Source organism: Zingiber officinale, chromosome 8B (assembly GCF_018446385.1).
Source record: "Zingiber officinale cultivar Zhangliang chromosome 8B, Zo_v1.1, whole genome shotgun sequence".
Lineage (NCBI taxonomy): Eukaryota > Viridiplantae > Streptophyta > Magnoliopsida > Zingiberales > Zingiberaceae > Zingiber > Zingiber officinale.
Window position 1 is genome coordinate 88,255,794 of NC_056001.1, and position 72,089 is coordinate 88,327,882.

The 72,089-nt window shown below is 39.5% G+C and overlaps 1 protein-coding gene and 1 long non-coding RNA gene across 2 annotated transcripts; one reads left to right on the plus strand and one right to left on the minus strand.

The window, feature by feature from the left end:
* Positions 1-35,635: 35,635 nt before the first annotated feature.
* On the minus strand, positions 35,636-37,671 carry LOC122017772. The gene is made up of 2 exons (XR_006121452.1): positions 37,391-37,671; positions 35,636-35,842 (listed from the first exon to the last, which is right to left on the minus strand). It is a non-coding gene; the product is annotated as an uncharacterized LOC122017772 (long non-coding RNA).
* Positions 37,672-48,392: 10,721 nt separating this feature from the next.
* LOC122015582 (allene oxide synthase 2-like) lies at positions 48,393-50,271 on the plus strand. Its single transcript, XM_042572558.1, has 2 exons — positions 48,393-49,381; positions 49,467-50,271. Exons 1-2 carry the CDS (start codon positions 48,503-48,505, stop codon positions 50,064-50,066), a joined length of 1,479 nt encoding a protein of 492 aa, XP_042428492.1. The 5' UTR covers positions 48,393-48,502; the 3' UTR covers positions 50,067-50,271.
* The last annotated feature ends 21,818 nt before the right edge of the window (positions 50,272-72,089 follow it).

A 72,089-nucleotide genomic window follows, 5' to 3' on the forward strand; every position in this document is an offset into this window, starting at 1 on the left:
GCTCAACTAGAGACATTGAAGGCTACTTTATCTCCTTCTAATAATGACATGGCTCAGTTACAAGAGAAAGTGATTTTGCAAGAGCAACAATTAGGGGCATTGAGACAGGAATTAGAGGAATCACACCAATTACTGAAAGACAAAGAGCTTGCAAGGAGAACTCTGGAATTACAGGTGGATCGATTACATTCTGGTCTCCGACTGGAAATTGCTTTAAAGGAGAAAGCTCTCTTAGATGTTTCTCATAAAAGTCTTATTTTAGAGAAAGTAGAGAAGCTTCATAATGCTTATCTTTCTGAACAAGTTCAAGACCTAGCCTCTCATGATTTCACTATCCTACAGGAACAAGAGCAAAGGAAAGCTCAAGATGTTGAGTTGTCACTGCTCCAAAAGGAATTGGAACAGCTTAAATTGAAAAAGGATGCTTTAAAAGATCAACACACTAAACTGCAAGCTGATTTTCAAAGCTATAAGGAGAAAGAGAAGAGTCGGTGGGAAGAGTGGCGTCTGGCTTATCTAAAGTCTTCGGCGTTTGCCCAAGAATTTGTTCGTCGGATAGTGGGTGCTTTAAATCATTCTGTATCGGGAGTTCTTCGACAATTGAGAGAAGGTGGTTATCTACCCAAGGAACCTCCCTCCTCTTTCATAAGTCATCGCAGACTTAACGAAGAACTGCCCGCAGACTTAAAAAGTCCTTTTAATTAATCATGTCTGTGTATCTAAAAATATTGTTCATAAAAAGACTTGTATTGGAAAAACTTGTAATGAAAAGAATTGTAACAAAAAACTTGGTAATTAAGGGATTGCGATATATAGGAAATTTTTTATACTTACCTGTTTCTTCCGCGTGTTAGTTTGAGAAATGCCTCTTCTGAAATGCTTCCGAGTATTGAGTAGAAGTTTTATTCAAGAATTCCTTGCTTACCTCTTGAAGTTAAATTTTGTCTTAATGAATCTTTTTGCAGATAATATCTAGTGTGCTCCATATTTCAAAAGAATGAATAATCCTGAATGATTTTAGATAAGAAATTGTATAAGACTCCTGAATTCTGAGCTAAGTATAATACTCCAAGCGATTCTAAATAAAGATTTCCATGTGAATAGGCCTCTAGACAGAAAATGTGTCATATGCATAAAGTCCTTCTTGAACCCTGGCTTCTGATCCAGTGTAAAATGTCAACCGATTTTGTGAATAAATCCATGTAACCTTGCATTTACTATGCCAATAAAGACTAAGTTCCATGATAGTTTAAAGTCTTCGGTTCCTCCCATGAAGACCCGCCCGAGTTATTTCATGAAATTTCCCAATCGACTATGTTCTGTGATAGTTTAAAGTCTCCGGTTCCTCTCTATGAAGACTCGTCCAAGTTACTTCATGAGATTTCCCGATCGACTATGTTCTGTGATAGTTTAAAGTCTCCAGTTCCTCTCTATGAAGACTCGTCCGAGTGACTTCATGAGATTTTTTGATCGACTATGTTCTTTGATAGTTTAGAGTATCCGGTTCCTCCCATGAAGACCCGTCCGAGTTACTTCATGAGATTTCCCGATCGACTATGTTCCGTGATAGTTTAGAGTCTCTGGTTCCTCCCATGAAGACCCGTCCGAGTTACTTCATGAGATTTCCCGATCGACTATGTTCTGTGATAGTTTAAAGTCTCTGGTTCCTCCCATAAAGACCCATCCGAGTGACTTCATGAGATTTCCCGATCGACTATATTCTGTGATAGTTTAGAGTCTCTGGTTCCTCCCATGAAGACCCGTCCGAGTTATTTCATGAGATTTCCCGATCGACTATGTTCTGTGATAGTTTAGAGTCTCCGGTTCCTCCCATGAAGACCCGTCCGAGTTACTTCATGAGATTTCCCGATCGACTATGTTCTGTGATAGTTTAGAGTCTCTGGTTCCTCCCATGAAGACCCGTCCGAGTTACTTCATGAGATTTCCCGATCGACTATGTTTCGTGATAGTTTAGAGTCTCCGGTTCCTCCCATAAGACCCGTCCGAGTTACTTCATGAGATTTCCCGATCGACTATGTTATGTGATAGTTTAAAGTCTCCGGTTCCTCTCTATGAAGACCCGTCCGAGTTACTTCATGAGATTTCTCGATCGATTATGTTCTGTGATAGTTTAGAGTCTCCGGTTCCTCCCATGAAGACCCGTCCGAGTTACTTCATGAGATTTCTCGATCGACTATGTTCTGTGATAGTTTAGAGTCTCCGGTTCCTCCCATAAAGACCCGTCCGAGTTACTTCATGAGATTTCTCGATCGACTATGTTCTGTGATAGTTTAGAGTCTCCGGTTCCTCCCATGAAGACCCGTCCGAGTTACTTCATGAGATTTCCCGATCGACTATCTTCTGTGATAGTTTAGAGTCTCCAGTTCCTCCCATGAAGACCCGTCCGAGTTACTTCATGAGATTTCCCGATCGACTATGTTCTTATGCCAAATTATGATGTTTATACTGACCTTATGATGGTTTTAAAATTTATGGATTTTTCTTAGTGGAACTGAATAGGTCTTTAGGATTCCCCACTGTTGATTGCTTGAAAATAGATTATGAAAGTTCTGCCAATACTTGTCAATCTATATGAACCACATTTATTTCTGTGGCAGTATTTATCTTGCATTGCATTTATTGAAAGAAATGGAGTGCATAAACTGTAAGAATACTTGTCTTCATCTCACCGGGAACTTACTTCAAATAGTTATGATTTGTTCCTTCTGACGTATTCTTGAGTGGCATGATCTTGTCAGGTCCGGTAAGGTTGTAAATGATTTGCACTCCAGGGACGTTATAGAATTCTTTCTTCAGTATCTTGGAGATAATATGAACCTGATGCGAGCTTTTCCACCACTTTGTAGGGTCCTCCCCACTGTGGTGCCAACTTACTGACATCCCCAACAGGTTTAATACGCTTCCATACTAAATCTCCTACTTGGAAAAATCAGGGGATGACCCTTTTATTATAATTTTGCCTCATTCGTTGTCGGTATGATACGAGACGAGTGGCAGCTTTATCTCTAACTTCCTCTATCAAGTCTACCTCCATGAGTCGTCGACCCTCATTGTCTGCATCATATAATTGCCTTCTGTCAGATTCTACTCCCACCTCAATGGGAACTATTGCTTCTCCCCCATAAACTAATTGAAAGAGAGTGATTCCTGTAGCTTCTCGAGGTGTAGTACGGTATGCCCAAAGAACACTGGGTAATTCATCTACCCAACTACCTCTGACATGATCCAGTTTGGTTTTTAAACCCCTTATAATTTCTCTATTGGTTACTTCCGCTTAACCATTACTCTGCGGATAAGCTACAGAGGTGAAGGCTTGAATAATACCATAACTTTTGCACCAAGCTAAGATTCTATCCCCTTGAAATTGCCTTCCATTATCAGAGACTAATTTATGAGGAATGTCAAATCTGCATATGATATTTTTCCCACAAAAATTTAATAACTGCATCTTCAGTAATCCGGGCAAGTGGTTCTTCTTCTACCCATTTGGAAAAATAATCCACTGCTACCAATAAAAACCTTCTTTGTGTAGTCGCCATAGGAAATGGGCCTACTATGTCCATGCCCCATTGATCGAAGGGACATGAGGCTATAGAGGTTCTCAACAACTGTGTGGGATGATGCGAAATATTTTAATGTTTCTGGCAAGACATACAAGTTCTTATCAACTTGTTGGCATCCTCGTGTAGAGTAGGCCAGAAATATCCTGCTAATAAGATTTTACGGGCCAAGGATCTCCCTCCTACATGACTACCATATGAACCTTGATGAACTTCCTGTAAAATAAATTGTATATCTTCTGTGCCAATACACTTGAGCAAATGTCTAGAAAAAGCTCTCTTATATAACTGTTCTCCTACCATGGTGTACTGAGCAGCTCTCTTCTTAAATACCCTTGCATGTTCTGTATTGCTTGGAAGAATACCTTGCTGTAAATACAATATGATTTGAGCCCTCCAGTCACCTTGAATTTCTGCGTCAACTTATCTTTCAATACACGATATTAACAGAGTTTATTCTACGGGCCGATCTAGACTCCATGGCACTATAGCAGAGGTCAGCTTAGCCAATTCATCTGCTACCTGATTCTCAGATCGAGGAACCTTTTGTATGTTTACTTCTTGAACCTGAGACTTCAACTTATCAAATGCCTCAGCATATAACTTGAGTCTATCATTATTAATTTCAAAATTACCTGATAGTTGTTGGGCTGCTAATTGAGAGTCAGAATAAATGAAGACCCGAGCTGCCCCTATATGCCGAGCGGCTTGCAATCCAGCGATTAAGGCTTCATATTCTGCCTCGTTGTTAGTAGCTCTATAATTCAATCTGATAGAGAGTTGAAGTCTGTCTTCCCTGGGAGATATAAGAAGAACACCAATTCCGCTACCTTGTCTAGTTGAGGAGCGATCCACATAAACTTTCCAGATGTTTTCTTCCTCAGGGCCTTGAACTTCTATGATGAAATCTGCTAGAGCTTGTGCCTTGATGGTCGAGCGAGGTTGATATTGAATGTCATATTCTCCAAGTTCAGTTGTCCATTTGACCAATCGACCTGATGCCTCTGGATTGAGTAACACCCGTCCGAGAGTACTGTTGGTTAATACAACAATCTCATGTGCTAAGAAATATGGTCGCAGCTTCCGAGCAGTCAACACTAATGCATAAGCCAATTTTTCTAGTGTAGTATATCTACACTCAGACCCTTTTAATAAATGGCTGGAAAAATATACAGGTTGTTGTTCCTTTCCTTCTTATCTGACTAATATAGAGCCTACAGTGTTTTTATTAGCCGACAAATATGTTGGTGCGGGAAGCATCCGACGATCGAACCTAAGTTTTGATAATGGCAAAGGATTCAAAGTTAAGGTGCTTTGTTGTCTGACAGCTTTTACTGAGTGTTTCAGGAAAGTCCTAACTGCAGTTAGGCAAGGCAAAACCCTAGGGGGTGGTAACCCTAGGTCATAGGGGGTGGTAACCCTATGAGGAAAGTCTTGGCAGGTCGATGGCTTCAGGAAAAAGTCCTAGGGGGTGGTAACCCTAGGTGAAAAGTCCTGGTGTCGCGAACCAGGTGAAAGTCTGAACTGGCCGGTGAAGCGGATGTTCAGCAGAAAGTCCGGAAGCATCGAGTGCCGAGCAAAAGTCCAGTCGATCTGGAGGATCGTACTGGCAACAGGTAAATCTCCTGAGTGGAGTAGGTGAGGACGCGTTCCCCGTAGAGGGAACAGTGTCGGGTCGACCTAGGGTTTCCGGCAGGAAACCCGAAGTCAGACTCGGACAGTCCGGAGACTGTCTACACTTTATTTATCATGTGTACTGTGCTAACTTTGTTTTGCAGGGTATGTGTTTTGGACTAACACATTTTTCAGGAACAAAGGAGCAAGTTACAACTCGGATGAACAGTGTCCGAGGCGCCTCCATGGAGCTTGGAGGCGCCTCGGGTGCGAGCCAGGAAAAGGCCAGCGCAGCAGACTGGAGGCGCCTTGAATGGAGCTCAAGGCGCCTTGGACCGGAGGTTGAAGGCGCCTTGGATAGGCTGAAGGCGCCTTGAACCAGATAGAGTTCGACCAGGTCAGTGCTGATCCACGCGGGTGACTCGGCTCGTTCAAGGCGCCTTGATGAACAGTATAAGGCGCCTTGAACCCTCTTTATAAGGGGTCTCGACCAGCAACTCTCTACAACTTCTTCCAAGCGATCTTTCTGCTACAAGCTGCTCACGAGATGATCCCGAAGTGCTGCTACGAGACACCGACGACCCGGAGCTCCGAAATCTTCAGATTACGATATTGTCGTCGGTATAACTATACTTTTTCATTATACTTAACTGTAATACTTGTACTCTTATCGAGCTTATAGTTGTTGCCCACAGAAAGCGATCAAGGATCGCGGGCCTTCGAGTAGGAGTCGTCACAGGCTCCGAACGAAGTAAATTCCCTTGTCTTTCTGTGTGTTTGTTTCTTTCCGCTGCGTTAATTACTCTACGAACATTTTACGATTCCGATAATCGAACAAATAGCCGCGAGCGCTATTCACCCCCCCCCCCCTCTAGCGCGTCTCGATCCAACAATTGGTATCAGAGCGGGGTCGTTTTGAATTGGTGCAACCACCTTTCAAAACAAATTTTTCGTAGTTTTTTTTTTCGTTTTCGGAGTCGAATTAGAATTTAGCCTTATAGCTATATTCTAATTTTTGTTTCCCTCGAATCGACTTTTGCTCGAAGTAGGTGCAACACCACTCGAGTTCGTTTTTATTATCCTTTACTCTCGCACTACTAATCCAAGACTCGGTCTTGGAATAGATTTTGTTGTTTTTGTTCTTTTAGATCTAAAATGGCCCAACAAGAAGGATATAGCACCGTTCGTCCCCCACTATTTTCCGGAGAAGACTTCGGGTATTGGAAGGGGCGAATGGAGATATATATGAAGATCCAGTTCGATACCTGGATGATCATCAAAACAGGACTGGAACTGCCAACTGGTACCGACGGTAAGCCTACACCCTGTGAAAATTGGGAGCCAGCATTTATCAAAAAGGTGGAAGCTGACGCAAAAGCCACCTGCACCATCCAATGTGGTCTTACCAAAGAAGAGCTCAACAGAGTCGGTCCATTCTCCTCCGCAAAAGAACTCTGGGAAAAGCTCATCGAACTCCACGAAGGCACTGATGACACCAAGGTAAGTAAAAGAGATCTTTTACTTAATAAATTATATAATCTAAAAATGCAGGAAGGCGAAACGGCGAGTTCTCTTCACGCGAGAATACAAGACATCCTTAACTCTCTTCACGGAATTGGCCAGAAGATAGAAAATCGGGACGTAATAAGGTATGCCCTAAACTCGTTTCCAAGGAATACATTGTGGGCATCAATGGTAGATGCCTACAAAGTTTCCAAGGATTTATCTTCTTTAAAACTAGATGAACTTTTTAGTGAATTTGAACTTCATGAGCAGACTAATGCACAGCCAATCGAGAAAGGTATTGCGTTGGTTGCAGGTACAAGCCAAACTCGGGAACCGAAACCACGACGGAGAACCGAACCAGCATCAGAAACTGAACCAGACTCTGACGATGAAGAAGATGACATTACAACCGAGCTGGTAAACCTCGTGAAGAAGCTCTACAAGACGAAAGGATTCGACAAAAGAGATCTAAAGAAGGCAGTAAAATCAAAGGAAGGCCCACAAAATACAAAGATGAAGTTTGAAGTTACATGCTACGGGTGTAACCAAAAAGGGCACATCAAATCCAACTGCCCTAACCTGAAGGAGGTCAAAAAGCAAAGAAGGAAAAAGGTCCTTAAGGCAACATGGGACGAATCTTCATCGGAGGACGACGACGACGAGCTCGAACAAACGAGTCTACTCGCATTAATGGCCCGGGACCAAGTCGTCGAATCCGGATGCGAGAGCGAGTCTGAGGCAGAGTCCGAGCAAAGCCACGGATCCGTATCCGTTTCTGAAGGACCAGACCCCGCTGTAAGTATCTCCCGGTTGAACAGTTTAGTTAGCTATTTATTGCGCAAATTAGCTAAGTCAAACCTGAAAGTTAAGTCACTTCTAAAGGAAGTAAGTGTCCTTAAAGAAGTGGCTGACACAAAACCCTTACCTGACCAGAGTCAGACTGAATTTCCAACTCAAGTTCAAAAACTTGAGGAAGAAAATTCAAGTCTAACAAATCAGGTTAAAGATTTAGAAAATACCTTAGAACGGTTTACTTTGGGCTCCAAGAATTTGGACTTGATTCTTGGGACACAAAGAGCCGTCTACAACAGAACTGGGCTGGGATACAGAAGTAAATATAGATCTTATTTATCATTAATAAACAAACAAAGTGTTAAAACAGTCCAAGCATGAGTCTCCAAGTCTAACTTGGTCAATCAAGTTGGATTTGGCCAATACTGGGTTCCGAAAGATCAAATATGCTACCTCGATAGACCATATCGAGCCCATGATCCAGGGGGAGCAAAAAAGAAAAATAATCCTAAAAATTTAAAGTTAAATTCAAAATTCGAAATTAAAATTAAAATTAAATTCAAAATTCGAAATTTAAAATTAAAATTAAATTCAAAATTCGAAATTTAAAATTAAAATTAAATTCAAAATTCGAAATTTAAAATTAAAATTAAATTCAAAATTCGAAATTGAAATTAAAATTAAATTCAAAATTCGAAATTGAAATTAAAATTAAATTCAAAATTCTAAATTGAAATTAAAATTAAATTCAAAATTTAAAATTAAAGTTAAATTCAAAATTCGAAATTAAAATTAAAATTAAATTCAAAATTCGAAATTTAAAATTAAAATTAAATTCAAAATTCAAAATTTAAAATATTAAATTCTAAATTGAAATTATAATTAAATTCAAAATTCGAAATTAAAATTAAAATTAAATTCAAAATTCTAAATTTAAAATTAAATTCAAAATTCAAAATTAAAATCAACTTCAAAACTTAAAATTAAGTTATAAGTTCAAGATTCGAAATTAAATTAAAACTCAAAGATGGAGGATCCAGACTCGTTGGCACCCCCAACTAAACTACCCGGCAGGGTAACTGAACCTAATCTACCCGAAATGGGTAAAACAAGAGTAGATTACTCGGCAGGATAATTAAGGTTAGATTAAAACGGACTAAGGTTAACTTGAACCACAGTACTGGTGAAGTTTTTGGATGATAGTACATTAGGGAAGCTTGGGCATCGCATGTCTAGGAAGATATGGCTTCGACCTGGTGCATTTGGCCAAGTGGAACTGACCGAAGCTACCCTTAAATGGATCCTGACTAGTTAGACCAAGGATTGGTATTAAGTTCAATGGGTAGGACTATTTGGAAAACCTCAAAGGCATGGTTACTTTAATGAGTTCCTTGTGACTCACCATAGCCCAGAAGTTTATCCAAAGAATGCTTACTTGTTGAACCCAAATCTAAACCTGAATTTAACACAAAGTTAACCCAAACCTAAAAGTTGAATTATAAATCATCTCACATCAATCATAGGATTCCCTGATTGAAAATTTAGATCGGGTGAGATGACTTAGTGATAAAATTCATTTGAAAATTATTTATAAAATCCTTTCAAAATCGTTTCAAAATTATTTTAAAAACTTAAATTTCAAAATTATTTTAAAAAACTTAAATTTCAAAATTATTTTAAAAACTTAAATTTCAAAATTATTTTAAAAAACTTAAATTTCAAAATTATTTTAAAAACTTAAATTTCAAAATTATTTTAAAAACTTAAATTTCAAAATTATTTTAAAAAACTTAAATTTCAAAATTATTTTAAAAACTTAAATTTCAAAATTATTTTAAAACTCAACCACTTCCTATGTAGGAATTGGATCAATGGATGTTGGATAGTGGCTGCTCCAGACACATGACTGGAGATAAATTGAAGTTTACTAAACTCACGTACAAAAACTTAGGATCAGTTGCATTCGGTAACGAAGGTCAACTTAAGGTAATCGGAAGAGGTAATATCAAACTCAACTCCGATTTTATTATTCGAAAAGTCCTTTTAGTTGAAAATTTCAAGTTTAATTTACTAAGTATAAGTCAATTGTGTGATAGCGGATACTTAGTAACTTTTGAAAAAACCAGGTGTTTAGTTAAAAACATTGAAAATCCTGAAATCTTACTTAAGGGACTTAGGATAAATAATATGTATTCAATTAATCTACCGACATCCTCAACAAAATGTTTTCTAACACAAGAAGAGGAAACTGATTTGTGGCACAGAAGATTGTGTCACACTCACACTAGACTCATTTCAAAAATGAGTCATAATGGTCTAGTTAGAGGTTTACCAAAACTAAAATTCATTGAAAATTCAATCTGTAATGCTTGTCAACAGGGAAAACAAACTAAGTCAACACACAAATCAACAAATCTCGAAAGGACCAGCTCCTTACTTGAGCTCCTTCACCTTGACTTATTTGATTCACATGGAGCTAAGTCACTAAGCAAGAACCAGTATTGCTTAGTAATAATTGATGACTACTCTAGATTTTCATGGGTAAAATTCCTAAAAACTAAAGATGAAACCTATGAAATATTTAGTAACTTTTGTAAATTAATAGAAAATGAAAAAGATACTAAAATTAAAAGAATAAGAAGTGATCATGGAGGGGAAATTGAAAATCATAAATTTACCCAATTTTGTAAAATAAATGGATATCAACATGAATTTTCATGTCCTAGAACCCCCCAACAAAATGGTCTGGTGGAACGTAAAAATAGAACTCTACAAGAAGCCGCTAGAACCATGTTAAATGAATATAATTTAAATCACCAATTTTGGGCAGAAGCAATAAATACTGCAAATCATATTCAAAACCGCATTTTGATCAACAAATTTCACAAGAAAACCCCTTATGAACTATATTATCATAAAATTCCTAACTTAAATTATTTAAAAGTATTTGGATGTAAAGTTCACATTTTAAATACTAAAGATTATTTAAGAAAATTCACACCCAAATCTAACAAAGGAATATTTTTAGGATACTCCTCAAACAGTCGAGCCTATAGAGTCTACAATCAAAACACCCTAAAAGTTGAAGAAACAACTAATATAATATTTGATGAAGAAAATAGTCTACCAAATATAAATGAGAATGTTGATATTGATCCAAGAAATATAGAAGATGATGAAATTCAACCAAATCTTAATAAACCAGAGGAACCAGCCCCTGACCCACTTACAAGACCAACTAGGGCCAGCACCTCTCACCCATCTGATCAAATTTTGGGTGATCCAAATCTAGGAGTCAGAACTAGATCCTCCTATAGAATCCACAGTCAGATTGCCCTAATTTCTAAAATCGAACTAAAAACAATAGAAGAAGCACTACCTGACCCGGACTGGATCATAGCTATGCAAGAAGAGTTAGCCCAATTTGAGAGAAATCAAGTCTGGGAACTTGTATCTAAACCCTCAAATAAATCAATAATCGATACAAAATGGGTATTTAGAAACAAGCTAGATGATCAAGGCGAAATAATTAGAAATAAGGCTAGACTTGTAGCTAAAGGATTTAGCCAAGTTGAAGGTTTGGACTATGATGAAACCTATGCCCCAGTAGCTAGACTCGAATCCATTAGAATGTTGTTAGCCTATGCAGCAAACAAAGGATTTAAACTATACCAAATGGATGTCAAGTCAGCATTCTTAAATGGATTTATTAAGGAGGAAGTATATGTAAGCCAACCCCCAGGATTTGAGGACTTAGGATATCCTAATCATGTATTTAAGTTAAAAAAGGCCTTGTACGGACTTAAACAAGCCCCTAGGGCATGGTATGAACGATTATCAAATCACTTAATATCCAAAGGTTTCAACCAAGGTCAAATAGATCCAACTCTATTTGTAAAAACTGTAGAAAAAGACATCTTCATAGCTCAAATCTATGTTGATGATATAATTTTTGGATCAAATAACTCTAAATTTTTAAAAGAATTTATTAAATTAATGGAAAATGAATTTGAAATGAGTATGGTTGGTGAACTAAATTTTTTCTTAGGCTTACAAATAAAACAAACTAAAGATGGAATATACATCTATCAAACTAAATATGCAAAGGAATTAATTAAAAAATTCTGCATGGAAAATTCAAAAATAATAAATACTCCAATGGCCACCAACATTAACATAGACTCTGACCCTGAAGGAAAACCAGTAGATCCAAAGTACTATAGGAGTGCCATAGGAAGCTTGCTTTACCTAACTGCAAGCCGACCCGACATATTATTTGCGGTTGGTATGTGCGCAAGATACCAATCTTGTGCAAAAGAGTCACATTTAACCTATGTTAAAAGAATACTTAGGTACATTAAAGGTACTCTAAATATAGGACTCTGGTACCCTAGAACTTGCACCTTTGACCTTCTTGGCTATTCTGACTCGGATTACGCCGGATGCAAGTTAGATAGAAAAAGCACAAGTGGTAGTTGTCAATTTCTAGGACAATGCCTAGTAAGTTGGTCAAGTAGAAAGCAACATTGTGTTGCTTTATCTACCACTGAAGCTGAATATATAGCCTTAGGTGAATGCACATCTCAATTGCTTTGGATGATGCACACTCTTAAAGACTATCAACTGAACTATCATAACACAAAAATCTCAATTGACAATATAAGTTCCATAAACTTAACAAAAAACCCAATTCATCACTCAAGGACTAAACATATAGAAGTGAAGCACCATTTTGTAAGGGATCATGTAGCTAAGGGTGATATTATACTCAACTATGTTGAGTCAAAATCAAATCTAGCTGACATCTTCACAAAACCCTTACCTGAACTTGAGTTCAGCTCACTTAGAAGACAAATAGGAATGTGTTGGGTAGAATAGACAATGTTTTTTAAATTGGTTTATCATTTGCTTTTAAAATTCTAGGAAAATACTTATTTCAAAATTCCAATTTCTTAGAAGTTTCAAAAAAATTCGGATTAAGCCTAGGTTTTCCCCTAGATATCATGTACCCCTAGATTAAAGCCAGAGCATCTCACAATTACCTAGGTATACCTTGCTTGTGTTTGACAAACTTAGAATGGCGTGAGATGCATAGGGTACAGCCTGGACTCAGGAATGCTTATATTTGTGCATCGATATGAGTCTGGGCGTTAAACACATTATAAATAATAATCAAGTCAAGTCTTCCAGCTCTAGCCAACTCTAACTGGACCAAATGGACTTAATTTGACTAACCATGTGAAAGCTACTGCCCTCTAGGCAATCAGCAAGTAGCTAAAGGTTAGACAATTGGGAAAAGTGTGTTTCAATTTTTTTTTTTTTTTAAGCATGATGGTACTTTAAGGTTCTAATCAAATTACCTTACCTGATTATTTTAAGGCTCTGATACTTAATCAAATTAAACTCAATAATTTAATTTGACTCATGCTTGGACTAGAAAACAAACTACTGCTACTCCCTCTGTCCTAAAACTAAATATTTTTCTTTAATATCAAAGTTTCTTAAAAATGAGTACTCAAAACTTAATTACAGTTTTTCAAAAAACTTGTCCATGAAATTGAGTATTAAAATCTAGTCATCTTTTTATAACGTTTTAAAGTTATTTTTTAAGTGACCTCATATTTTATAACTTCTAAAGCAAATCCTTTTATTGAAAATTCAAATACTCATATTTTCAAACTTAGTTACTTTTAAGACTATTTTAACTAGACTTAGTTAGATTGGACTCTAAACTTAGCTATTTGGCAAAATATTTTTTCAATACAAATCATTTCGAAGCTGAGTATATAGCTAAGTATTTTCAAATTTGGCAAATTCCAAAACTCAAAAAGCTAAGTCGTTTTTGCTAAGAAGAAAAATTGATCCTTTTCCCTCTTTGAAAATTTCCCTTCAGAAAAAATACAAATCTACTTTCAAACTGGTTTATTTTTTATATATGGCAAAGGGGGAGAGTAGGTAAATTAAAGTTAAAGGAAAATTCAAAGCAGAGAGTAGGTAAAGTAAAGTTAAATTCAAGTATTTAATAAAAGGAGGGCTTTTATTAAGGGGGAGTCTAATATTACAAAGTACAAAGTTTCCAGCTTAACTGTTATTGCATTTGAAGTTTACTTACTTGAGCTTGGTTAACTTTATGCAGTTATTACATATGTTGTTTTTTTCTTAACTTTGAATTACGTGTTGCCATAATCAAAAAGGGGGAGATTGTTGGTGCGGGAAGCATCCGACAATCGAACCTAAGTTTTGATAATGGCAAAGGATTCAAAGTTAAGGTGCTTTGTTGTCTGACAGCTTTTACTGAGTGTTTCAGGAAAGTCCTAACTACAGTTAGGCAAGGCAAAACCCTAGGGGGTGGTAACCCTAGGTCATAGGGGGTGGTAACCCTATGAGGAAAGTCTTGGCAGGTCGATGGCTTCAGGCAAAAGTCCTAGGGGGTGGTAACCCTAGGTGAAAAATCCTGGTGTCGCGAACCAGGTGAAAGTCTGAACTGGCCGGTGAAGCGGATGTTCAGTAGAAAGTCCGGAAGCATCGAGTGCCGAGCAAAAGCCCGTAGAGGGAACAGTAGGCGTCGGGTCGACCTAGGGTTTCCGGTAGGAAACCCGAAGTCAGACTCAGACAGTCCGGAGACTGTCTACACTTTATTTATCATGTGTACTGTGCTAACTTTGTTTTGCAGGGCATGTATTTTGGACTAACACATTTTTCAGGAACAAAGGAGCAAGTTACAACTCGGATGAACAGTGTCCGAGGCGCCTCCATGGAGCTTGGAGGCACCTCGGGTGCGAGCCAGGAAAAGGCCAGCGCAGCAGACTGGAGCTCAAGGCGCCTTGGACCGGAGGTTGAAGGCGCCTTGGATAGGCTGAAGGCGCCTTGAACCAGATAGAGTTCGACCAGGTCAGTGCTGATCCACGCGGGTGACTCGGCTCGTTCAAGGCGCCTTGATGAACAGTATAAGGCGCCTTGAACCCTCTTTATAAGGGGTCTCGACCAGCAGCTCTCTACAACTTCTTCCAAGCGATCTTTCTGCTACAAGCTGCTCACGAGACGATCCCGAAGTGCTGCTACGAGACACCGACGACCCGGAGCTCCGAAATCTTCAGATTACGATATTGTCGTCGGTATAACTGTACTTTTTCATTATACTTAACTGTAATACTTGTACTCTTGTCGAGCTTATAGTTGTTGCCCACGGAAAGCGATCAAGGATCGCGGGCCTTCGAGTAGGAGTCGTCACAGGCTCCGAACGAAGTTAATTACTCTACGAACATTTTACGATTCCGATAATCGAACAAATAGCCGCGAGCGCTATTCACCCCCCCTCTAGCGCGTCTCGATCCAACAAAATATACCCAAAGAGTCTCTCCTACTATAGGTTTAGCTAATGCAGGAAGAGTAGACAAGTAGTCTTTTAACTCTTGGAAGACCTTATCACATTCCTCGTTCCACTGAAATTTGTTTGCCTTCCTGAGTATTTTGAAGAAATGGAAGCTACGATCGGCCGACCTGGAAATGAACCTAGACAAGGCTGTAATTCGGCCAGTCAGTCTTTGAGCTTCTCTCATGTTGCGCGAAGGCTCCATGTTCTGAAGTTTCTTTACTTTGCTTGGGTTAGCCTATATTCCTCGTTCGGACACCATATACCCCAGGAATTTTCCTCCTTTCGCTCCGAATAAACATTTGTTCGGATTTAACTTGAGCCCATACCGTCTCAATGTCTTGCAGGTCTCCTCTCCTAGAGATATGGCCAACTTTATTTGACCCAGCGGTTGTACTTCGTTGCCTGTGAATCCATATAAAGGAGTGACCATCTGTTGAAGTTCACTTGGGTCAATCTGTAATTGATCGAAAGCCTTCTTGAATATAATATTGACAGAACTGCACGTGTCTATGAAGGTACGAGAAATAGCATAGTTGGCTATCACAGCTTTGATAATCAAGGCATAATCATGGGGAATTTCTACCCCCTCTAGATCTCTAGGTCCAAAACTTATCTCGGGACCAGCTGCTCATTCCATGCTACACCCCACGGCATGAATTTCCAATCTTCGAGCATGTGCTTTCCTGTCCCTATTAGAATCCCCATCAGTGGGCCCACCTGCAATCATATTGATACTGCCCCGAGCAGCATTACTCCTGTTTTCTTCTTGTCGAGTTGTCATGGCTTCAGAAGGAGCCTTTTCCGATACTTGACTTGTATCGGCCGGGGCTGGCAATGCATCCTGCCGAGGCTCGACCGGGTGATATTCCAACTTGAGTGGACTTTGTTGTCTAGGGTACTGTTGCCGATAATAATTTTGCCTCTGATAACGCTCCCTATTAGCCCGTTTATATTTTAAAACAAAACAGTCTTCAGTATGATGACTGCTAGTTTTATGATAAGTGCACCATCTTCTTGGTGCCTCTGGCTGTATCTCCACGTGTTGTACTGCCTGTGGACGATATTCTGGTTTATGGTGAGGTGGATGAGTTGCTCGAGGCCCTCTTGGTGGAGGAACAGGGGCAAGAGCTTTCTCCTTAACCTGGATAGGAGAAGAAGTAACGCCTTCCTTCCTACAAGCAGCTTAAGCTTCTTCCACATTAATGAATTCAGTAGCACGCTCAATCAAGGAATCAAAATTAATAGGAGGATTTCTCACTAAATCTTTAAAGAAATCATTATCATTTAAACCTTGAGAAAAAGCGCTCACTAAGATTTCTGTGGTAGCATTAGGTACATCGATAGCTACCTGATTGAACCTTTTGATGTAGGCTCGGATGGACTCCTTGGATGCCTGCTTAATTGAAAATAGACTCCAAGGAGTCTTATGATATCTCTTGTTGCTGGAAAAATGATGCAGAAAAACTTTCTTGAAGTCTTTGAATTTTCGGATAGACTTCTCTGGTAGTCTCTTGAACCAGCGTTGTGTGGCTCCTCCGAGAGTAGTAAGAAACATCCGACATTTCACCCCATCAGAGAATTGTTGTAATAATGCTACATTCTCAAATTTTAATAAATGATCTTCTGGATCTGTTGTTCCAGTGTACTCGCCGATCTGAAGATTTTGATACCGCTTAGGAAGCGGATCATCCAGTACGCTTTGAGAGAATGGAGAGATTACCTTTTCTGGTGAGCTATCACTAGTTATCATTTTGATCTTATGCTTTTCTTTGTCTGGTGCTTCACCAGAGGATTCCTAAAACACAGGCCTCCGACCCCCCTGCTTCATGGGAGCACGAAGAAAGGCTCGCGGACATCTTGTCGGAGAAACGACAACTGGGGGAAAATACGCATGTTCCTCCTCTTCCGGCTCTTTTCCTTTCCGATGCTCAGTAGTCGAAATTGCTGGGTTAGGAGCTGTTGGCAGAGTAGCTCCAGTATGCGCCTGAAGTTGTTGTTGTTGTTGTTGCAAGGCTTTTTGCACATGAGAATTAATGAGAAAATCCAGATCCTCACGGTTGATGGTAAGTAGATTTGATTTTCCGGCCTCTTCCATCTTGTAGTCCCAGATTCAGGTGAGGTTCCCACAGACGGTGCCAAATTTGATCCTGTCTGAGAAGCTTGACAAGACGGAGATCCGGGAGAAAAAATCTACCGTTGGTGAAGGATAATACCTGTAGAACAACGATCCGAGAAATCCAAAGCGGATCGGGAAAAATAGAGTCACCGAATGCCCTCCTTGCGCAAAGATCCAATGACAAGAGAGAAATCCAATCAAAGAGAAACCCAGATTTGGAGCTTCCAAGACTTCCTGCGCACAAGAGACCAACCAACACTACCGTCAGTGACCTAAGACCGGGGTGGGAATCCCTGGCTAGGCCCTCCGACGCTCAAGTCAGTGATCTTTCTTGGTGTGGAAGAAGGAGGAAGAAGATGAACAGTAGTTGAAAAATTAGGGTTATGAATGTGCGCAATGATGTGAACTTACCTCGCCAACGGAGAGGATTCCCCTTTTTATACCACTTCATATAACCTCTATAGTCATGAAATGGACCCCGGTTTGTTAGAGTTTGTTATGGGATGACGTAAGCTGCGTACTTGTGGTAAATGACTTTTAAGGAATCTTTTTTGTACCCCAGATGTACCTTCTTTGTCATCTAGTACATGTAAAATAGTCTAGAGACATATTTCCCGCCAAAGTATATAACGCCTGTTATACAATCATGTACTGCAAATATTTTCATTAACTATTTTATTTACAATATCTACTTCTATCCTGTTCCACAGGTCCTTTAAAGTGTTACTATCATTCCTACTTGCCCCTCCTATCTTTGTCATGTCATAGATAGCTTAATGTACCAATGTTCCTTGTATCAGTTGGAACTAGGCCTAGCTAGGTTTGACCAATTATTGTTACGTCTCATGAGGCTCCTAGGGGCAGTGCTCGTCCGAGCTTCTTTATTTATTATTCTAGCTAGCATTGGGCTATATTTTATCAAATATCTTTTCATGGTATTAGTCAACCCGGCCGATATTGACCTTCCTTATTAAAGGTATGTTTCGATTGATACTAGTCTACACATTCGGAAGTATATCTCGGTCGATATTGGCCTACCTCCTTTGAGGCATATCCCGGCCGATACTGGCCTACTCCCTTTGAGGTATATCCCGGCCGATATTGGCCTACTCCCTTTGAGGCATATCTCGGCCGATATTGACCTACCTCCTTTGAGGCATATCCCGGCCGATATTGGCCTACCTCCTTTGAGGTATATCTCGGCCAATATTGACCTTCCTTCTTAAAGGTATGTTTCGATTGATACTAGTCTACTCATTCGGAAGTATATCCCAGCCGATATTGGCCTACTTCCTTTGTGAAATATCCCGACCGATATTGACCTTCCTTCTTAAAGGTGTGTTTCGATTGATACTAATCTACTCATTCGGAAGCATATCCTGGCCGATATTGGCCTACCTCCTTTGAGGCATATCCCGGCCGATATTGGGCTTCCTTCCTGAAAGTATGTCTCAATCGATATTGGCCTACCTCCTTTGAGGTATATCCCGGTCGATATTAGTCTACTTCCTTTGAGGTATATGTTGATCGATGTGGGTTTGCTCCCTTGGAGGCATATCCGACCAATATCGATCTATCTTCTCTACTTGTTATTTCCTCTTCCCTCCTTACCGGGGATCCATGAAACCTAACTCATATCAATTCCAAATTCAATTTATCTGTTCTTAGAGGTTTAGACTTGGATCGCAAATGATGCTTAACATTATTAATCCAAATCCACCTATGTTACAAATTTGATTAAATATTTATTTCAGAGATCGACTTCCAGGTTAAACATGGCGAGGCACTAGGACTTCTTGGGTATGGGAGCGTCCACCACTTCCTAGACAAAGTCTTTCAACGAAATTCAATATTTAATCTCCTTATAGTAACCCTAGGTTTAACGAATAAGAACAATCGAATCACAAGATCGAAAAACAAAAGAAATACAAATTCGAATCATAAATCTGAAACCTAGAAACGTTAGCCTCTTGTGTTTGGTATTTCAAAATCCGTACAAAGAAAACTAGTATGATGCGGAACAAGATAACTAGTTATACCTTTCTTTGTAGCTAATAAATCTCACGATCTTCTATCGTATTCCTCTTCTTATCTCGGACGTCGTGTGGGCCACAATCTACCGAGACGAGAATCCACCCAAGCCTCCTTCTTCTCCTTGCAAGTTTCGGCCACCAACAATCTCCTAGAGATGAAGAACTTCGGCCACCAACCAAGCTCTAAGGGATGCTAAGAAACAAAGCCTCCTTTCTCTACTTCTTCTCCAAGCAAAGTTCGGCCACCAACAAGCTCCTTGAGAGTTGATGCCACCGGCCACCAAAGAAGAAGAAAAGGAGGAGAGGAAGAAGATGAGGGCCGACCACCACCAAGGAATTGAGGAGAGGAATAATAGATGTGTTATTGTGAGGTGAGGCACCTCTACCCTCTCTTTTATATTCCTTGGTCTTGGCAAATAAGAAAAGTTTTAATTAAAACATCCTTAATTTCCTTGTCAATGAAAGGAAAATTTTATTAAAAATTCCTTTTATTCTATTAATATGGTCGGCCCCTACAACTCCTCTAAACAAGGAAAGTTTTAAACACAAAATTAAAATTTCCAAATTTGTTTTTGGAAATTTTTAAAATAAAAATTTCTCTTTAAAAATTCTCTGCATGGTTGGTTATAAAAGGAAACTTTTATAAATTAAAATCTCTCTATTAAAACATGTGGATGATTACAATAAGGAAAGTTTTCTCCAAAATTAAAATCTTCCTTTCAATCTACAAATAAGGAAAGATATCAAACCTTTTCTCTTAATCTTTTGTAGAAACTATAAAAGAAAAGATTTAATTTTTAAACTCTCTTTTAAATCATGGCTTCCACATAAGAAAAGATTTTTTAAAAAAATAAAATCCTTTTAATTTTATTGAGGCCGGTCACCAACTCGGGCTCCAAGTTAGGGTCGGCCACCTACTTGATCCATCCAAGGTTTATCTTGGTCGACCCTTGCTTGGGCTCCAAGCTTGGCTTGGCCGACAACCTTAGGATGGGAAAGAAGGTGGGTATGGGTGGGTATAAGACTTTATAAATAAGAGGCTATGACAGGGACCAAGAGGAGGCTATGACAGGGACCAACAGGAATTGGTTCTCATGTTCGCCCCGAACACCCAACTCGAGTTCATCAATAATAACTCATACCACTAAAGAGTTACTATTGAACTACCGCATCAATCTCATATTACTATATGGGCTCCTTCTTATCATGAGTGTGTTAATCTCCCTGTGTTTAAGATATTGAATGTCTACTAATTAAATGAGTTACTAACAACTCACTTTAATTAATATCTAGCTCCAAGAGTAGTACCACTCAACCTTATTGTCATGTCGGACTAAGTCCACCTGCAAGGTTTACATGACAATACTTATGAGCTCCTCTTGGGGACATTATCAACCTAGATTACTAAGACACAGTTTCCTTCTATAATCAATAACACACCATATAAATAATATCATTTCCCATCTTATCGGGCCTATTGATTTATCGAACTAAATCACACCCTTTGATAAATTAAAAAAAATGAATATTGAGTATATGTGCTTGTTATTATATCATGATTAAGAGCACACACTTCCATAATAACAAAGGTCTTATTCTTTTATGCAGTCAGTATAAAAAGAACTTACCTTAAATGGTCCTGCTCAATACACTCAGAGTGTACTAGTGTAATTTTATAGTCAAGATAAACTAATACCAAATTACACTACGACTATTCCAATGGTTTGTTCCTATCCATCTTAGTCGTGAGCTACTATTTATAATTTATAAGGAACTGATAACATGATCTTCTGTGTGTGACACCACACATCATATTATCTACAATATAAATTAATTGAACAACTATACTTAGCATATAAATGTAGATAGTTGACTAATGTGATTCTTTATTTCAAAATAAATGTTTACAAAAAGTTAGGCTTTTAGTATACACACTGACACCCAACCCCCTAGGGTCAGTACTTCTAAGGCCTACGCACTCAAGTGCGAGTCCACTAGTGATCTCCTTTTCAGAAACTTTTCGGAGACGGAGAAACCTGTCTTACAGTTTATTAAATACAAGCATAAAAGAATGATAAAGTAAATATAGCTTGTAATAAAATAAATACAAACAAAAACTTTACTGAGCCGATCCGGAAGTTCTGAGTACAGCGCACCCTTCCTAGAGCTTTCCCGTTAGTAAAGCTTCGCGTTGTAGCCTTCATTTTGAGCACATGGAATATGAGTAATAGAAGAAGTGATGTATTGAACATAGAGTCTTCATATCCTTTTATAGAGTTAGATTAGATCCTTATTTGGATCAACTCTTATCTAGATGAAGTTATATCTAGATGAATCATATCTGGATAAAGAAATATATGGATCAAGTTTTATCTCTATCCACTTCATCTGACTTATCCTTATCCTCATCCAAATCATAAAAATAAACCAGATCTTTTACCACATCAACTTCCATATCAACATTTCATAACTCAATAATTTGGACCAAGCCCAATCGATCTACCAAACCACTGGTTTTGTCTATTGAATCAGTTTGGGTCCAGTTCGACCCAAGTCAAGTCCGGTTCACCCATTTGTGTTTGTCTTCTCTCTGCTTTACTTTCATCTCTAGGTTCCTACAAAACAACCAAACAAACACAAACAAACAACCTTATCCTTAATCATGTAAGTCTATTTGTCATTATAGGCTTACCTTTTACTTAGAGGTCTCTCCTCCAAGTCTACCATCTAAGGATCATTTTGGAACCCCAAGGTGGTTTTGATGTGATCAACAAGTTAAGTTAGGTCCTGTCATGTTTTAACCTTGTGTCTAAGTGTGCAGGTGCTTAGGAGCACAGGGAGTCGAGCAAAAGACGCAGCTAGCGAGAAGGACGATAATGGAGGAAGCCGACGGGCTTGGTGCGTTTGAGGTACGAGGCACTGCGGAAGAGTAAGCGAGCGGACGAGAAGGAGGTGCGCGACGTTTCTGAGGGACGAGAAGTCGGAGTGAAAGGTTGCTCGAGAAGGCCAAAATTGGGTTCGGGTGAGACTTATTTCGGTTGGCTGAAATCACCCAAGGGAGCAGAGCTGGAGAGCCTTATTTTGGTTGCGAAGGGGATAAAAGTTTATTCCCTCCCAGGCACCTGAACCCTTCCAGGCGCCCCGACCAAGGCTATAAATACAGCCTTGGTCCAGAAGCTTTTCATCAACTCAAGAATTCTGTATTCCAACACTTGTGCACTTCCTTGTTAGTTTAGCTTCTATTTTTTTCGTTGTCACTGTTGTAAGAGGCTTCTCCGCCTGAAGGAGATACTAGTGCAACATTTTCCTTGGATTAACAACCTCTCTGGTTGTAACCAAGTAAACATCTTGTGCCTCTTCTTTTCTATTTTAATTTATTATTTTTATAATTTATGCAGGTGTTCTGTTGAAAGTTCGAGAAGGGTTGTTTGTATTCTCGCAGGGTTATTCAACCCCTCTTCTAGTCGGTCGTCGCGATCCAACAAGTGGTATCAGAGCAAGGACGCTTCAGGAGGACTAATCGTCGATCAAAGCAAAGACGATGGTCGGATCGAGAAAATACCTGCCAAAGTTTGAAGGGGAATTCGTTACCTGAAAAAAGCGAATGCGGGTATTTTTCAAAACTGACTTTGAATTACTTCTTATAATGGAATTTGGTTTTGTAGCACTGGAGGGAAAAGAAAAATATCAATGGACAAAAAAGGAGCAAGTCGACTACGTGGCAAACAGCAAAGCAGAGTACCATCTGCTGAGTGTTCTTCCACCACAAGAAGTCAATCGAATCGGCAATTACGACTCCGCGAAGGAACTTTGGGAGAAGTTTCTTGAGCTGCATGAAGGGACGTCCGAAGTCAAGCTCGCAAGATGGGATTTACTTCGCAACCAGCTCACCAACCTGTGACTCGGAGAAGACGAAACAACTGAGCATCTACACTCGAGAGTTAAAGAGCTTATCACCGAACTTTCGAATCTCAAAGAAAATGCAAGTAACCGAGATTCGCTAAGGTATGCACTAAATTCTTTTCCTAGAAATACGAAATGGGCATCACTAGTAGATGTTTTTTATATTTCTAAAGATTTAGAAAAAATTACTTTAGAAGAATTATTCTCGACATTTGAAGTGCATGAATCAAGATGTGCATGTACGAAGGAGCCCAAGCACAATGTCGCCTTCAAAGCTTCGAGAGACAAACCTGAGTCAGAGTCCTCTCTCGACGACGAGGAAATGGTTATGATGGTAAGACGTTTCAAGAAACTTTGTAAATCTATAAATACTAACCATCCGCAGGATAGAAAGAAAAGGATGATCCGCTGCTACCACTGCAGCGAAGAAGGGCACGTCAAAGACAACTGCCCCAAGCTGAGGAATAAGGACAAGGACAAAGGTAAGAAGTCTGTCCAAAAACGTAAGGTCTTAAAGGCGACGTGGGATGATACGTCGTCCGAATCGGAAGTCGAGGCCTTCTCCAGACTTGCACTAATGGCAAGTCATCAAGACGACGACTGCGAGTCAAGCTCTTCCGAAATGAGCATCGAGAGCATCGATGAAGGGGGAACTACGTCGGAAGATAGTAAAAGTTCAGGGGGAGACACGGGCAACGAGATCGATAAGGTAAGTCAGGTACGATTTCTTCCTCCCGATAAACTATTTAAGTTTAGTAAACTGTTAACTAAGGATTGCTGTAAATTAGAAAAAGAAATTAAAAATTTAAAAGTAATACTAGCTAAATCTTGCCCTTTAGAAGAGTTAGACAAATTAAAATTAGAAAATGATAATTTAAAAATACAAGTAAATAACTTGAAAAATCGTGCATGCTCATCTAATACAAATGTTAGAAAATTTAATAATCTAAATTGGTATTTTAGATACCACAAGGAATAAATTAGGAATATCTCAAAAAAATGTATGTCCCTAAAACATTTTTAGTCAGTCCAGTAGGCTAGAACCTATATTGGGTTCCAAAGTCCTGTTTAACTTGAACTGTTAATTAGATTTAGAACTTTTAGCGAGAAAATTAAACATTAAATTTCTTTATGAGTCTTTGTCTAAGAAAGTTGTTGTTGCTCTAATAACCAAGAAGGCCTAGTGTCTCGCCACTGCCTGAAAGCCAAAATATTAAAAGAAAATGTTTAATTAACTTTCTAATAAAGCATTAAGATTGAAATTTAATAATGTCTTAAAAAGTTTTTCAAACATTTTTATTAAATCTTTCAAAAAAAAATTTGTTATACTTAGAAAAATTTTCTTGCATAAAATTTTTACTTAAAAAAAATTCTCAAAAATTATTTTTGCCTAAGTTAAAATTTCTTTTGAAAATTAGAAATTGTTGTTTAAATTTCTTTTTACTCAGAAAATTTTTTACCTAAAGTTTTACTTAGAAAATTCTCAAAGATTTAAGTTAGAAAAATTCTTTCAAGAATATTTCTTTTGCAAATTATCTAACTTAGAATTTTTTTAACCTAGATTTTTTTTAAGAAACTTAGAAACATTATTGAAAATTATTACAATTTTTAAATCATTGAAATTATTTTTCAAAATTTTCTAAGTTTTAACCCTTATATTTTTTCTTGGAAACTCATTTTTTTGTGATCAAAGGGGAAGAAGGAAAAGTATAAGTCTATGGAGAGGTATACCAATTTTTTCTATAATTTCTCTATCTTTGTGCACATTATTACAATATTAGTTATTTCATTTTTATGTCTATTTACCCTAGCTTAACTTATGTTGCTCACATCAAAAAGGGGAAGATTGTTGGAACCCCAGGGTGGTTTTGATGTGATCAACAAGTTAAGTTAGATCCTGTTGTGTTTTAACCTTGTGTCTAAGTGTGCAGGAGCTTAGGAGCACAGGGAGTCGAGCAAAAGATGCAGCTAGCGAGAAGGACGGCACTGGAGGGAGCCGACGGGCTTGGTGCGTCTGAGGTACGAGGCGCTGCAGAAGAGTACGCGGGCAGACGAGAAGGAGGCACGCAGCGTTTCCGAGGGATGAGAAGCCGGAGCGGAAGGTTGCTCCTGAAGGCCGAAATTGGGCTCGGGTGAGCCTTATTTTGGTTGGTCGAAATCACCCAAGCGAGAGGAGCTGGAGCGGAAGACCCGAACTTAGGCGATCAGCACCGGAGCAGAGGGACCGGACCAAAAGTCAACCCTGTTGACCTTAGTGGTCCGGGCGCACAGAGCCATTTCGGGCGCCCAGAGTTGAGCTTTGACTAGGATCGCGTCAAACCCGGTCCGTTGCAAAGGGGATAAAAGTTTATCCCCTCCAAGGTGCCTGGAATCCTTCCAAGCGCCCCGACTAAGGCTATAAATACAGCCTTAATCCAGAAGCTTTTCATCAACTCAAGAATTATGTATTCCAACACTTGTGCACTTCCTTGTTAGTTTATCTTCTGCTTTTTACGCTGTCACTGCTGTAAGAGGCTTTTCTGCCTGAAGGAGATACTAGTGTGACATTTTCCTTAGATTAACAACCTCCCCGGTTGTAACCAAGTAAACATCTTGTGCCTCTTCTTTTCTACTTTAATTTATTGCTTTTATAATTTATGCAAGTGTTCTGTTGAAAGTTCGAGAAAGGTTGCTTATATTCTTGCAGGGCTATTCAACCCCCTTCTAGCCGGTCACCGCAATCCAACAGATCAATCCCTTAGGATCAAGCCACACTCTTATAAGTCTACCCGACCTATTAGGCTTACCTTTTGCTTAGAGGCCCCTCCTCCAAGTCTACCACCTAAGGGTCAATCCCTTAGGATCAAGTCGCACTCCTGTAAGTCTACCCGACCTACTAGGCTTTATGCTTGGACTATTTCTAAGACTTTACCATTACCTAGGGTTACCTCCTCCTAGGATTTCCACTGCCTAACTTCACTCACTAGGACTTCCACCACCTAAGGTTTCTTTCTCCTATGATTTTCACCACCTACCTTCACTCACTAGGGCCTAGCTTCACTCACTAGGACTTCCAACACCTAAGGCTACCACCCCCTATGATTTTCACCACCTAGCTTCACTCACTAAGGCCTAGCTTCACTCACTAGGACTTCTACCATCGAAGGTTACCTCCCTCTAAGATTTCCACTTCCTAGCTTCACTCACTAGGATTTACCCTTGCCTAAATAAGTTAGGACTTTTCCTAGTCATTTAGTCATGACTAGACTTCTCTCTTCCAAATATTAAGTCTAGTTTGGATAAACCCTTGGTCAGACTGACCAAACTATATTGTCAAATTACATCAAAACTCTTGAGGCTAATTGCACCAACAAATTGTTGATGTAATTTACACTAATGATCTAACTTAGGTTTTGATGAATAACAAGGGGTTTAAAGTTAGAGTGTTTTATGGTCTAATTACTTTACCAAGTGTTTAGGAGTTGACTAGTCTAAAGGACCTGACACCGGATTGCAATCCAGCTAGGTCCGCGGGAATCGATAGCTAGTGAGAAGTTCAGGTAGGTCCGCGTGGCCCGATATCTGGCGGAAAGTTCGGTTGTGTCCGCAGGACCTGACAACCGACCGAAGTTTAGTTGGATCTTCGGACCTAGCAATTGACGGGAAGACCTGGTGGGTCAAAGGCAAGTTAAGTGACTGCAGTTGGTAAGTGAAAGTAAGCAACTGGAGGAGAGATCTAGTGAGGACACGTTCCCCATTGAGGGGACTGCAGGAGTCGATCGAGCTTAGGTCCATTTGGCAAACCTAAGCTGAGACTTTGACTAGATCCTGGTCTCGGGGAGATAAGATCTAATTACTATTATTTTACTAAATTGGGCTAACTTTATTTTATATGATATACTTATTTTTACTGTCTAAGACTAACTCTTTTTTATAGGGAAGAAGGCTAGAAAAAGAGGAGTCCGGGCACTCTGGGCACCCAAACTCAGTCTAGGCACCTGGACCTGAAAACTCATCCAAAAGTTGAGGAGGAGCAAAGCAACTGGCTGAGCCACATCGATCATCGTGGTCTAAGCGCCCAGAGGGGTTCTAGCCACCCAGAATGGGCCTATATAAGGGTCTTCGACCAGTAGATTTAGAACATCAATAATTACGACTTTCATATTCAAGCGTTGCTCCGAAAAGGCTCCGACGATACTGAAAGTTTGTTCCAAAGTTCGAGGAACTAGAGACTTCATTTTCCTTTCTGTTTGTTGGTAACTTTGTTATTTTTAGTTCTTGTATTCAACTTTTATAATACTTTTATGAATTAATAGTGATTGCCTAATGAAAGCACTCGACGAGTGCAGGCCTTGGAGTAGGAGCCGTCGAAGGCTCCGAACCACGTAAAAAATTACTTGTGTTAGTGCTTGATTTCTCTGTTTCCGTTGTTCCTTCTTATTTCCACTACGTAACTTATTTTTAGTCTCAATTTTTGAAGAACGCTATTCACCGTCCCCCTCTAGTGTCTTTCCGATTCAACAAAGAGGACATGGAAGAGGGCATACAAACTTGAGGTATGATAAATCTCAAGTTAAGTGCTATAATTGTGACAAGTTTGGGCATTATGCTAAAGAATGCAGATTGCCCAAGAATAAAGTATGTAAAAGAGCAAACTATATGGAAGAAAGGAAAGAAGAAGATGACACCCTACTGCTAGCATATAAAGATAATAAAAGAGGTGAAGATACAAGTTGGTAGCTTAACACTAGTGTAAGCAATCATATGTGTGGGAAAAGAAACATGTTTGTAGAGCTAGATGAATCAGTTGGTGGTAATGTAACCTTCAGAGATGAATCAAAGATCGAGGTGAAAGACAAAGGTAACTGTCACGCCCTAGGTAGTCCCTGCCCGAAGAAAATTTCGGCAACATCTCCCCTGTACGAGTGACAATCTGAAACTTTTCTACAACATAACCATCACATACACGACCAACACGGCAAGAATAATAATAATAAAAGAACTAAACAACAACACACAGTATAATAGTGAACTAAAACAACGATAAGTAAAACATCTCAAAACATCCTACTCAACTACACTCATAAAACTCGAATCATATTCCTACTCAACTATACCCATAAAGCACAAATCACAATGAACTCACCTCTTCTGCCATCTAGGTAGGCATGTAGCAAAAACACATCCAAATAAAAACTCATTGACAATAAAACAAAACTATACAGTATCCAAGTGTCAAAAACCAGAACAAGTCTACAACATCATTTAGATATCATCATAAGAAAATCAAAAGATTGAAACAACACATCCTCGCGACCTGCAAGGGACTAGCGACTGGAACTCCTCCGGACAGCCTCAACCTGAAATATAATAATAACGATGAGGTGAGTCAACTCCTCAGTGGGTAATATTGACATGCATAGTAAGAAAATAATAACTATCACTAATCATGCGTACAGTCTCCTGATATAAGAATGATAAATTCAACTGAAATAAACAGGAGCAAACTGTACAAACCGGGACCTGGTAGAAATCACAAGGTCGTCAGACCAAGAGTGTCATAAATCCTATATGCATGTCAATCATATGCATCCATCCAAATGCAGCAAATAAATGCAGCAAACACAAGCAATAAATGTATCAATGCGTATGATGGCAATGACATGTCCTGGTCATCCCTACTCTCCAGTCAGCCGTCTCACACACGATGGTGAGACCGAGTGGGTAGGGTTATGACAACTGTGTACTCTACCGTCACTGCTCCTAATGAGTGATCGAGTGGACGGAATGCTGTCGGAGTACACCTATCCTCCTACCCCAAATCATAAGTGGGGGAGCTCAATGCTCTCATCTCTCTGAGACAATCTAGAAGAGGGATCCCTGATGTGCTACCACACTGCGCCACGCTACCCATAAGTGGACCAGCAGAGCACTGACAGAGCAAACTACCACACACTCTGTCTGATATACCACCAATCCATGAGTGGTGGTGTATGCAGATTCTTGTAACTGGCGATGTGCTCAACAATAATGGAGCCTACTATCGCGCAGCATGCAATCATGCGAGATGATGCATGACACTAAGCATGGAAGCCCTGACCATATCTACTTCCATAAAATATGTACCAAAAATCTACATGGATCATATCAAAAGATCTAGGTACACAGGTCAGATATGGTATCAAATAAGTCCGGTATATCCTATGGCATGGTATGTCATTACCTTTATGATCATAAGTAATTTGAAGGTATAAACATGAATGCAAACAGTAAACAATCAAGCATTCACAGGTAATGGATAATGACATACCGATGCAGATATAAAATATAATCATTACTATTTGTTAAAAAATTACTATGCACATCAAATGACAAATCTAAAAGATAAGTCAAGGTACCCGTCTTCAATGTAGATCGAGCTAATCAAGCTCTATATCGATTTACTCATCCCGAATCTGAATCCTGTAATAAATCGTACAGTTTACCTAAAAATAAAATAGCTAAACAAAATCCTAATCCGATTAGAAAACTATGTTTTAATTCCATTTAATTATCTTATCCTTCCTACATAGTTGATATCCTTGAATTAGTTCAACTAGAGAAGTCAACTGATAAATGAATCTCTAATCATAATCCATTAGATTAAGCAACCCTATTCATTTATCCTTTAAATTAGATAACCATGTAATTAACCAAGGCTATTAACCATTGGCTAATCCGAAGAAATCAACCATATCACTTCACTAAACCAAGTCTTAATACGTTACCGTTCCTTCTCCTATACAACAACAACAACAACCAAGCCTTTTCCCACTAGGTGGGGTCGGCTGTATGAATCCTTTTACGTCATTGAGCTCTATCTCCTATTATATCATCATCTATATTTAAATAAATTTTATCTTATTTTATTGTTGCTAACCAAGTCTTTTTTGGTCTTCCTCTTCCTCGTTTGATATGCATGTTTATCATAGTTTCACATCACCTAACTGGAGCATTTATTGGTCGTCTAAGTACATGTCCGTACCATCTTAAACGTGTCTCTCGGAGTTTTTCCTCAATAGATGCAACTCCGACTTTCTCTCTAATGCTCTCATTTCTTATTTTGTCCATCTTCGTATGTCCACACATCCACCTTAACATCCTCATCTCTGCAACTCTCATCTTCTGCTCCTGTGCTCGAGTCATAGCCCAACATTCAGCTCCATATAACATAGCAGGTCTAACTGCGGTTTTATAGAACTTACCTTTAAGTTTAAGAGGTACTTTACGGTCACATAAAACACTCGACGCTCCCCTCCATTTCACCCATCCTGCTTGTATTCTATGTAAGACATCTCTCTCAATCCCTTCGTCATTTTGTAAAAATGATCCTAAATATTTAAATCTCTCGATTCCGGGCAACTCGTCCTCTCCTATCTTAACAATTGTCTCATTACTTCTAATATTGCTAAACTTAAATTTCATATATTCTGTCTTTAATCTACTAAGCTTAAAATCTTTCTCTTCTAGTGTTTCCCTCCAAGATTCTAGCTTAACATTTACTCCTTCACGTGGCTCATCTACCAAAATAATATCATCTGCAAATAACATGCACCACGATACTGTGTCTTGAATGTGCGCAGTGAGTTCATTCATAATTAGTGTAAAAAGATAGAGATTTAGAGTTGATCCTTGATGTAACCCTATTTTTATTGGAAATGATTCAGTTACTCCTCCTGAAGTATTTACTCTGGTCGTTACATCTTCATATATATCCTTAATTAGTTCAATATATGTTACGCTAACACCTCTCTTTTCTAAAATTTTCCATATAATTTCTCTTGGGACTCTATCATAAGTTTTTTCTAAGTCAATGAATACCATGTGTAGATCTTATTTTTGCTCTCGATATTTTTCAATTAATTGTTTAAGAAGATGTATAACTTCAGGCATGAACCCAAATTGATTTTCAGTTATTGTCTCCTTCCTTAATCTCTATTATTTTTTCCCAAAGTTTCATAGTATGACTCATTAGTTTAATACCCCTATAGTTTGCACAATTTTGTACGTCTCCCTTATTCTTATATAAGGGAACTAGAGTACTTATCCTCCATTGATCAGACATTTTTTTCGTTTTCAATATCATGTTAAATAATTTTGTAAGTCATTCAATACCTTGTTTCCCTAAGCACTTCCATACCTCTATTGGAATATCATTTGGTCCAACGGCTTTTCCATTGTGCATCTCATTTAAAGTTTGTTTTACTTCTGAAATTTGAATTCTATGATAAAAATTAAAATTTCGATGCTCATTTGACCTAATTAAATTACCCAAGTTAAGTTGGTCTCCTAAACCTTCATTAAAAAGTTGATGAAAATACCTCTTCCACCGCTCTTTTATTTCTCCATCGCTTACTAATACTCTATTACATTCATCTTTAATACATTTTATTTGGCTAAGATCTCTTGTTTTTCTTTCTCTCACTTTAGTTATTCTATAAATGTCTCTTTCCCCTTCTTTTGTATCCAATTTTTGATATAACCGTTCAAAAGTTTCATTTTTTGCTTCACTCACCACTTTCTTAGCTTCTTTCTTAGCTATTGTATATTTTTTTAAGTTTTCCTCATTCTTACAAATATATAATTCCTTATAAGCTATTCGTTTTTCCTTCACTTTCTCTTGTACTTTCTCATTCCACCACCAAGATTCTTTACTTAGCGGTGCATGCCCCATTGACTCACCGAGGACACTCTTAGCTACTATTTTCAACTTTGATACCATCTTATCCCATGTTGTATTAGAGTCATCGTATATTTCACCTAATGCTTGTACTTCTACCTTCTCCTTAAATATATGTTGCTTCCCATCTTTTAACTTCCACCACTTAATTCTAGGAATTGTATATATTTTCTTTCTATTGATACTATGTTTAAGATGTAAATCCAACACTACTACCCTATGTTGGGTAGTTAAGCTTTCTCCAGGGATGACTTTGCAATCTTTACAAATCTTTCTATCCTTCTTCCTAACCATAAGAAAGTCAATTTGTGATTTATTATTCCCACTTTTGAATGTGACTAAGTGTTCTTCTCTTTTCTTAAAAAACGTATTAGCTAATATAAGGTCATATGCTATCGCAAAATCTAATATAGTTTTCCCTTCCTCATTCCTCGTTCCAAACCCATAACTCCCATGTACTCTCTCATATTCCTCATTTTTCACTCCGACATGTCCATTTAGATCACCTCCTATTAAAATCCTTTCATTTGGTGAAATATTTTGTAATATTTCATCTAAGTCCTCCCAAAACCTTGATTTGGTAGCTTCATCTAATCCTACTTGTGGTGCATATACGCTAATTATGTTCATAGTTTCTTTCGCCACTATTATCTTAAGGGCTATAATTCTATCCCCTTTTCTAACTACTCCAACAAATTCATTTTTTAACAAACTATCTACAATAATACTCACTCTATTTCTTGTTTTACTCTTTCCAGTGTACCATAACTTAAAACCTGTGTTCTCTATCATCTTTGCCTTCTCACCTGTCCATTTTGTCTCTTGTACACACAAAATATTAATTTTTCTCCTAATCATCATATCTACTACCTCCATTGATTTACCAGTGAGAGTTCCTATGTTCCAAGTTCCAAATCTTAGATTATTAGTTTTCCTATCATATTTGTTCTTATCTAACCTATGGTGTGAGAACTCTTGCCTATTTAACACTACACCCAAGTTCTCATGGAGATGTAGCGGTCCTTGCTGAGACGTTACAGTCGGACCCTGTAACGCGAACTCTTGCATATTTATCACTACACCCGAGTTTTGGAGATGTAGCGGTCCTTGCCGAGACGTTACAGTCGAACCCTGCAACGCGTTCCTTCCAGGGAACAACCTAGCATTAGCACAATAGTTTAATGGATTCATTCATGAAATATTTGCCATAGTTTGACGCTGGCTGGCAACCTAACGCAACCCTCCTCCTTTATCCGGGCTTGGGACCGGCCATGACAGGTCATCATGGGCGGAGTTACCGTTCCTTCTCCTATCTATAGCAAAAATTCCTGATAGCCCAACAGATCCACAACAGAGACAACTTGCTGCCGAGAATGGATCTCACCGCCAGAAACCATTACTCCTAGTTAGTACAAGAAAAATCAATACTCAACCTCTACAAACCTATACAGAAAATGCTACTCCAATTTCTATAAATCTAATATCAACCACAGCTTAATTAACAAACTCACCAACTCTGTATCGGAGGTAGCTGCTGGTGCTAGGGCAGAGGTAGGGCAGAGGAAAAAGATGGTCAGTGCTAGGGCTCAAGAAGAAGATGAAGAGAAGCTTCGATCGGTCAGCGGTGTTGCTCGGGTTGCCGGTGAGAAGGAGACGTCGGCTGGAGACTAGGGCATGGGTAAGAAAGAGGAGAGGAGGGTGGAGCCTAGGGAACGGCTTGACGTCTAGTCTCCCGGTGAGCTCCTGTTGACCGCGGCCAGGAGAGGGAGAGGTCAAGTGGTGCTTGGTGGCTAGCACAGAGGAGGCAGCCGGCGATCGGCTCGCGTCGCTGCGCGCGTCAAGCAACGGTGGCGCTGGGTGGGCGTCGACGCGCAAAGGAGAACAAAAGAAGGAACAGAGGGGATCGGGTGTGGCGATTTGAGTCTGCATTCCCCTTGGCTAAGGCTTAAACTGCGAGGAAGAAGAAACCGCCCGCTTGCGATTAGGGAAGATCGGGCACGAGGGGAGAAGGCGCGGGGACGGCGTCGGGAGGAAAAGAAGGAAAGAATAAAAGGAAAAGGAAAAGGAAAGTAATTAAAAAAATTAAGCATTTCCTTGTTAAAACGGGATGGCCTAAACAGGCTTTCTTGGGACCCAATTTTATCCCCGTAAACTCATTCATACGATCTCCAAAAAATTTCAGAAAAATTTCTAAAAATTCCAAAAAATTCCCTTATCATTATTCGCCATTTTTCGATATTTTACATTCTCCCCCACTAATAAAAATTTGGTCCTCAAATTTCATTATCTACCATCAGCAAATACTAACAACAGGTAAAGAGTATAAATGCAGAACGGTAAATTAAATCACATACCTCAAGTGAAAAGATGGGGGTATCGAGCTCGGATAGTATCCTCGAGCTCCCAGGTAGCCTCCTCGTCTGAATGATGTCGTCATCCGACTTTAACCAGTCGTATAGTTTTGTTCCGCAACTGACGCTCTTTCTGGTCCAGAATTCGTACCGGAACCTCCTCGTAGGTAGAATAAGGCTGAAGGGGAACAGGGATATCTGTCAGCACATGTGTCGGGTCGGGTATGTATCTCCTTAGCATAGATACGTGGAATACGTCGTGGATGCCTGCCAGGGACGGTGGTAGTGCCAGCCGATAAGGTACTGCTTCTATCCTCTCCAGGATCTAGAAAGGGCCAATGTACCGCGGAGCTAGCTTACCTCTGAGGCCAAATCTCTTCACCCTTTTCGTGGGTAAGACTCGCAGAAATACATGATCGCCAATATAGAACTCTAGGGGTCTGCATTTTCGATCAGCATAACTCTTCTGGCGGTCCTGCGCCTCTGACATCCTCCGTCTGATAGAACGAACCAACTCTGCCTCATGCTGAGCTCTATGAGGTCCCAACAGCTGGACCTTCCCAACCTCATCCAAGATGATGGGTGTCCGACAAGGCCTACCATACAACTCTTCAAACGGTGTCATCTGGATAGCCGAATGAAAGCTATTGTTGTAGGCGAACAATATCAATGGCAAATGGTCCTCCCAACTGCCTCCAAAATCCAATACACAAGATCTTAGCAAGTCTTCTAGAGTCTGAATGGTCCACTCTAACTGTCCATCTGTCTGCGGATGAAAAGTTGTACTGAAACGGAGCTGAGTGCCCAAGGCATGCTGCAGACTCTGCCAGAATCGAGACGTGAACCGAGGGTCTCTATCCGAAATAATAGTCAAAGGGACACCATATAATTTGATGATCTCCCGGCAATACAGATCTGTCAATCGATCCAGGGAGTCAGTCTTCCGGATCGCTAAAAAGTGGGCTGATTTGGTTAATCGATCAACGATTACCCAAATCGCATCATGGCCTCGACGTGTCCTAGGCAAACCCACCACAAAATCCATGGTAATGTGTTCCCATTTCCACTCAGGAATAGGAATTTGCTGAAGTAATCCGGCAGGTCTCTAGTGCTCAACCTTCACCTGCTGACAGATAAGACATCTGGCTACAAATCCCGCGATGTCTTTCTTCATACCGTTCCACCAGTAGAAACGCCTCAAATCTCGATACATGCGGATACCACCTGGATGGATCGCAAATCGAGAGCGATGAACCTCCTGAAGTAGCTCTTGCAAGACCAGGTAAGACTGAGGTACGCATAATCTGCCTCGAAAGTATATAATACCCTCCTCATCTCGTGTGTACTCAGTCTGCTGCCCGGAAGCTATCTGGCTGACTGATCACCGGCATGGGCCTCTTGGATCCTCATCCTGATCGACGACTGAGCAACCATGGTAACCAGAATATCGTGCTCTGTCTGTCCCTGCTCCTGAAGGGTCAACTCAGAGAAACCCTGAACTAAGTCTGTGACTAAAACTTGGTGGGAAGCCAAAGTCCATCCGGACTTCCTGTTTAGTGCATCGACAACCACATTAGCTGAAACATCCTGTAACCAACCCTCAGTTTTTTTTTAAATATCAGAACACACCATCCCACTAACCCAAGCTCAGCATACACATGTAACATGATACCAAAACTAATGTTTCATTTCAAAGAAAATAAGGTCATCATCTCACACAAAAGTTTAGCACAATGAACCCAGCTAAGAATCCAGTACACCACCATAGCATAAACTCAACACTCCTAATGTCCGGACAGCACCATGCGTCCATCCCGCCTTCTCGTCTACTCCGTCTGTCAAACCTCCGCCATGTCCAAAGACTCATCCTCACCTGTAATGTAGGCATCATGAGTCTACAGCCTAGTAAGTATAATCTCATGTGATCGAATATGATATCCATAAAATAGTAGAGTTAGGAACTAAATGACAGTACATATATAAAATGTTGTATATCAAAGAAATAGCGATAGATAAAAGTTCCTACATGGCTATAAAGGTGAATATAACACATATCCGGTAACCACAATTAGAGCCAGTCAATCCAGTCCCATGAACCTAAAGGTACCTCCTAGAGAACATGTAATCAGTCATATAACCGAAGCTGACAATAAATTACAATATCAATCAAGTTTGGATGGGACCTCCTCGGAGTTCATCCCGGGTCACCCATCCCGTAGTGCTACTACATATGCACATATTCAACCATCTAGCCACATAAAACTTATACTACCCATAATATAAACATAATAATAGCCCAATTCATCATATCCTGTAATCATGTCAATTTAACAATAACTCAATTCTTCGTATACGGTAAACATGTCAATTTTTTGTATCCATTCAAATTCAAAGTAAATGCATCATAGGAAGATATATGAGCAGGTATAGATATTAATTTACCACAAGAGACTGATAAATAACCATTAAGCTTACAATACAAGACTAAGGCTTAGGAAAAATAATTCATACCCATGATAACTACTATATACCAGTAACCAATTCAATTTCTTCTCCTAAATGAAAATTTACAACAGTAACAATTTATTCTTTTGTTTCACTGCAAACCGTATCCTCACAAAATCCCAATAGCAATAAATCCCAAGGAAAAACCAAACTTACTACCAAACTATTAAATCTCTTATCCAGCACGAAGAATATCACCACAAACGAGTCAACTAAGTTTTCTACGGCATTGTTAAACACTTGTACCGACAGTACAGCAAGATCTACACAAAATCCTCAATTCCAAAATCCGTAAACGATATCAAGCAGCGGAGTAAACATGTTGAATGAAACTATACGAAGATTTCAAAGCAAACTTCCCACGGAGGCACAAATTCGACTCTAAATCATCACAAAACTCCTCAAGTAGAATCTAAAACGTCATAGAGCGCTCGAATCACAACCGGCATCTCTATTGAACATTCAACCAAACAGATAACGTGCATCCTATTAAAACTTGTTCATCTCGGAAAACACAACTCAAATTCCAAAACCCCAACTCATCAAACACCAGTCGAACCTCCAGGAAAGCCCACTATGAAATTATAACTTCGTCACGCAGAAATCACCGTCAAACATTATCGGTAACATTTGCAAATCAACGGAAACCTTCAACCGAAACCTCCAACAAGAACACATCCCACAAAGAAGAAACCAATCCACAACGTCTACCAAGAAAAGCCAATCGAAGACATCCACAAGGGAGAAAACGATCGAAAGCATCCACAAAAGAATCAGTTCGAGACATCTCCAAAGAAAACCAATCAAACATCACAGTGAGAAACCAATCGAAAACCCATACCAAAGCTCACCTTATTTAGGTTTTCCGCCCCTCTATACCTTACAGATCTCAAGTTATCACAGTAGATACACTCACCTTCCCTTCCGCGTCCCGTGTCCCTCCGTTTAGGACTTTCTCCTTGCCGTAGCCGCCGATGCGGTGATCAAGGGAACTCCCATTCGCTTGCAAATCCTCCACGGATCCGCCGGAGTAGCTCGACACTCGATCGAAAATCTGAGCTCGGTGGAAGACCAAGCTGAGACCGACGAGACTGAAGAGGAAGAACTAACGGCGATAAGGGCACAGTGCTAGGTTGTAGGGAAATGGGTGGTTAAGCTTTTATACCTAGGTCTTAAAGACTTAGGGCAATTACTCCCTAACCTAGGTCATTATAATTCCTTAACTCCTAATTTAAAGTCCTTAATTAAATTGGTTCATGATGTCGTACCAATTCATCTAAAATTCCTAAATTTCATAGAAAATTTTGTGAATAATTTTCCTTTTTTGTTACCTCTAGACTTTTAATTTATTCATCTTATCTTACTTTAATTAAATTACGTATCTAACACTTGGGAGACCTTACATTATCTTTCCCCGGGTGATAGCTAATGGTATAATCATAATCCTTCAGGACCTTCATCCATCTCCTCTATCGGAGATTAAGTTCCTTCTGAGTGAAAATATATTTGAGACTCTTATGATCCGTAAGAATCTCAAATGTAATGTTATACAGATGATGCCGCCAAATCTTCAAAGTAAAGATGATGACGGCTAGCTCCAAATCATGTACTGGGTAGCTCTTCTCATGCTCCTTCAACTGTCGAGAAGCATAGGAGACTACCCTGATGTGCTGCATCAGAACAGCGCCCAAACCCTGTAGAGATGCGCCGGTATAGAGCACGAATTCGTCCTCTCCGGAAGGTAAAACCAAAATCGGAGCCGACACTAATCTCCGCTTCAGCTCCTAGAAGCTGGTCTCGTAGTCTTTAGTCTAAATGAACTTCACGCCTTTCTTGGTCAGACGTGTCAACGACATAGCAATCCGGGAGAAACCCTCGACGAATCGTCTGTAATATCCAGCTAGTCCCAGAAAACTGCGGATCTCTTGAACCGATTTCGGTTGCTCCCAACTGGTGACAGCCTCGATCTTCTGAGGGTCTACTGAAATACATCTGCTAGAGACCACGTGTCCCAAAAAACTAACTGAGGATAGCCAGAAAGAACACTTGATGAACTTCGCGTACAGCGGATGTTGTCGAAGAGTCTCCAAGACTGTGCGAAGATGCTGCTTATGTTCCTCCTCGGAACGCGAGCAGACCAATATGTCATCGATGAAAATGATAACAAACTGATCAAGATACTCCAAGAAGATACGGTTCATCAAATCCATAAATACCGCTAGAGCATTGGTAAGCCCAAATGGCATTACCAAAAACTCATAATGGTCGTATCTGGTACGGAATGTTGTCTTCTGAATATCCGATTCTCTGACTCTCAGCTGATGATATCCAGATCGCAGATTAATCTTATAATACACTGATGTACCTCTAAGCTGATCAAATAAATCCTCGATCCTTGGTAAGGGTACTTATTTCTGATGGTCACTGCATTCAGCTGTCTGTAGTCAATGCACAACCTCAGTGTACCATCCTTTTTCTTGACAAATAATACCGGAGAACCTCATGGAGAAACACTAGGGCATATAAATCCCCTATCTAAAAGCTCCTGGAGTTGAACTTTCAGTTCGTTCAACTCTTTTGGTGTCATACGATAAGGAGATTTCGATGTCAGTGCGGTTCTCGAAATCAACTCAATGGCAAACTCCACTTGCATTCTAGGAGGCAAACCTGGTAGCTCCTTTGGAAATACATCCGGATACTCTCAGACTACTGGAACGTCGGAGAGTTGAGAACTACTGCCATCTTCAGTATGAATCAAGGATAACAGAAAACCCGGACAATCATGTGACAGCAGCTTCTGAGCCTGAGTCGCCAAAATGATCGATATGTCGTCGTCTCTGATGCTAGTGAAATCCCATGAGGGTTGGTTCAGAGGCCGGAATGTGACCACCCTCGTTTGACAATCAACAGCTGCATGATATGCTGTAAACAGTCCATGCCAAGAATAATATCAAAGTCAACCATTTCCAATACTAAAAGATCTACCGTAAGTATCATGTTACCAAAATCTAACGGACAACCTCTGACCTCCTGAGTGGCGTCTAAGGTATCACCGAACGGTAGAGAGACAGTCAATTGCTGTGGTCTGAAAGTGGGTAACCTACCAATCTCCTACATAAGGGTATGGGATATAAAAGAATTCGAGCTACCGGTATCTATCAGCATATCAGCAGATAAGGCATACATAGAAATCGTTTCACGAAAAACGTATCCGTCGACCCACTGCGCATCCTTTCTGGTAACCACATGAATATGTCCAGTCTCTAGCGGTGGAGGAGGTGGTAGTGCTGTCAAAGCCTACTACGCCTGAGTTTGAGCCTGCCACTGTGACGGTGCCGAGTACTAAGCCAGAGACTGATAGGTAGGCTGAGACTGATACTGGACCGGCGGCTGGGGCGATGACTGGTACTGGACTAGTGGCTAGGGCTGCAACTGATACTGCCCCTGAGTCAGATATTGTGGTCCCCAAATTGAGCTCTGTGCTGTCAAAGCCTGCTGCGCCTGAGTCTGAGCCTGCCACTGTGACGGTGCCGAGTACTGAGCCAAAGACTGATAGGTAGGCTGAGACTGATACTGGACCAGCGGTTGGGGCGATGACTGGTACTGGACCAGTGGCTGGGGCTGTAACTGATACTGCCCCTGAATCAGATATTGTGGTCCCCGAACTGAGCTCTGTGGTACTATGAGGGCACTGGGTGCTCCTATCCATACATACCATATGCAACTACTGTAGGGGGGGCAGACATCTGCTGACGATGCGAAGATTGGGCTCTCTGCCCTCCTCACCGAGTCCCTGACTGACTGTGTTGTCCTCCCTGAACAGTAACTCCGGAGGCAATATGCTGAGCCTTCAGGGGACAATCTCTGCTCTGGTGCCCGGCAGTTTGCAATAATAACAAATTGACTGTTCTAGAGAACAGACTGAGGTGATGTGGTCTCTGGACCCACATCGTAAATAGTGAATGTCACTGGTGGGTTGTTTCTGATTCTGCTGAGGAGATCGAAAAGGTCATGAGGAAGACTGCCCTGACTTCTGAGGCCGACCCGATGTCCCAGAAGTACCCTGACCTGGCTGACTGGGACCACTCTGCTGCTGTGTAGCCTGTGTCGACTAGATCTGTCCTGATGTTCGATCTGTCTGTTTCCTTTTCTTGTCCGGATATGCTCTCTACTGTGTTGACTCAATCATAAGAGCTCTATTCAATGACTCCAGGTAAGACAAATTCCTAAAGCCGGCAAGCTTTACTTGCAGATGTCCATCTAGTCCCTGAATAAACTGCTGCATACGGGAACTGTCCTCAGCAACCAGTTCTAGACAAAATCTGGCCAATCGATTAAACTCTGCATTGTACTCTGTCACCGATCGGTTGTTCTGTCGCAGACTCAAAAAGTCCTGACAGCGAGTCATCTGATAGGCCCGTGGAAAGTAACGGCTCTCAAAAGCCTCACTGAATCTGCCCCAAGTGATGTTCTGCTCGCCTATGACGGAACACTGCGTAACCCACCAGGTGTCGGCCTCGTCCTGTAAATGGAAAGCAGCTAGCTCCGCTTTCTCCCACTCGGAACAAGCCATGTAGAAGAAGGTCCACTCCATGGTCTCTATCTAGGACTGGGCCACGCTTGGATCAACCTCTCCTCGAAAGAGTATGAATCGACTCTTCATCGACTCTGCTAATGTTGGGATCCACGCTCGTGCCGCGACAATATATGTGAGGTGGGTAGGAACGGTTGCTGGAACTGGTGGAACCTCCGGAGCTGGTGGTACAGGTAGTACCGCTGGATAGAATGGGGGGAGGTACTCCTGGTGTTGCTGCATAAGCTGGAGCATATACCGTTGGTGGTACTGCAGGGCCGATATGGGTGGTCGCAGCTGGAGGTACGGTAGGCGGTGGTACCGGAAATGGAGTAATCGGTACCGCTGGTGTGGGCGCTGGGCACACTTAGGCACTAGGGGCACGGGTGCCGTTGGACCCGGGTACACGGAAGGTCCAGGTGGCAGTGGTGCCGGGTACGCCGCAAGCTCTGCTGGTGGAGGTATCGGGTTTGCAACGTGTGGTACAGTGTATACAGTATGGGTGGGTACCTCCAACAAAGCCACCGGAGTTTGAGAGCCCGACGCACCCGCAGTATCTTGAGTCTGTCCCTGACCAACAAGCTCAACCCCAGTAGGGATCTCCGGCGAGTCCATTGCCAGAGATTCCAAAGTCCTCTTACATGGTCGTCCAGCACCACGTCTCGTAGCTACTTGTGTAGATCTCCTCATATCTGTTAAGTTATATCACAAATATTACTACAAGTAACAAATAAATTTACTTTTATACCTATTTGTCGTCTAGAGATGTTTTGTCGCTATCCAGTCCCCAAATTTAACCTCAAAATTTCGGACGAGAAAATCGAAGGAAACCCATACAAATCCGAAAATAAATAACTAAGTTGACTAGCAAACTTGGGTTAACCCAAAAATCCAAAACACTAAAAGCAGATATCACAACCCGCTCTGATACCAAATAAATTGGTATCAGATAAATCTCGAAAATCCAATACACGGAAATCAAACAAGTATCGCCAACTTGGCTCTGATACCAAATAAATTGGTATAAGATTATTTTGAAAATCCAACACACAAAAGCTTGACTCACCATAACTAAAAATACGGAAACCAAGCATCAGAAACCTGACTCTAATACCAAATAAATTGTCACGCCCCAGGTAGTTCTTGGCCGAAGAAAATTTCGGCAGCATCTCCCCTGTACGGATGACAATCTGAAACTTTTCTACAACATAACCATCACATACACGGTCAACACGGCCTCGAACAATAATAATAAAAGAACTAAACAACAACTATGCAGTATAATAGTGAACTAAAACAACGATAAGTAAAACATCTCAAAACATCCTACTCAATTACACTCATAAAACTCAAATCATATTCCTACTCAACTACCCATAAAGCACAAATCATGATGAACTCACCTCTTCTGCCATCCAGGCAGACATGTAGCAAAAACACATCCAAATAAAAACTCATCGACAATAAAACAAAACTATACAGTATCCAAGTGTCAAAAACCAGAACAAGTCTACAACATCGTTTAGATATCATCATAAGAAAACCAAAAGACCGAAACAACGCATCCTCGCGACCTGCAAGGGACTAGCGACTAGAACTCCTCCAGACAACCTCAACCTGAAATATAATAATAACGACGAGGTGAGTCAACTCCTCAGCGGGTAATATTGACATGCATAGTAAGAAAATAACAACTAGCATTAATCATGCGTACAGTCTCCTGATATAAGAATGACAAATGCAACTGAAATAAACAGGAGCAAACTGTACTAACCGGGACCTGGTAGGGATCACAAGGTTGTCAGACCAAGAGTGTCATAAATCCTTTATGCATGTCAATCATATGCATCCATCAAAATGCAGCAAATAAATGCAGCAAACACAAGAAATAAATGTATTAATGCGTATGATACCAATGACATGTCCTGGTCACCCCTACTCTCCAGTCAGCCGTCTCACATACGATGGTGAGACAGAGTGGGTAGGGCTATGACAACCGTGCACTCTGCCGTCACTGCTCCTGATGAGTCACCGAGTGGACGGGATGCTTTCAAAGTACACCTATCCTCATATCCCAAATCATAAGTGGGGGAGCTCAATGCTCTCATCTCTCTGAGACAATCCAGAAGAGGGATCCCTGACGTGCTACCACGCTGTGTCACGCTACCCATGAGTAGACCAGCGGAGCACTGACAAAGCAAACTGCCATACACCCTGCCTGATATACCACTAACCCATGAGTGGTGGTGTGTGCAGATTCATGTAACTGGCGATGTGCTCAACAATAATGGAGCTGACTATCGCGCAACATGCAATCATGCGAGATGATGCATGACACTAAGCATGGAAGTCCTGACCATATCTACCTCCATAAAATATGTACCAAAAATATACATGGATCATATCAAAAGATCTAGGTACACAGGTTAGATATGGTATCAAATAAGTCCGGTATATCCTATGGCATGGTATGTCATTACCTTTATGATCATAAGTAATTTGAAGGTATAAACATGAATGCAAACAGTAAACAATCAAGCATGCACAGATAATGGATAATGACATATCGATGCATTTATAAAACATAATCATTACTATTTGTTAAAAAATTACTATGCACATCAAATGACAAATCTAAAAGATAAGTCAAGGTATCCGCCTTCAATGTAGATCGAGCTAATCAAGCTCTATGTCGATATGCTCATCCCGAATCTGAATCCTATAATAAATCGTACAATTTAGCTAAAAATAAAATAACTAAACAAAATCCTAATCCGATTAGGAAACTATGTTTTAATTCCATTTAATTATCTTATCCTTCCTTCATAGTTGATATCCTTGAATTAGTCCAACTAGAGAAGTCAACTAATAAATGAATCTCTAATCATAATCCATTAAATTAAGCAACCCTATTCATTTATCCTTTTAATTAGATAACCATGTAATTAACCAAGGCTATTAACCATTTGCTAATCCGAAGAAATCAACTATATCACTTCACTAAACCAAGTCTCAATACGTTACCGTTCCTTCTCCTATCTACAGTAGAAATTCCTGATAGCCCAACATATCCACAACAGAGACAACTTGCTGCCGAGAACGGATCTCACTGCCAGAAACCATTACTCCTAGTTAGTACAACAAAAATCAAAACTCAACCTCTACAAACCTATACAGAAAATGCTACTCCAATTTCTACAAATCTAATATCAACCACAGCTTAATTAACAAACTCAATAACTCTGTATCGGAGGTAGCTGTTGGTGCTAGGGCAAAGGTAGGGCAGAGGAAAAAGATGGTTGGTGCTAGGGCTCAGGAAGAAGATGAAGAGAAGCTTCGGTCGGTCGGCGGTGTTGCTTGGGTTGTCGGCAAGAAGGAGATGTCGGTTGGAGTCTAGGGCACGGGTAAGAAAGAGGAGAGGAGGGCGGAGCCTAGGGCACGGCTTGCCACCTGGTCTCCTAGTGGCTCTTATTGACCGCGACCAGGAAAGGGAGAGGCTAAGTGGTGCTTGGTGGCTAGCACAGAGGAGGCGGCTGGTGTCGCTGCGAGCGTCGGGCGGCGGTGGCGCTGGGTGGGTGTCGACGCGTAGAGGATAAGAGAAGAAGGAACAGAGGGGATCGGGCGTGGCGATTTTGAGTCCGCATTCCCCTTGGCCAAGGCTTAAACTGCGAGGAAGAAGAAACTGCCCGCTTGCAGTTAGGGCAGATCGGGCGTGAGGGGAGAAGGCGCGAGGACGGTGTCGGGTGAGGGTTAGGGGGAAATGAAGGAAAGAATAAAAGAAAAAGGAAAAGGAAAGTAATTGAAAACAATAAGCATTTCCTCGTTAAAACGGGGTAGCCTAAACAGGCTTTCCCGGGACCCAATTTTATCCTCGTAAACTCATCCATACGGTGTCCGAAAAATTCCCGAAAATTTTCTAAAAATTCTGAAAAATTCCCTTATCATTATTTGCCATTTTTCTGTATTTTATAGTAACATTCTCATCCGTTTAAAGAATGTAAAACATGAATATATTTCGAATGTTTTCTTTGTGTCGAATATGAAAAGCAACATTTTGAGCTTAGGACAACTCTTGGAAAAAGGATATGATATTCATCTAGAAGACAATATGCTTATTTTGAAAGATGATATTGGTTGCTTAATTGATAAGTTTCCTATGTCAAGAAATAGAATGTTCTTGCTTAATATTCAAAATGATGTTGTAAATTATCTCAAAGCTTGTTATAAAGACATCACTTGGCTATGACCTCTTCAATTTGGGTATCTCGATTTAGGAGGACTAGAATTACTTTCAAAGAAAGAGATGGTGAGAGGACTACCTTGCATCAAATATCCTCATCAATTATGTGAAGCATACCTACATGGGAAATCATTTAGAAGAGGTTTTTCATAGTCAAGTTCAAGAGCTCAGAAGCCACTTAAACTTATACACACAGATGTTTGCGGTTTGATAAAGCTAAGTTCACTTGGTAAGAGTAATTATTTCATTCTTTTCATAGATGACTTTTCTCAGAAAACCTGGGTATATTTTTTGAAGCAAAAATTAGAGGTCTTTGGCATATTCAAGAAATTTAAAGTGACCATAGAAAAGGATAGCGGTCTCGAGATCAAAGCTATGCGTTCTGATCGAGGAGGAGAATTTACCTTAAAGGAGTTTCAAGAATTGTGTAAAACCAACGGAATACGACGACCCTTGACGGTTCCAAGATCTGCTCAACAAAATAGAGTGGTGGAAAGAAAGAATCGAACCATCCTTGACATGACAAGGAGCATTCTCAAAAGAAAGAGGCTACTAAAAGAACTTTGGGCAGAAGTGATTGCATGTGCAGTCTACTTATCCAACCGATCACCGACAAGGAGTGTGTGGGGCAAGACATCACAAGAAGCATGGAGCGGAAGGAAGCCTGAGATTTCTCATCTAAGAGTTTTTGGGAGTATAGCTCACGTTCATATACTCGATGAAGTAAGAAGCAAATTGGATGATAAAAGTAATAAATTTATTTTTATTGGCTACAATACTAACTCAAAAGGGTATAAGCTATACAATCCAGATACTGGGAAGACAATCATCAGCTGGGATGTCGTATTTGATGAAGAAGGAGAGTGGAATTGGAAATCTCAAAATGAAGATTATAACTTTTTCCCATATTTTGAAGAAGAAGATGTGGAGCAACCAAGGGTGGAGCAAACAAAAGAGGAGCCTACTACTCCATTAATAACATCAACATCAAGTACTCAAGGAAATTCATCTGCATCGACTTCAAGTGAAAATTCAAGTGAGAGTATCACGCTTTAGAAGCTTATGGGAAATTTATGAGGTAATTGAAAATCAAGATAATCTTACTCTATATTGTCTCTTTGCCGATTACGAGCCTATGGATTTTCAAGAAGCTATAAAAAACAAAAAGTGGAAAGATGTGATGGATGAAGAAGTCAAGGTGATTGAAAAGAAAGGTACATGGCAGTTAACTCCACTTCTTGAAAGACATAAGACAACTAAAATTCGAGTTGATAACAAATCTACAATAACACTAGCAAAAATTCTAGTCTTTCATGGTAGAAGCAAGCACATCAATACACACTATCACTATATCAGAGAGTGCATTACAAGAAAAGAGGTGCGAGTGGAATACATAAAGTTTCAATATCAAGTTGCTAATATTTTTACCAACCCGCTCAAATTTGAAGACTTCATCAAGATGTGATATTTGCTTGGAGTCATAAAACCAAATTTAAGAGGGGTTGTTGGAAATTAAATTTAATTTTATTGATAGAGATAATATATTATAAAATATTATGGATAGAGAGAGAATGATGAGGTGGTAATTCTTGATGAGCGTTCGTGATAGGATAGAGATGGAATTTGATGAGGTGACAATCTTGATAAAAATAAAAGTTTGTGGAGATAGAATAAAAAAAAGTCTAGATTCAATGTATTTGAGATTAGTACTTATCCAATAAACCTATAAATATATATTTTTTCTAATAAACGAAGCAAGTTCAGTTCTTTTGTTTTGTTCTCCTCCTCTTCCACGTAAAATAGTTTTTCTTCTCCCATAAGTCTTTTATTTCTTCTCTAATAATTCTTTTTCCAACACTTCAATTGCTCATCGAATAGAGGCCTTCAACAAGGGAGATAGTGCTAGCGCTAAATTTTGAGGGTCAGGTTTGATCTAATATTAGAAATGTATTTGACTTTTAAATTTTAATTAAATATTTGATTTAGAATGTAATTAAATTATAGGTTGTATTAGATTATAAAATATTATTATCTTTTATAATTGAGATTATATTATAAGGGTATTGCTAAATGGTCAGAATCTGGCCAGCTAGAATATATGCATGTGTGTATATGCATGAGTATTTTAGTAATTTCATATGGTCACATTAATTATATGCATGTCCATACATGCATTTTAATTAGGAGATAGAGATTTCTAGCTAGTCAGATTCTGGTCAGCAAGATTTACTCATATTATAATACAGTTTTACAAATGACTGATTACCTCGTCAAAAGAGACTTAGGCTCTGTTTACTTGGGAGAGTGGAAAGTAAAATTAAGGAAAAGTTTCTACGGTGGAAAAGTTTCCGTCGTTTACTTCATTAAAATTTTCCGAAGGAAAAGTAATGTAATCCATCCGTGGATAATTTTGGAGCCAAAATCAATCATCTCAAAATCGGACTGAAAGCAACGGATGGAAAAAAAATGACGCATGTACCCCTTTTGTATTCACAAAATTACACCATATACCAAAAAAATGACGCATTTACCTTTTTTAAATCACAAAATTACACTATGTACCAAAAAAAAAATGACGCATGCACCCTTTTTTATCTATAAAATTACATCATAAGTATTCACCTTCCTCTATCAAGATAAACAAGTGTGCAAAGGAAAAGATTTCTTCACCCTTTCTTTTCTCTTCCTCCAAAGATAACTTTCTATCATTGATTCTTTTCCTTTCCTCATCCACCCTCTAGAATAAACATAATCTTAATGAAACGCGTGCGGGAAAGGTAAGACGGTGAAATTTTAGAAACACATGTTTTAATTCGTTGAAATCTAATACGTTTCTCGTGGCTCAACCTCACGTTTTAAGTCTGCGTCTTTTTAATGATTAGGTTATCGCGCTGGAAGTGGGACAGCTGAAAACGATAAGGTTTTAAATTGGGTGTCGGAAAAAAAAAACACATTTTCGTTGCTGCTATATCGTGGCTACGGTGTATCTGGCCATGGTCAGTGATAATTTCTACACGTCTGTTTTTTTTTTTCGTTGAACATGTGTAGTCTTTCAATAATGTTAAACGCTAGTTTCTATCGAATTTTCAATTTTTTTCCAGACCATGAAAAGCGTGGAGGTTCTACCTGGACCTTGCCGCTATAAATGCAAGCCACCGTCTCTTTTGCAGCTATCAACGCACCAATTGATCGATTTATAGCAATCGGTATTACCAATGGCCAAACAAAGGGCTTCCGACTCTTCGATCACAGACGGCCTCCTAGCGAAGGAGGTCCCTGGCAGCTACGGCATCCCGTTCATCTCCGCCATACGAGACCGTCTCGGATTTTACTACGACGGGCAGGACAAGTTCTTCCAGTCTCGAGTCGACCAACACAACTCCACCGTCGTCCGCCTCAATGCTCCGCCGGGACCCTTCATGGCTTCCAACCCACGCGTCATCGCCCTCCTCGACGCCAAGAGCTTCCCTGTCCTTTTCGACGTCGACAAGGTCGCCAAGCGTGACCTCTTTACGGGAACCTACATGCCCTCCACCGCACTCACCGGGGGCTTCCGGGTCTGCGCCTACCTTGACCCTTCCGAGCCGAAGCACGCCCAGATCAAGCAGCTCCTCCTTACCCTCCTCGCCGCACGGAAGGACGCCGTACTCCCGGCCTTCCGATCCGAATTTGGCGCCCTTTTCGACTCCGTAGAGGCGGAGTTGAACTCTGGGGCGGGGAAGTCGTCGGATTTTAACAAGCTTAACGATGGCACCGCGTTCGACTTCTTGGGTGAGGCGTTCTTCGGCGTTAGGCCGTCGGCCACGACGCTCGGCAGCACGGGGCCGTCGAGGAGCACCCGGTGGCTGTTCCTACAGCTATGCCCTCTCATGACGCTCGGCCTCCCCAAGATATTGGAGGAGTTGTTTCTGCATACATTTCCGCTGCCGCCGCTCATCGCGCGATGGGACTACAAGGCACTCTACAAGTACATCAGCGAGGCTGCCGCCTCCAGCGGCGTGCTCGACACCGCCAATAAGTTGGGTATCTCGCGGGACGAGGCATGCCACAACCTCCTCTTCGCCACCGTCTTCAACTCCTATGGAGGGATGAAGGTGCGACGCCACTTAAAATTGTTCATTTAGCTGTTGTTTTAGATCACCTTAATTGAAAGATCATGGACTCCAACCCCTACTGTAGGTATTGCTGCCCGGGATAATGGGGTGTCTGGCAAAGGCCGGCGAGGGCCTGCACAAGCGGCTGACAAAGGAGATCCGCGGAGAAGTGGCGGCGGCAGGTGGCAAGGTGACGGTGGCCGCAGTGGAGCGGATGGAGCTGACACGCTCGGTGGTCTACGAGGCACTGCGCCTGGACCCTCCCGTGAAGTACCAATACGGGCACGCTAAGCGCGATTTGGTCATCGAGAGCCACGATGGGGCATACAAAGTGCGATCCGGCGAGATGCTCTTCGGCTACCAGCCTTTCGCCACGCGCGACCCCAAAGTCTTCGACCAAGCCGACCAGTTCGTGCCCGATCGGTTCGTGGGCGAGGAGGGGAAGAAGTTGCTCAAGTACGTGGTCTGGTCGAACGGGCCAGAAACAGAGAGCCCGACGGTGGCGGACAAGCAGTGCCCAGGGAAGGATCTGGTGATCCTCGTGGGGCGGCTCCTCGTCGTGGATTTCTTTCTCCGGTACGACTCCTTCACTGCCGAGGTGGGCACGCAGTTGCTCGGCGCACAGGTGAACATCACCTCCTTGGCTAAGGCGTCCACCAGCGCCGCCTCTACCAGCGACAACTAATTAGCCGATCTCGGTGTGTTGGGTTAGTACTGTTTGAGTGATTAGCGTATGTTATCATCGTGAAATTTGTGATTCAAATCGATAAGATAAAGATAAATGTCTTTCTTGTGCTAGTTATTATTTCAATAATGATTAGTAGTTATCCCTTCTCCATAATGATCTGAGGATGTATTGATGGAGATATTGGGGGGCGAGAACCTTTTGACACCGTGTATTGTTTGAGTTGTTTAATTATCAGCCTGTTGAATATAATGCGATTGGGATTTAAATAATTTTAACATCATCACTATAAAAGCGTAGGCCCGCCGTGAGGGGGCGTATGGATTTCAATATAATAAATTGAGTGATTACCTATTTCTACGAAACTTCTCCGGATAGGAAGGTTGTGGACCAAAAATAATTACATAAAAAAATTATAAAATGTTTACTTGAGAAGGATAAGGCAACATGTGCGTTGAATAGTCGTCATGGACCAATCTTTGATAATTCTAGTCAATTTCAAAGGTTGATCAAATTAAAAGACAAAAGGATTGAAGCATTCGAAGTCGGTTAACGAGATTCTTCACCACACCCTCAAATGACCTAAAATCTTCTCTATGATACCAACTACTGTTATCTTCTTGCTAAATTTAAGAATCAATTGTTAAGGGTATAGCTACTTAGTTTCTTGTATGCCTTTGTTGGGTACTTAATTACTACGGTCACTTACTGATATGCCTTGCGTGAGGGCAAAAGTAACATATGTGCTCCAAATTATTTGGATTTCAGCTAGAACGTAAACATGATTATTTGAATCTACACCTAGAAAAATAATATCAATGATCTTCTATGGTTGGTCATGCCTATCAAAATTTAGGGACCCAATAACAATAATATATATTTTTACCAAAATCTACATTTAGATTTTTAAAATTTTCAAATGACAACTAAAAATAAGGGCAAAAACTAAAAACGTTTCACTAATTTAGGGCACCTTTTTTTTTAAAAAAAAAAAATCATGAAAATAGTGTCCTAATATATGTTTCATCTGAAAGTATCCCTATGTTAATATTATTTGTCATAGTTACATTATAATTGTTACAATATAAGCAGCTACATCATAGTTATTATAATATATTAAAATTAATTAAATTAAATTTATTATATATTAAATATTATTATAATAAAATACTCTATCAATTAGGTTTAAATTGACCAAATTTAAATGAAATCATTCTGTTGAAGATATTTGGTGAAGAGAATAAAAATTACCGAATATAAAATCGTTAAATATAAAAGATTTAGTCATCTGATTTGCTGAGATGGCTTTGATTTGTTGATTCAAGTGTGTGAAGTTGGAAGGATGCACTGTCTGCGATGACTGTGTCATCTAGGAAGACTGAGTTGCTAAATGCCCGAGTCGTTAGAGTCAATCGAGTGCTCGAGTGGGTCGATTGTTGAGTTGTCGAGTGGCCTAAATGTTGAGCTACTCGAGTAGGTCGAGTGCCAAGTGAGTTGATCATCGAGTGGGCTAACTGTTAAGTGGCCCGAGTGTCAGTTATCCATTTTGAGTAGGAATCTGGGTTCAGCTCTACCAAGGCTGGTATTAGATACAGTTTCTTTGAAAATGATTCATCCCCTTCGATGATACTTCAAGATTATATTGGACATAAATTTTCAGGTACAACGGTGCAACCATGATCATAATCATGTTGAAATATATAAAAAAGTCTAGTTTTTTTATAAATATTTACTTAGAAATAAGAATTATATTGATCAAATATTTACATTTATAAGTTAAGTGTAGTTGTTCGATTAATTTATATTGTAGATAACATGATGTGTGATGTCACACACAGAAGATCATGTTATCAATTCCTTATAAATTATAAACAGTAGCTCACGACTGAGATGAAAAGGAACAAACCATTGGAATAGTCGTAGTGTAATTGGGTATTAGTTTATCTTGACTGATAAATTACACTAGTACACTCTGAGTGTATTGAACAGAACATTTAAGGTAAGTTCTTTTTATACTGACTTAATAAAAGAACAAGACCTTAGTTATTATAGAAGTATGTGCTCTTAATCCTAATATAATAACAAGCACATATATTTAGTACATTTATTTCTTTGACTTATCAAAGGGTGAGATTTAGCTCGATAAATCAATAGGCCGGATAAGTTGGGAAATGATATTACTTAGAGTGTGTGTTGTTGATTATAGAAGGAAACTGTGTCCTAGTAATCTAGGTTTATAATGCCCCCAAGAGGAGCTCATAAGGATTGTCATGTTAAACCCTGCAGGTGGACTTAGTCCGACACAATAAAAAGGTTGAGTGGTACTACTCTTGGACTAAGATATTAATTAAAGTGAGTTGTCAGTAACTCAATTAATTAGTGGACATCCGACATCTTAAACACAGGGAAATTAACACACTCATGATAAGAATGAGCCCAAAATGTAATTTGGGATTTGTGCGATAGTTTAATAATAATTCTTTAGTGGAATGAATTATTATTGATAAAATTAAGTTGGGTGTTCGAGGCGAACATGAGAAACTTAATTTCATCGAGAGACCAAAACCAATTCATCCTCTCGGTTCTTATCGTAGCCTCTTATTTCCAGAATATTATACCCACCTATACCCACCTTTATACCCGTCCTAAGGTGCCCGGCCAAGCAAGCTTGGAACCCACGCTTGGGCCGGCCAAGCAAATAGGATGAACCAAGTTGTGTGGCCGGCCCTAGCTTGAATCCAAGCTTGGTGTGGCCGACCACATTAAATTAAAAATGATTTTATTTTTTAAATCTTTCTTATGTGGATACCATGGTTTTAAAAGAGAGTTTAAAATTTAAATCTTTTCTTTTATAGATTTCTACAAAAGATTAAGTAAAAGGTTTGATATCTTTCCTTATTTGTAGTTAAAAGGTAGATTTTAATTTTTGATAAAACTTCCCTTTTATGAAACCATCCTAATGATTTTAAAAGAGAGTTTTAAAATTAAATATTTCCTTTTATAGATTTCTACAAAAGATTAAGAAAAAATTTGATATTTTTTCTTATTTGTAGATTGAAAGGAAGATTTTAATTTTTGATAAAACTTTCTTTTTTCGAAATCATTCACATGTTTTAATAGAGAGATTTTAATTTATAAAATTTCTTTTTATAATCAACCATGAAGGGAAAAATTAATAGATAAATTTTTATTTTAAAAATTTTCGGAAACAAATTAAGAAATTTTAATTCTTGTGATTAAAATTTTCATTACTTGGAGAATTAGAGATGACCGGCCACTTTAATAAAAGAAAATAAAATTGTTTTTATCAATTAAATTTTCCTTTTTCAAGGCAAAGAAAATAAGGAAGTTTTTTATTAAAACTTTCCTTATTTGCCAAGACCAAGGATTATAAAAGAGAGGGAGGGGGTGCCTTCACAAAGAGAATTCTCTTCTATTTTCCTCCCCCTCTTCCTTGGTGTGGTCGGCCCTCTTATTCTCTCTTCTCCCTTTTCTTTCTTCTCCTTAGTCAAACCTCATCATCTCTTGGAGCTTGGAAGGTGGTCGGATCTTGCTTGGAGAGGAAGGAGAAAAAGGTGGCTTTGTTTCTAACATCCCCTGGAACTTGGTGGAGGTGGTCGGGACTTGCTTTCTCTTGGAGAAATTAGCTTGGCCGAAACTTGGAAGATGGAAGAAGGAGGCTTGGTGGATTCTCATCTTGGTAGATCGTTGCCCACACAACGTCCGAGATAAGAAGAGGAATACGGTAGAAGATCAAGAGGTTGTTGTTTACAAAGAAAGGTATAACTAGTAATTCTTTTCCACATCATACTAGTTTTTCTTTGTATGAATTCCAAACACAAGAGGCTAGAGATTCTAGATTTTCGGATTTGTAATTCAAAGTTGTGTTTCTTTTATTTTATTTGTCGATCTTGTGATTCGATTGTTCCTTATGGTTAAACCTAAGGTTATATAAGGAAATTAAATATTGAATTTCGTTAAGAGGCTTTGTCGAGGCAGTGGTGGATGTTCTCATACCCAAGAAGGCCAAGTGTCTCGCCATGTTTGACCTGGGAGTCAATTTCTGAAATAAATATTTAATTAAATTTGTAACTTAGGTGGATGTGGATCTATAATGTTAAGTATCGTTTGCGATCCAAGTCTAAACTACTAAGAACATATAAGTTAAATTTGGAATCAATAATGTTAAGTTCCGTTTGTGATTCCGGATTTAATTTCTAAAGAACACAATAGATTGTTAGGAAAGGTTCGACACTTGTATAAAATTTTAATACAGTGGAACTGGTACGATTTTCCTAGGACCAACCAACAATTAGTATCATACCTAAGATTTGCCTCCGTGTGTTTGGTTTTCAGTTTAATTATGCATATGTCATACATAATTTAGGCAGAATAATAGTAGGATATGCTAACTCTGTGGTTGTAGGCTCCAACTATTATGGCTTATGATTATTTTGTGTGATTGGACCCTTGGACATGTCAAGGGTATTTTATTGTGTGTGCATGATTGTATTTAACTATTACAGCAGGAGATGTATTAGCCCTAGGATTTTACATTTATGCTCGATCTAGACTTGATGTATATTCCCTTGTGGAATATAGGATCGATGTATGTAAAATTTTATTTTTTTCTGTCGCGGATCATATCCTTGTGAGGTGTGGTGCTATTGGAGGACCAGAGACGCAGCGGAAAAGGAAGCTCGATGGACCCGACGGCATGAACCCTAGGGCTGGTAGCACGCGAAGGGAAGTGATGGAAAAGGCCATAATAGTTGGAAAATTAATTTTCATATTTATTGCTTTTATTTACTGTGATGTGTGTGTGTGCATGTGATGTATGCTAGCATAGTCAAAAATCCTCACCTTTAAAAACTAAGTGGGAGAGGGATTAGTAAAATTCCACGGTCTCCATTACTGGTTTGTAAGTAATGCAACAAGCTTGCGTGTTGGCTCTGAGTGCCTCCCTCCAAAACGGATGGATTTGTTGCGGATCACTAGATCAAACTTCATTTATGAAAGTATTTAGGAGTGTATGATCTTCTCCAACTGAAGGGGCACAATCCTATTTAATGAACTAAGTATCAAGTAATGGTATACACTTAGACACATTCAATAGTATCCTCCCCAATGGAGTCACTGCTATTGTTTTGTGTGACCAACGGAAAACCAATTATTAATTTGTCATAAAGCTAGGTGAAACCCCCACTTACAAATGTTTGAATTTGTATACGTCTACACTAACGTGACATACAAAATTCATGATGTTTGATGTAATTTTATTTATCATAAAGTTAGGTTGACAAAATAAAATAGGTAAAACCTCTTCTTACAAACAATTGAATTTGTATACGTCCACACTAACGTGGCATACAAAATTCATGGTGTTTGAGGTAATATAAGGTTGACAAGATAATTAATGGGTAAGACCCTCCTCTTACAAATATTTGAATTTGTATACGTCCACACTAACGTGACATATAAAATTCACGGTGTTTGAGGTGTTGGTGAATTTAAATAATATTATTTTGAGGAATCAATATTATTTTAAATTCAAAGTTTTGACCAAATATTTGATCAAAGAAAGACCAACTATTAATTTTATTTGTCATAAAGTTAGATAATAAAATTAATAGATAAAATCTCCTCTTAAAGTTTGAATTTGTATACGTCCACACTAACATGTCATACAAAATTCACGGGGATTTTGATGTATTGGTCTTAACCAAATATTTTATGATTCTTAGGATTTCAAATGTTTGTCAATCCCCTAGGTGTTATACTATAGAATAGACTTAGTAGTCCCAATAATGATTGGAAACAAAACTTGGACACTAAGGTGGACTGTCCTCTTAGAACTAAGAACAATAAAGGTGTATTTTATTTGTTAGTTGTTGAAACATGTTTAGTGATGTTATCTACCAGTACCTGGTGTGTAGATACGGGAACTACTGATCATGTCTGCAATTCATTGCAGGGGTTCCAGGAAACTCGACAACTATATGAAGGAGAAATCACCGTCTACATGGGCACTACTGCAAATATAGCAGTTGTTGCAGTGGGAGATGTTTATTCTCTGATAGGAATAAAACATGGATTTTGAGAAATTATCTTTACGTACCAAGTTTAGAAAGAACAAGATTTCAGTTTCTAAACTATTCAAAAGAACTTGATATTCTGTCTCTTTTGATAACAAAGTTGTTATCAAGAAAAAGAGAAAAGTTATCTATTATGGTACATTGATTGGGAATTTATATAAATCCAATAAATTCCACGATGAAACAAATGAAAATTAATAACACATCTTCTAACTCTAATAAGAGAAAGCAACCTTCGAACCAATAATATCTTTGGCATCTAAGGTTAGGTCATATAGCCGATGAACTTTTGGGTTCATTGGTGGTGGAAACTTTCCAACCTGCGAGTGTTGCTTGGAAGGAAAAATGACCGAGAGGCCTTTTAAGTCTAAGGGGTATATAGCCAAAGACATGTTGGAATTGGTTCATTCAGATTTGTGAGGACCTATGACTATCCAGGTAAGAGGTGGTTTCGAATATTTCATCTCTTTTATAGACGACTATTCGAGATACGAGTACATTTACTTAATGCCCCACAAGTCTAAGTACTTTGATAAGTTCAAAGAGTACAGGGTTGATGAGGAGAAACGTTAAGGTAAAAGTATCAAGATACTGTGGTGAGATCGTAGTGACGAGTACCTCTTACGAGAGTTTAGGAGACACTTATCAGAAGTCGGGATTAAATCCCAACTGACTGCACCTAGTACACCCCAACAGAATGGTGTGACAGAAAGAAGGTATAGGACTCTTATGGAAATAATTAGATCGATGATGAGTTATTTAGAATTACCAAATTCGTTTTGAGGATATATTCTAGAAACGGAAGTGAACATAGTACCTTCTAAATCAGAACCCTCTACTCCCATAGAATTGTAGAATAGGCGTAAGCCTAGTTTAAAGCATATTCGGATTTGGGGTAGTCTAACACATGTGCTGAAGGGAGACACTGATAAGTTGGAATTAAGAACAAGAGTTCACTTGTTTATGGGTTATCCTAGATAAACAAAAGGAGGTTTATAGTCCTAAAAATCAGAAGGTCATTGTTAGCACTAATGCTCGATTTTTAGAAGAGGACTATGTAATGAACCACATGCTCATAAGTAAATTTATTCTTAATAAAATAATAAGGGGCACGTCTAATCTAGTACCAACAGTACAAGATGAGATACCACAAGAAACTGCAACACGTGTCACAAATAATGCACAATTACAGACAGTATCTCATTGCAGTGGGAGGGTTGTTAAGCAACCTGAAAGATTCATGTTTTGGGAGAGTCTTTGGACTTGATCCCTGATGAACATGAACTTGAAGTCTTGAAGAAATCATCCATATAAAACAACCAGAGGGGTTCATTGCAAAGGGCAAAGAGCATCTAGTATATAAGCTCAATCGGTCTATTTATGGACTGAAGCAAAACTTCAAGATCTTGGAACATCCAATTTAATGAAGTAATCCAGACCTTTGGATTTATTCAGTGTCCGGATGAGTCTTGTGAAGTGTGATGGAAATGTGGTGGTATTTTTTGTACTATATGTAGATGACATATTTGGTAGTTGGAAATAATATTAAAGTGTTGTCGGAAGTAAGGGTATGGTTGTCCAAACAATTCAATATAAAGGACTTGGGAGAATGCACATATTCTTGGGATCAAAGTAATAAGGGATCACAAGAAAAGAATATTATGATTATCCCAAGCTTCATATATCGATACAATCCTAGCTCGTTTTAGCATGCAAGACTCCAAGAAAGGTTTTCTACCTTTTAGACATGGAGTAACTTTATCTAAAGAGATGTCTCTGAAGACATCAAAAGAGATAGAGGACATGAAAGCAGTTCCTTATGCTATCGGAAGCCTAATGTATGCTATGCACGAGACCGGATATCTGCTTTGCCGTATGCATGGTTAGCAGATATCCAAAGTAACCCTGGACAGGGACATTGGACTGCTGTTAAACATATATTAAAGTACCTGAAAAGGACTAGAGATTATATGTTGGTTTATCAAGCAGATAATTTGCTCCCTGAAGGTTACACGGATTTTGACTTCCAATCAGATAGGGACAATAGTAAGTCGACCTCGGGGTTTTGTGTTTACTTTAGGAAGTGAAGCCATAACAATGGAAGAGTGTTAAGCATAGGTGCTTTTCGTATTCCACCATAGAAGCTGAATGACTCAGAAACTTCATGATGGACTTAGACATGATTTCTGGTTTGCCCAAAAATTATTACAGTCTATTGTAATAGTAGTGGTGCAGTAGCAAACTCGAAGAAACCATAAGTCCATAAGGCAAGTAAACACAATAGAGTGCACGTACCACCCAATACGAGACATCGTATAACGAGGAGAAGTTGTTGCCGCTTATATTGCATCAGGTGATAACCTAGGAGATCCTTTCACTAAGGCCCTTAAGGCAAGAGCTTTTGATGGGCATGTTGAAGGGATGTGAATCAGATGTATGGCAGGATATATGGAAGCATAGTCTTTTAGTTTAAGTGAGAGATTGTTGGAATGTATACTAAAAGCCTAGTTTTTTGTATAAACATTTATTTAGAAATAAGAATCATATTGGTCAAATATCTACATTTATAAATTAAGTATAGTTGTTTGATTAATTTATATTGTAGATAACATGGTGTGTGGTGTCACACATAGAAGATCATGTTATCAATTCCTTATAAATTATAAACAGTAGTTCACGACTGAGATGGAAAGGAACAAACATTGGAATAGTCATAGTGTAATTAGGTATTAATTTATCTTGACTGATAAATTACACTAGTACACTCTGAGTGTATTGAGCAGGATCATTTAAGGTAAGTTCTTTGTATAATGACTTAATAAAAGAACAAGACCTTAGTTATTATAGAAGTGTGTGCTCTTAATCCTAATATAATAACAAGCACATATATTTAGTATTTATTTCTTTGACTTATCAAAGGGTGAGATTTAGCTCGATAAATCAATAGGCCCGATAAGTTGGGAAATGATATTACTTAGAGTGTGTGTTGTTGATTATAGAAGGAAACTGTGTCATAGTAATCTAGGTTGATAATGTCCCCAAAAGGAGCTCATAAGGATTGTCATGTTAAACCCTGTAGGTGGACTTAGTCCGACACGACAATAAGGTTGAGTGGTACTACTCTTGAATTAAGATATTAATTAAAGTGAGTTGTCAGTAACTCAATTAATTAGTGGACATCCGACATCTTAAACATAAGGAGATTAACACACTCATGATAAGAAGGAGCCCAAAATGTAATTTTGGATTGGTGCGGTAGTTCAATAATAATTCTTTAGTGGAATGAATTATTATTGATAAAATTAAGTTGGGTGTTCGGGGCGAACACGGGAAGCTTAATTTCATCGGGAGACTAAAACCAATTCCTCCTCTCGATCCCTATCAGAGCCTCTTATTTATAAAATATTATACCCACCTATACCCACCTTTATACCCATCCTAAGGTGGCTGGCCAAGCAAGCTTGGAACCCAAGCTTGGAACCCAAGCTTGGGCCGACTAAGCAAATAGGATGAGCCAAGTTGTGTGGCCGACCCTAGCTTGAATATAAGCTTGGTTTGGCCGGCCACATTAAATTAAAAAGGATTTTATTTTTTAAATCTTTCTTATGTGGATACCATGATTTTAAAAAAGAGTTTAAAATTTAAATCTTTCCTTTTATAGATTTCTACAAAAGATTAAGTGAAAGATTTGATATCTTTCCTTATTTGTAGTTAAAAGGAAGATTTTAATTTTTGATAAAACTTTCCTTTTATGAAACCATCCTCATGATTTTAAAAGAGAGTTTTAAAATTAAATATTTCCTTTTATAGATTTATACAAAAGATTAAGAAAAGATTTGATATCTTTCTTTATTTGCAGATTGAAAAGAAGATTTTAATTTTTGATAAAACTTTCCTTTTTGGAAATCATTCACATGTTTTAATAGAGAGATTTTAATTTATAAAATTTCTTTTATAACCAACCATGAAGGGAAAAATTAATAGAGAAATTTTTATTTTAAAAATTTCCGGAAATAAATTAGGAAATTTTAATTCTTGTGATTAAAACTTTTCTTACTTAGAGAATTATAGGTGGCCGACCACTTTAATAAAAGAAAAGGAAAGTGTTTTTATCAATTAAATTTTACTTTTCAAGGCAAAGAAAATAAGAACTTTCCTTATTTGCCAAGACCAAGGATTACAAAAAAGAGGAAGGGGGTGCCTTCACAAAGAGAACTCTCTTTTATTTTCCTCCCCCTCTTCCTTGGTGTGGCCAACCCTCTTATTCTCTCTTCTCCCTTTTTTTTCTTCTCCTTGGTCGAACCTCATCATCTCTTGGAGCTTGGAAGGTGGCCGGATCTTGCTTGGAGAGGACGGAGAAAAAGGTGACTTTGTTTCTAGCATCCCTTGGAGCTTGGTGGAGGTGGCCGGGACTTGCTTTCTCTTGGAGAAATTAGCTTGGCCGAAACTTGGAAGAAGGAAGAAGGAAGAAGGAAGAAGGAAGAAGGAAGAAGGAGGCTTGGTGGATTCTCATCTCGGTAGATCGTTACCCACACAACGTCCGAGATAAGAAGAGGAATACGGTAGAAGTGTTGGAGTGTATACTGAAAGCCTAAGCTTTTGTAAACATTTGTTTTGAATAAAGAATCACATTTGGTCAAATTATCTACATTTGTTTGTAGTTGTTCAATTAATTTATATTGTAGATAACATAGCATGTGGTGTCACATGCAGAAGATAATGTTATCAGTACCTTATAAATTATAAATAGTAGCTCACGACCAAAATGGAAAGGAACAAATCATTAGAAGGTCGTAGTGTAATTAGGTATCAGTTTATTTTGACTGTATAATTACACTAGTACACTTAGAGTGTATTGAGTAGGACCATTTGAGGTCGTTTCTTTTATACTGACTTTATAAAGGAACAAAGACCTCAGTTATTATGGAAGTGTGTGCTCTTAATCCTAATATAATAACAAGCACATATATTTGATATTTATTTCTTTAATTTATCAATGGGTGAGATTTAGTTCGATGAATCAATAAGCTCGATAAATTAGGAAATGGTATCACTTATAGTGTGTGTTGTTGATTATAGAAGGAAACTGTGTCCTAGAGATACTAGGTTGATAATGTCCTCAAGAGGAGCTCATAAGGATTGTCATGTTAAACCCTGCAGGTGGACTTAGTCCGACATGATGATAAGGTTGAGTGGTACTACTCTTGGACTAAGATATTAATTAAATGAGTTGTCAGTAACTCACTTAATTAGTGGATATTCGATATCTTAAACACAGGGAGACTAACACACTCATAATAAGAAGGAGCCCAAAAATGTAATTTGGGATTGGTGCGGTAGTTCAATAATAGTTCTCTAGTGGAATGAATTATTATTGATAAAATTAAGTTGTGTGTTCGGGGCGAACACGGGATGCTTAATTTTATCAGGAGACCAAAACCAATTCCTCCTCTCGGTCCCTATCGTAGCCTCTTATTTATAGAGTACTATACCCACCTATACCCACTTTCTATACCCACCTAAAGGGGGCCGGCCAAGCTAGCTTGGGAACCAAGCTAGGGCTGGCCTAAGCATGAATTGGGGTGGCCGGCCCTAGCTTGAACCCAAGCTAGAGGGGCCGGCCATATTTATTTAAAAAGAATTTTAATTTTAATTTTTATTATGCGGAAGGTATAATTTATTAAAGAGAATTAAAATTAAAATATCTCTCTTGTAAAAGATCTACAAAAGATTAAAGAAAGAGATTAGATCTCTTTCCTTATTTGTAGATTGGTGAGATATTTTATTTTCTCTTTAAAATTTATTCACATGTTGTAAAATTAAAATTATGGAAATTTCTTTTTATCAACCATGAAGAGATTTTAAAAGGAAATTTTATTTTTTCCAAAGACAAATAAGGAAGTTTTAATTGTTGATTAAAATTATCCTATTTGCTCTATATGAGGTGGCCGGCCACATACAATTAATTAGGAAAATTTATTTAATTTTTCTTAATTAATTGTTGTCAAGGAAAATTAAGGAAATTTTATTATAAATAAATTTCCTAATTTACCAAGGCTAAGGAATATAAAAGAAGGGGTGAGGGTGCCTTCATGAGACAACCTCTATTATTTTCTCTCCCTCTTTTCCTTGGTGTTGTGGCCGGCCATCATCTTCTCCCTATCTTCCTCTTGTGGTGGCCAAATACTTCATCCCTCTTGGAGTTCTTGTGGTGGCCGGATACTACTCGGAGAAGAAGAAGAAGAAGGAGAGAAAGCTAGCATCTCTTGGAGCTTGGTTGGTGTTTTGATCTTCTTCCTTGGTGAAGCTTCCTTATTGTTGGCCGAACCTAGCTAGGAGGAGAAGAAGGTGGTTGGTGGTTTCTCATCTTGGAAGATCGTTGCCCACACAACGTCCGAGGTTAGAAGAGGAATACGGTAGAAGATCAAGAGGTCTTTCTAAAAGGTATAACTAGTAATTTTTCTTTCTGCACCATACTAGTTATTTATGGAAATAATACCGAATACAAGAGGCTTACGATTCTAGTATTTCGAATATGTTTTTCGATGTTGTGTTCTTTTGTTTTATTTTTCCTTGTGATTTGATTGTTCTTTTCGGTTAACCTAAAGTTATTTTAGGAAATTAAATATTAGCTTTCCATAAGAGGTTTTGTCTAGTCGGTGGTGGTTGCTCCCATATCCAAGAAGGTCATGTGCCTCGCCACGTCATACTGGGAACCAATTATGGAAATTAATATTTAATGGAATTAATAACTTAAGGTGACTTGGGTCGAATGTGTTAAGTTCCGCAGGAGATCCAAGTCAAAACCTAAAAGAACAAATAGATTAAGTTTTGGATCAAACGTGTTAAGTTCCGCAGGCGATCCAAAATTTAATTTAAAAGAACACATGGTAGCTAGGAAAAGGTTCAGACCTTTGTACAAAATTTTTGTACAGTAGAACCTCTAGGTTTTCCGAGTAGCAACCAACAATTGGTATCAGAGCTAGGGTTTTGCCTCTGTGTATTTGGTATTAGGTTAATTATGCACATGTCATACATAATTTAGGCAGGTTAATAGTAGGATGTGCTAACTTTGTGGATGCAGGATCCAACTATTATGGCTTTTAGTTATTATGTGTGTGATTGGACCCTTGGACATGTCAAGGGCATTTATCTGTGTGTGCATGATTGTATTCAAATACAGCAGGAGCTGTATTTAGTTTTATTAGGATTTTATTTTTGATCTAGATACATGTACATTCCTTTTATGGAATATAGGATCAAAAATATAAAATTCTATTTATGTCGCGGATCGAATCTTGCAAAGCGTGGAACCTTCTAAGGACCAGAGGCGCAGCGGAACTAGGAGCAAGATGGATGCGACAGCTAGACCCGGTAGCGGTGGCCAAATATGACAGCAGCTTGGGATGACAACACACGGAGGACAACTAGAGATAAAAGCCATAATAGTTGAAAATTAGATTTTCTATTGCTTTTATATTGTGCTGTGTGTGCATGTTAGTTTACAAGTTTAGTAGGCTAGCATAGTTAAAATTCCTCATTTATAAATAACTAAGTGGGAGAGGGATTTTTAAGTAAATCCCATGGTCTCCATTACTGGTTTGTAAGTGATGCAAACAAGCTTGCGCGTTGGCTCTGAGTGCATTCCTCCATAACGGATGAGCTTGTTTGTGGATCACTAGAACATACTTCCATTTTTGGATGACTATAGAAAGTTAATTAAGAGTGTGTGATCTTCCCCAACGGAAGGGACATAATCTTATTAATGGACTTAGTGTCAAGTAATGGTATACACTTAGACACATCTAATAGTATCCTCCCCATCGGAGTCACTGCTATTATTTGTGTGACCAAATGATACCAACTATTAATTTTATTTGTCAAAAAGTTAGGTTGACAAGATAAAAAAATTAATGGGTTAAAACCCTCCTTTTACAAATGTTGAATTTGTATACGTCTACACTAACGTGGCATACAAAATTCACGGTGTTATGAGGTGTTGGTTAATTTAAAATAGTATTGTTTGAGGAATCAATATTATTCTAAATTTAGAGTTCTGACCAAAAGTTATTTGTGATTCTTAGGATGACTTTCAACCCACTGTCCATCATACTTCAACAGAATAGACTTACTGGACCTAATTACATAGATTGGAAAAGAAACCTAGACATTGTTCTTACTGCTGAAAGCTATAAATTTGTACTGACTGAGCAGTGCCCTGAAGCACCTACTGGTGAATCTACCCAAGAGAAGATTGAATATCATAGGAAATGGATAAAAGCAGATGAGATGACGCGGTGTTACATTTTGGCTTCAATGTCAAATGTATTGCAACATCAGCATCAAGATTTACCAACAGCCTATGATATTATGAACAATCTCAAGGAACTCTTTGGTCATTAGGATAGGATTTCTAGGCAAGAAGCCATGAGAAAGATAATGACAGCCACCATGCAAGAGGGTACTCTTGTAAGGGATCATATCCTAAAGATGATGGCTTATCTGAACGAGATACAGATCCTTGGAGGAGAAATTGATGGGGAAACCCAGATCGATATGATCCTCCAAACGCTACCTAGAAGTTTTGAGCAGTTCCGCCTGAACTATAATATGAATAAGAGGATTTATTCATTAGGGGAACTACTGACAGAACTTCAAGCGGCAGAAGGATTATTTCGTCACAATTCTCAAATTCACTATGCTGAAAATGGTTCTACTTCTAAACCGAGAGAAAAGAAGAAGAAGAAACAAGCTGGCTCAGCAAAGAAAGTGAATAAATCTCAGAGTACAGGATTTAAAGCTGGAGTGAAGAAGCCGAAGGGCAAGTGCTTCATCTGCAAGCAGTCAGGGCATTGGAAGGCGGACTGTCCTCGTAGGAATCAGAACAACAAAGGTATATCTCATGCTCTAGTTGTTGAAACATGTTTAGCGGTGTTATCTACCAACACCTGGTGTGTAGATACGGGATCCACTGATCACGTCTGCAATTCCCTGCAGGGGTTCCAGGAAACCCGACGACTAACTGAAGGAGAGATTACCGTCTACATGGGTAATGCTACTAAGGTGGCGGTTGTTGCAGTGGGAGACGTCTACTTATCTTTTAGTAGAAATAGAAATTTGGTTTTAAGAAATTATCTTTATGTACCCAGTTTTAGAAAGAATTTAATTTCAGTTTCTAAACTGTTCTTAGATGGATATTCAGTTTCTTTCAGTAACGATGTAGTTATTAAAAGAAATAAAGTGATTATCTGTTCTGGTGCATTAGTTGGAAATTTGTATACTTTAAATCCAATTTCTTCCACAAAGCAAAACATGAAAATTTATAACTCATCTTCTAACTCTAATAAGAGAAAAGAACCTTCGGAAATGAACCAAGCATATCTTTGGCATCTAAGGCTTGGTCATATTAACTTAAGTAGGATTCAGAGGCTTATAGCCGATGGACTTTTGAGTTCTTTAGAGTTGGAAAATTTTTCAACTTGTGAATCTTGCTTAGAAGGTAAAATGACCAAGAGACTGTTCAAGGCCAAGGGGTATAGAGCCAAAGAAGTGTTAGAATTGGTTCATTCTGATTTGTGTGGTCCTATGTCTGTCTAGGCAAGAGGTGGTTTTGAATATTTTATCTCTTTTATAGACGATTATTCAAGATACGGATACATTTACCTAATGCGCCGCAAGTCCGAGTGCTTTGATAAGTTCAAAGAATACAAGGCTGATGTGGAGAAACGACTAGGTAAGAGTATCAAGACACTACGGTCTGATCGTGGTGGCGAATACCTCTTAGGAGAGTTTAGGAATTACTTATCAGAGGTCGGGATTCAATCCCAATTGTTTGCACCTGGAACACTCCAACAGAATGGTGTTGCAGAACGAAGGAATATGACTTTTATGGAGATAGTCAGATCAATGATGAGTTATTCAGAATTACCAAATTCGTTTTGGGGATATGCTCTGGAAACAGCAGTATACGTTCTGAACTTAGTACCTTCTAAATCAGTTTCTTCTACTCCCATAGAATTATGGAATGGGCGAAAACCCAGTCTAAGACATATTCGGATTTGGGGTAGTCCAGCACATGTGCTGAAACCAGATGTTGATAAGTTAGAATCCCGTACAGAAGTTCGCGTGTTTGTAGGATATCCCAAAGGAACGAAAGGTGGTTTATTTTATAGTCCTAAATACCAGAAGGTCATTGTTAGCACCAAATGCCCAGTTTTTAGAAGAAGACTATATAATGGATCACAAGCCCAGTAGCAAAGTTGTTTTAGAAGAACTTAGAGAGGACACGTCTACTTCAGTACCAACAATACAAGATGAAGTACCACAAGAGACTGCAACACGTGTCACACATGATACACAACCACAGATAGTGCCTCGTCATAGTGGGAGGGTTGTAAGGCAGCCTGAAAGATTCATGTTTTTGGGAGAGTCTTCGGACTTGATCCCGGGTAAACATGAACCTGATCCCCGGACATATGACGAAGCACTCCAAGATATAGATGCAGCATCTTGGCAAAAGGCGATGAATTCTGAAGTAGAGTCTATGTACTCTAATAAGGTCTGGGAGCTTGTAGAACCACCTGATGGTGTAAAAGCCGTTGGATGTAAATGGATCTACAAAAGGAAAAGAGGGACAGACGGGAAGGTAGAAACCTTCAAAGCTAGGCTTGTTGCGAAAGGGTACACTCAGAAAGAGGGAATCGATTATGAGGAAACCTTTTCACCGGTAGCCATGCTTAAATCTATCCGGATACTCTTATCCATTGCTGCTCATATGGATTATGAGATTTGGGAAATGGATGTCAAGACAGCTTTCCTTAATGGAAGTCTTGAAGAGAACATCCATATGAAGCAACCAGAAGGGTTCGTTGAAAAAGGCAAAGAGCATCTAGTATGCAAGCTCAATCGGTCCATTTATAGACTGAAGCAAGCTTCAAGGTCTTGGAACATCCGGTTTAATGAAGTAATCCAGTCGTATGGATTTATTCAGTGTCCGGATGAGTCTTGTGAAGTGTAACGGAAACGTGGTGGTATTTCTTGTACTATACGTAGATGATATTTTGTTAATTGGCAACAATGTCAAGGTATTATTAGACGTAAGGGTATGGTTGTCCAAACAATTTGATATGAAGGACTTAGGAGATTGTGCACACATTCTTGGGATCAAAGTTATAAGGGATCGTAAGAAAAGAATGTTATGTCTGTCCCAAGCTTCATATATAGATACAATCCTTGCTCATTTTAGCATGCAGGATTCCAAGAAAGGTTTCTTACCTTTTAGGCATGGAATAGCTCTATCTAAAGAGATGTCTCCGAAGACATCAAAAGAGATAGAGAACATGAAAGCAGTTCCTTATGCTTCGGCTGTAGGAAGCCTAATGTATGCAATGCTATGTACGAGACCTGATATCTGTTTTACCGTGGGCGTGGTTAGCAGATATCAGAGTAACCCTGGACAAGGACATTGGACTGCGGTAAAGCATATATTAAAGTACCTAAGAAGGACTAGAGATTATATGCTAGTTTATCAAGCAGATGATTTGCTCCCTGTGGGTTACACGGATTCAGATTTCCAATCAGATAGGGACAACAGTGTAACTGTTAGGATCGATGATCGCGGCTAGAGAGGGTTAGCGCAGCGGAAATAACTAAATAGAAACGTAAAAAGGAAAGATCAAACCTCAAACTCGAACTCGACGATGTAACGAGGTTCGGAGATGAAACTCCTACTCCTCGGCGTGTCTGTAAGGTGGACGAAGCCTATCAATCCGTCGGTGGATGAGTCCCCGGAAAACCGGCTAATGTAACACTCCTTCTGGGTGGAGAAACCTCGCCACAATGTTTTGCAAAAGCAATACAGGAGATACAAAGAAGAGCAAGAACAAAATACACAATGAATGTACAAATACTCGCTTGCCTTCTCGTTGACTGAAGTCCCGGATGAAGCACCAACTTCACGGACGAATGCCAACAAGCAACTCAGTCAAGGAAGCTCCCCCGAAGCTTCGGAGCTCAGCAAAGCTCAAGCACAGCTTTCAGAAGAACAGCAGCTCGAAGAGGAAGAAGAAGAGTAGCAGTCAGCAGCCCTCGATCTCTTCTTATAACCTCTGATATCCTGAGCCAACCTGCGAACCTGCAAGCAAAAAGACCAGAACACAGAAGCCCGAAATAACCTAGCCGTTGAGTCACAACGGCTAGGGCTGGACCGATCAGGCTCCAACCTGATCGGTCCACACTATCCCTGATCGGTCTTGGGGACCGATCAGGATAAGCCTGGACCAATCAGGCTATGTCCTGATCGGTCCAGGAGGAGTCTGATCGGTCCCTTGGACCGATCAGCCTTTCTCCTTCTTCTCTTCTGTTTGCTTCCTGATCGGTCTTCAGACCGATCAGATAATCCACAGAAGCATTCTGTTTGACTACTGATCGGTCACCAGACCGATCAGCCGTATCACTGGATCGGTCCCCAGATCGATCCAGAGCTTGGTTTTTGCTCAAACCAAGTCCCAAACCTTCCAAACCAACATCCGGTCAACCTTGACCTGTTGGTACATCATGCTTAGCATCCGGTCACTCCCTTGACCTGCTAAGACTCCCCACCAAGTGTCCGGTCAATCCCTTTGACCCACTTGGACTTTTCTCTTCGTGTCAAGTATCCGGTCACTCCCTTGATCTACTTGACCTTCTCAACACCAGATGTCCGATCACCCTTGATCCATCTGGATTTTCCCTTGCCCGGCTTCACTCACCAGGACTTTCACCTAGCTTCACTCACTAGGGTTTTCACCTGGCTTCACTCACCAGGATTTCCAATCTGCCCGGCTCCACTCACCAGGACTTTCCAACTGCCTGGCTTCTCTCACCAGGACTTTCCAACTGCCTGGCTTCACTCACCAGGACTTTCCTACTGCCTAGCTTCACTCACCAGGACTTTCACCTAGCTTCACTCACTAGGGTTTATCCGTCTGCCTGGCTTCACTCACCAGGACTTTCCTCATCCGGTCCAGAGAACGAGCTACCGAGCCCTCTCTGACCACAGTTCGGAGAACGAGCTACAGAGCCCTCTCCGACTTCCATCTAGTCCAGAGAACGAGCTCCCGAGCCCTCTCTGACCACAGTCCGGAGAACGAGCTACCGAGCCCTCTCCGACTTCCATCCGGTCCAGAGAACGAGCTCCCGAGCCCTCTCTGACCACGGTCCGGAGAACGAGCTACCGAGCCCTCTCCGACTTCCATCCGGTCCAGAGAACGAGCTCCCGATCCCTCTCTGACCACAGTCCGGAGAACGAGCTACCGAGCCCTCTCCGACTTCCCATGTGCCAAGCTTCCATACTTGGACTTCTCCGTGCCAAGTCTCCATACTTGGACTTTTCCCGTGCTAAGCTCCCTGCTTGGACTTTTCACCATGCCAAACTCCCTGCTTGGACTTTTCCCGTGCCAAGCTCCCTGCTTGGACTTTTCCGAGTCAGGTCAACTTACCTCGGGTCAACCAGGTCAACCTTGACCATGGGTTGCACCCACAATCTCCCAAGCTTGTTCTTGTCAAACATCAAAATACAACTCGAGTCAAGTCAACTCGAGTCTGGTCAACCAGGTCAACCTTGACCTAAGGTTGCACCAACAATCTCCCATCATGTTCTCGTCAAACATCAAAATACAACTCGAGTCAGGTCAACTCGAGTCGGGTCAACCAGGTCAACCTTGACCTAAGGTTGCACCAACAATCTCCCCCTTTTTGATGTTTGACAAAACCCATAATCAAACCCATAATCAAGTTAGGTTAACCCGATAACCTAACTTAGGTTTTCTAATGTTCTTCCTTGAACATTCTCCCCAAACCTACACTCTCCCCCTTTTTGACACAAATCAAAAAGAGTGAATCAGGGTCAAGAGTTTCTTCCTAATGAAAGTCCCATACTTTTCATTGAAACTCTTAATTTCCCCCTTGATACTAAGGTCAACAATTAACTTAGTGATAATCTCATATCACTCAAGTCTTTAGGAGTAAAAACTCCCCCTAAAAGTCAACTCCCCCTTGACTAATAGGTAAAACTCCCCTAAAAGTCAACTCCCCCTTGACCATTGCACCAACAATGTCTTGGAGAGTTTCAAACCTTTAGAACTCTAAAACACCACTTCCATAGCTGCAATTTCAGACAAACAATCGAAATTCAGCAGGTTGGCACGCCCTGATCGGTCACCAGACCGATCAGCCTTCACTGGATCAGTCAGCATCCCCTGGATCGGTCCTAGTGACCGATCCACAACTGCCTGGATCGATCAGACTCCCTTCTGATCGGTCCACAACCTCTGATATCAGTTTCTGAATTTCCTTCCGAAATTCAGAAACCCCTACAAAATTTCAGAAAATTCCAAAAATTGTGAAATTTTGAGGATACATTCCTCATAACATATACTATCATGGAAAAATAGTTTTCTATGAAAATAACTTCCATTTTTCAATCTTGATACAAAGTTCAAAAGTCTTTGAAATAGCTCAAAGTTAACTCATCTTTGTATCACTTTGCTCAATGATGAATGCTATCACTAGAAAAGCTTCATCAAGGTTTTTCAAATCAATTTTGAAATGATTTTAAAACAATTCAATTTAGGACCATAATCTTTGGGCTAAATGTACATGACTTGTACATAAGCTTTCCCTATGATCCCCAATTTTGATTTAGGCTCATCTAGGTACAAGAACTATGCACCTTGATCCTAACTCATGATCCTAATATCTCACACACATCTAAGGTGTATCAAACACATCCAAGTCAATTTTGATGTGAGATATGGGTTTAGGTTAGCTTATTCTAAGTTCTCATGCATTTTTCTAAACAACAATTTGATCTCCATATCAAATTGTGTTTCTTATCCTTAAATCAAGTTAATTGATCATTAATGCACAAGATGATGACATGGCATATAATTGTATCATAAATAGAAACATGTGCCAATGTCATGATGTCATGGCATAAAGTATGAAACTTAAATAAGGCATGACATTTAACTAACCTAAGCATTATCATGACATTTTAAATGATCATAAAATAAATATGATGTCATGACATGACATATGACAAACAATATATGGCAAATAGCACATAAAGGTATAGAAAATCCCTAATTCTAGCCTTAGTTGCCATTTTTGATAATTTTGATCATTTTGCCATAAATTCTATATTCCTAAGTGTGATAGACCTCAAATCATATACCAAAGATGTTTAGATCACTATGTGCCAATTAGATTGACTCTAGACAACTCCTCAAATTTAATTGGCACATTCTAATCACCTTAGGAATAATTTTCCATTTCATTTTCAAGGCTTGATTGCACCTTGAAAATTCCTAAAGTGCCACCTTTTGCCATGATTAGGTTAACTACCTATTCAAGTAAGGTTGGCACACCCTAAACCATCTAGCGTGATGGAATCACGCTCCTAGGAACCCAATACCTATTTGAGCTCATTGGGTTCACTAAATATTCACTAGGGATGACTTCCCTAGCAACCCTCCTAATGACCCTCTTATGCTTTAAAGCCTTGGTCATTTGAGACTCATCAAGATCAACTCTAGGGGTGACTCCCCTTGTGACCTTGGTGATGGTCTTTCTAGCCCTAGATTTTGTTCCATAATCTAATGGAACATTGTGATAAGTGGGCTTGACCACTTGGGACTTAGGTTTGTGACCCAAACCTTTCATGTCCTTAGACTTGGGTTTTTGACCCCTAGGCCCTATAGTCAAATCCTTAAGAGCCTTTTATAGAGAGTCAAGTCTTGACCTCAAGACTAGATTTTCTTTCTCTAATACCTCAAGCTTTAATTTATCATTTTTCTTTGAGGTATTCCTAGGCATGTGTCTAGTTGATTTGGGATTTCTACCTAGGTTCTCCCTAACCTTAGATGAGTTAATCCTAGGATTGACATTC

Coding starts and splice junctions, on each gene's coding strand:
- LOC122015582 (XM_042572558.1), top strand. CDS start 48,503: ATGGCCAAACAAAGGGCTTCCGACTCTTCGATCACAGACGGCCTCCTA. Junction 49,382..49,466: donor ACTCCTATGGAGGGATGAAG/GTGCGACGCCAC, acceptor CCCCTACTGTAG/GTATTGCTGCCCGGGATAAT.